The 72,089-nt window shown below is 42.9% G+C and overlaps 2 protein-coding genes, 1 non-coding gene and 2 pseudogenes across 14 annotated transcripts; 2 read left to right on the plus strand and 3 right to left on the minus strand.

Moving 5' to 3' along the window:
- Positions 1-5,146: 5,146 nt before the first annotated feature.
- LOC136480560 (xylanase inhibitor protein 2-like) lies at positions 5,147-22,261 on the minus strand (annotated as a pseudogene).
- Positions 22,262-26,892: 4,631 nt separating this feature from the next.
- On the plus strand, positions 26,893-31,153 carry LOC136480561 (uncharacterized; annotated as a pseudogene).
- A 563-nt stretch (positions 31,154-31,716) lies between these two features.
- Positions 31,717-38,781, plus strand: LOC136482624 (vacuole membrane protein KMS1-like). 3 transcript variants are annotated; one of them, XM_066479838.1, is made up of 8 exons: positions 31,717-31,901; positions 33,349-33,560; positions 33,791-33,869; positions 34,865-35,167; positions 36,543-36,700; positions 36,977-37,093; positions 37,914-38,099; positions 38,198-38,781. In XM_066479838.1, exons 1-8 carry the CDS (start codon positions 31,826-31,828, stop codon positions 38,366-38,368), a joined length of 1,302 nt encoding a protein of 433 aa, XP_066335935.1. In that variant the 5' UTR covers positions 31,717-31,825; the 3' UTR covers positions 38,369-38,781. The 3 variants fall into 3 exon arrangements, with proteins under 3 accessions (XP_066335935.1, XP_066335936.1, XP_066335937.1); XM_066479839.1 differs by having other exon boundaries at positions 33,800-33,869; XM_066479840.1 differs by lacking the exon at positions 36,977-37,093.
- Positions 38,782-41,092: 2,311 nt separating this feature from the next.
- LOC136484104 (transcription factor BHLH062-like) lies at positions 41,093-46,535 on the minus strand. Of its 10 annotated transcripts, none has more exons than XM_066481266.1 (5): positions 46,308-46,535; positions 45,407-45,496; positions 43,856-43,950; positions 42,216-42,343; positions 41,093-41,824 (listed from the first exon to the last, which is right to left on the minus strand). In XM_066481266.1, the coding sequence occupies exons 2-5, from the start codon at positions 45,478-45,480 to the stop codon at positions 41,306-41,308; spliced, it is 816 nt and encodes a 271-aa protein (XP_066337363.1). In that variant the 5' UTR covers positions 45,481-45,496; positions 46,308-46,535; the 3' UTR covers positions 41,093-41,305. The 10 variants fall into 10 exon arrangements, with proteins under 10 accessions (XP_066337363.1, XP_066337360.1, XP_066337362.1 ...); XM_066481263.1 differs by having other exon boundaries at positions 45,395-45,496; XM_066481265.1 differs by having other exon boundaries at positions 46,396-46,527.
- A 4,507-nt stretch (positions 46,536-51,042) lies between these two features.
- On the minus strand, positions 51,043-51,150 carry LOC136484660 (small nucleolar RNA R71). Its single transcript, XR_010766160.1, has one exon. It is a non-coding gene; the product is annotated as a small nucleolar RNA R71 (small nucleolar RNA).
- Between the last annotated feature and the right edge of the window lie 20,939 nt (positions 51,151-72,089).

Consider the following 72,089-nt stretch of genomic DNA (forward strand, 5'->3'; position numbering starts at 1 on the left):
CCGAAGTACGTGTCAAGGAAGTAGAGGGTTTCGCACCCTGAGGTAGAGTCGACTATTTGGTCTATGCGTGACAAAGGAAACGGATCCTTTAGGCACGCCTTGTTGAGACCCATATAGTTAATACACATCCTCCTATTTTCCACTCTTCTTTCATACAAGAACGGGATTGACTAACCACTATGGGTGGTATACTTCCGTGATGAATCCGGCCACCGAAAGTTTTGCTATCTCATCGCCTATGGCCCTAGCGTTTCTCCTCGTCGAAAGCGACTGTAGGCATTGCTTCACTAGCTTGGAGCCTGGGCAGATCTTATAGGTATGCTTGGTGACTTCCCTCGGGATGCCTAGCATGTTCGAGGGTTTCCATGCAAAGATGTCTCTATTAGCATAGAGGAAGTCGACGAGCGCGCCTTCCTATTCGAGGAAAGTGTGGTACCAACGCACACCATTTTACGCTTAGTGCTCCTAGGGTCTACGAGGACTTCTTTAGAGCCCTCTATAGGCTCGAACTGACCTAGTTGACTTCTTGGCATCGGGCGCTTCTTCAGATGACCTCCTCCTTGAGGACGGCGAGCTCCCTAGAGGCGACGATTGCTATGGCATGACCACAGCATTCGACCTCACACTCATAGGCGTGCTAGAAGGAGGTGCCAACTGGTGATGACCTCACTGGGGGCTCGGTATTTTTAGCTTGAGGTATGTATAGTTGGGGACTGACCACTGAACTTCGCGTAGCATGGACATGTCCTAGGATGGCATGGAAGGTTCCGAGGAACCCAACCACCTCGAAGGTGAGGGTTTCGGATCCTATAATTGAACTGATCCCTGGAAGGTGATGGGCAGATCGATCTACCCAAGTGGCATAGCCTACTTTCCTAGGCACGATGCCAGTGGAAAGGCGCTCAGGGTCGGGCGAAGGCATGTTCGGTCGATGCCCATTTCATCGAGCATCTTGGCATACATGATGTTGAGGTCGCTGCCTCCATCCATCAGTACTTTGGTGAGCCACTTTGGGCCAACAATTGGGTCAACCACAAGCGGATATCTACTTCGATGTGGGATGCTCTCTGGGTGGTCGGTCTAATCGAAGGTTATGGCGGATTCTAACCATCGGAGGAAGGGAGGTGGGGCCGGTTTGGCCGTATAGACCTTGCGGCGTGCGACCTTCTAACAATGTTTGGAGTCATAGGCCGCTAATCCTCTAAAGATCATAAGGCAGCCGTCCAGCGTTGGAAAGCCATCGTCCTTCTCCTCGGTGTTGTCCGTGGTGGGGGCAGGGTCCTTTCCGTGCTCCCCTTTGTTGGGGCCTCCAGACAAGAACCGCCGCATGATTCTATAGTTCTTGTATAGATGCTTAACTGGGAAGGCATGGTTTGGGCATGACCCCTTGAGTAATTTTTCAAAGTGGTTTAGAGTGCCCTCCTTGGGCTTCCAACCACCCTTGCAGGGCAGCAGCGGCCATGAGCGAGTCCTCACGCCATTGCTTTTTGTTCTTCCTTTTGGCGGAATGATTGGAAGCGCCTTTGTTGGCACCCTCATCTCACCTTGCCTTGCCATCGAGATGATCAAAGATTGCTCTGACCGCCTCCTCTCCTAAGGCATGGCTGGTGGCAATGTCCAAGAGTTCCTTGGTGGTTTGTGGGCCCTTGCGTCCTAGCTTATGAACCAAAGACTCATAGGTAGTCTCGGACAGGTAAGCCCCTATAACATTAGCGTCGATGATGTTTGGTAGCTCATTGCACTATCGGGAGAAGTGCCGGATGTACCCACGAAGGCTCTCACCAGCCTTCTAACAATAGTTTTTGAGGTCCCATGGGTTCCCAAGGCGCTTGTATGTGCCCTAGAAGTTCCTCACGAAGATCTCCTTTAGGTCCGCCCAATTATGGATTCTATTGGACAGTAGGTGTTCTAACCACGCTCGTGCCGAATTGGCCAAAAATAGTGGAAGGTTGCGGATAATGAAGTCATCATTATCCACACCACCGGCTTGGCAGGCAAGCCGATAGTCTTCGAGCCATAGTTCGGGGTTTGTTTCCCTAGAGTACTTCAGGATGTTGGTTGGTGGCCGGTACCATGGCGGGAAGGCAGCATTGAGGATGTTCTGGGTGAAGGCCTGAGGGCTCGGTAGACTAGGGCTCGGACTCTAGTCCTTGCCATTGTTGTAGCGTTCGCCGTGATGAGGATGATAGCCATGGCTGGCTCCCTCTCTTGGATCGCCATGGGTACGCCTGTGAGCATCGAGAGTGCTACGTGCGTTGCGGTTACGGCTAAGATGCTGAAGCACCTGGGACCGCAGTGCGCTGCCCGCCGCCCGGTGGTGTCTGGTGGACCAACGTGTCCCTGTCGGGATGCCCAGAGAGCTTGTGTTGGCTAGAATCAAGCTCATGTTGCTGAGACAATGAGCTCTCTACCTGCTACGCCACTGCACGCTTGAGCAGTGTGCAAATCTCATGGTGGGCCCGATGATCCTCGAGCATTGCGGCCTTTAGAAGGCCATGGAGCAAGGCCATGGCGACGGCGATGTTCTGGCTCACCCGGGCGAAGCGAGGAAGGGCTTCGTCATTGGTGATGATCCTTCGGTTTACATCACAAGCCATGGTGCGTGCGGGCCCACCGTCTCAACGGCATTTGATCTCCCGATCGAGCTCTGCGCATTCCTACACAAGCTAGAGTCGTGCTTCTTCAATCTTCTGCTATCGGGCTTTAAGCTTCTCCACCCCCATGCATGGTGGGGCCGCTGTCTCCCCTTTGATTTTGTCACCGAGGTTGCTCGCCAGGGTAGCCTCCTCTGTGGGGACGCTTTCGACGTGTCCCTCGGGGGTACCCGTCATAAAGCATTCCTGAGAGGGGTGATGGCTCCTCCTGCTGGAGTCAGAGCCAGAGGATGACCCTGGCTCCTCTGTGAGGAGGTTGTGGAGAGATTCCGTGATGTGTTTGATCACCCCCACAAACTCGTTGTTCGTGGGCGGTAGGACCATGCGTTGTGCCACAAGGTGGCTAACGGTCATCGCAGGCGTTGCTGGAGACTCGAACGGAAGCAGCTATCAGGGCGCTCTGTATGTGGTGTCCCAGAGAGAGGGATCCTCCTCCAGCTGAACCATGCCATGTCATTGGTGTTGGAAAGGGTGAGGTGGCATTGGTCCTTCCTAGACTGCTGGGGTCCTAGGGAGACATCGAGCTGGCGCTCAATCCTCTCGTAGTTGAGGCTGATGGAGGGGAGAGATTGGATGGCAGCATGAGCCAATGCTAACTCTCCTCCCACCGTGACGATGAAGTCCAAGTCACCAAAGCACACATGTGTGCCTAAGACCTAGCTGATTCCATGGCTAGCCATCCAGTGGCCTGATGTTAACATCGGAATGCGCAAAGGTCCCCTACCTGGCGTGCCAACTGTCGATGTTTTGAATAAACACCAACTAGTAAATTTGTATTTGTTGCGCGTTAGGCCCAGATGGTGTGCTAAAAGACATAAGGTTTATACTGGTTCAGGTAGAATGTCCCTACATCCAGTTTGCTTACTGCTGCTCATGTTATTAGCACTGAAAGGTTCATAGTAGGGGGTACAAACGGTCGAGAGAGGGATAGGTCCCAAGTCTCTGATGGAAAAGTCGAGCGAGTACTAAGAGCTCGGTTGCTACTTCGGCTATGTGTTATGTGGTGCGTGGTGTGTACGATTGATCCATCCCCTTAGTGGGATGCCCTGCCCTCCCTTTTATAGATCAAGGGGGAAGCAAGGGATTACAGATAGGAGAAAGAGAAAAAAACCAGAGGTAGAGAAGGTCCTTCGAAGGTGCCGGGTCTTCCCTTTCCTTTGAGCCTACCCTACTGACATGGTAGACGGTGCTAGGGATAGCATGTTCGCTGATCCTGATAGGGTCATGCTCTGGCTTCGGTTCAGCAAGTGGTCACGTCCCATCCTCCTCCGACGGACAGTGTGGCGCGCCTAGGGTACCGAGCCGCAACCCTACGATGAGCGGATGGCGTAGAGGCCCCACATTCATTATTGTAGATGACATGAGTTTCCTCCTAGATCATAGTGTTTGTCGTATGTTTCCGTCAGGATTCATGTCCGAGGGCAAATGCCGGTGCCCATAACACTGTAGGACAAATGTCGGCGGCCACAACACTGTTTGGGCTCTGACATGCCTAGAAGGGCTTAAATCGCCCATCTGGTCATATCCTGGTGGGACCTTCCTGCAGGCGTGTAGGGTATGATCCTCGGTATTGCAGTTGACTTGAGTGCTTTGCCTTATCTGTATGCATAGTTATGAAGAAGCAGCGCACATGTATCGAGCAAGGTGGAGCCTATACCCGGACATTGGCCTAGACGGAACCCACCCTAAGATGTCGGGTGAGGCAGAGCCTACCCTCGAACGTCGGGTGAGGTGGAGTCTACCCCTAAATGTTGGATGAGGCAGAGCCTAACCCTAGATGTTGGGCAAGGCAGAGCCCAACCCCTAGATGTTGGGTGAGGTGGAGCCTACCCTCGGACGTCGGGCGAGGCGGAGTCTTCCCCCAGACGTCGGGCGAGGCAGGATTCTACTCCCAGACAGTCGAGGCGAGACGGAGCCTGCCCTCGGACATTCGAGCGAGGCGGAGTCCAGCCCTCGGGGGTCGGGCTGAGGTAGAGTCTGCCCCCAGACGTCGGGTGAGGCGGAGTCCGGCCCTTAGGGGTCGGGCGAGGAGTGTACTTGCGCTCTTATTTGTTCGGAAGCATCAACGTTTGATGGTTATTACCTCCTCCTCTTTGGGTTCCCCAGTATTTGGTCCCCGACACTAATCTTGTTAGATGATGTACTCTGCAAGACAAGATTGTATGTTTATGTATGTATTGACCTCCATGTGATGTATGTGTTTCTATATTTTATGTGATGAACCTTAAGCTTGAATCTGGGTATGATATGTGCTACATGTTTTCTCATTGTATTTTTTATATATATTTATATTGTCCTGTAGAACAATCTATCACTATAAATACATGGACTATTGGATGATCTGTCGATATATGCCTAGTAATAGAGCATCTGTCGCTAAAAAGTAGCAATGGACTATCTGTCGCTAAATGTACTGTCTGTCGCTAAACATTTTTAGCGACAAGACTTACATTGTCTGCAGAAGTCTGTCGCTATAACTTTTTAGTGTCAGGTTATCTATCGCAGGTAGCCGCTTTTAGCGTCAGACCATCCATCGCAAATCCTGGTGTCGTGGTGTAGTGGATGAAGTGGTTCTTCTTGTCGTAGTACCTGTTCCAGACCATGAGTCCTCCATAGTTCGGCAGCTCCTCGACAAACCGCATAATACCATAGTAGAGGTCCTTGAGGTCCCCGGTGCCCCACTCCCTGGCCACGTTTTTCCTCCACCAACACGCCGACGAACACCTGGCTGGCCGGGTACTCCACCATCCACTTCTCCGCATCCTCCCTGGCGAAAATAGTGCAGTTAAAGCTGTCATACAGCCGGACGTGGATACGGGCGAAGTGCCCTATCGTGAGTGATGCCTGCACGCTCGGCCGGTCCGGGTACGCGCACCGCACCATGGCTGTCAGCGTGATGCCGAGCCGGCCATGGTAGCTCCTGTTGTACACATAGAGCCGTGTGGCTAGCTCGTCGTAGTGCGCTGCCACCATGCCGCCCTGGTCGTTGATGTAGAAGTCGACGCCGTCTAGCATCGCATCGCCGAACGGGATGCACCCGCCCGCGCAGGAGCCACCGACGTAGGCGTCCTATAGGTAGGCGGCGACGTCGGCCGCTGACTTTGGTGAGGGGAGGGAGTAGGCGGCGCTGGGCCCGCCGATGGAGAGGAGCACAAGGATGCCCTTGGACTGGTAGTGCTTGATGTCGTCGCCGACGCCGGCCGGCGAGCGTGTGGCCCGAGAGGTCGAGCAAGTACCTGCCATGGTCGAAGGCACGGAGGAAGGAGATGAGGACCATGGTGTAGGCACCCATGTCGCAGGCCTCGTGTAGCATGCCCTCGTCCTTTATCTGGCCCTAGAAGACGGCCACGTCGCCGAGGCCGTCAGCCTGTGACCCGATCGCCAGTGCCAGTAGGGAGACGAGGACAAGTGTAGCTAGGAGGCACTGGTAGAGAACAGAGCTTTACTCCCGGTGGGGAACTGCCTCTAGTCCCGGTTCCCCACCCGGGAGCAAGCATGCAGGACTAAAGGGGGTCCTTTAGTCCCGGGTCAGGAACCGGGACTAAAGGGGGACCTTTAGTCCCGATGGGTAACACCAAACAGGACTAAAGGTGCCTCCTGACATGCCACGATGGCCGGCACCCTTTAGTCCCGGTTGGTAATACGAACCGGGACTAAAGGTTTTTTTTCTTTTTCCTTTTCTTTTCATTTTTTTGTTTTCTTTTCAAAATAGGTTTTTGAAGTCGTATTGTACGTTGCTAATTATACATTTATACGCGTGTATAGTATGTTTCGGTTCAAGCACAATGAACGTATTAAATCACACAATTCAAGCATAGAAATATATATATATATATATATATATATATATATATATATATATATATATATATATATATATATATGTATGCATGTATCATATATATTTACATGCATGCATGCATATGTATATTTTACATTATATTATTTCATGTGCATATATTACAAAAGATTGCATTATAGTTGTTGTGATATAACAAGTTTCCTCTCATCCTCTAGCTTGGCTTCCATGGCAGTATTGGGTCGAAGTAGAACTCGCTCTTGGAATCGATGACCTGGTCATTAAAAAATCCGGCTATAGACTCTTGAATTGCTTTGATTTGGTCTTGCCGTATGACCTTTTCCTCGAACCATCGAGCCTACAGGTTCGAATTAAAGGAAAATAAATTAATGTATGTACATACATATATATATATAAAGACATAGTAACATAATCAATAATAATAATTAAATGAATATATAGTGTATTTTTAACGTACTTTGAGTCTCTCTATAGGAGTTCTTTAGGAGACCACCTTGATAAACTTGCAAACATAGTAACCACAGTAGTTGTTCCCCTGTTCCTGCCTTAGACACCACTTTACCAGAAAAAGATTTGTCATCTAATTTGGTGATCTGGTGAAAGCTATATGTTTAATTAATAACGATGATGCGATTTAGGGGACTTACTTTCAAAGGGATTACATTCAGTAGCGCTTTGCATTTTCCCATGTGTTGCTTCTCAATAAAGGTTTTCCAAACACTGCCCAATAAAAAATTTGTCCACGTCATCAGATATAGTTAATCATCATGTTTGTGTGTATATATAGTTGCTAGAGATACCGAAATTACCTCTAGATAATATCTATCATATCTTGGTAGTCTTGTTGTGGTTTTCTCATCGAGTCATAGATTATCAAGTGACTTTTCACCAGATCGATGTCCATCAATATTCAGTGATTGCTGCATGTGTTTATAGGATATAACGCATAACACTCATTAATTAACTAGAATCAACATATGAGCCATTAAGGATGATCGACATTATTAACACTCACTTGAAGTTGTAGGGAAAGAGTATATCCTTCTTGTGGCGTTGGTTCACTAAGAAGTTCATGAGGTTACTCTCTGACTCAGACTTCCAATTAGGCTTTGGAGTAACTGGGTCTTTGAATACTATATGGGGATCAACAAAACCAATTTCATTGCAGCCTTCCTTTCTGAGCTCTGTCATTGTAAATCTGCATATATATATTACTTGTTAGGATAATTTATATGCATATACACACATATGATGAGTTTAATAATAGATCGAAAGAATTATTACTTACAGGCAATAGCAGCTAATGATAACTTTGTCCAGAGAGGTCAGGTGGCATAGTTGATGAAATTCTACAAAGTCAACATACATAACATCATCGCCACGGAACCAATGTTCGTCTCTAATTCTGACACCAACGCAGAAGTCTCCACCAGTAGACGTCTACAATGTACCACTTGTTTAGTAGGTACATTTGCGTCCCTAGATCACATAAGGCTTGAGGGTTGTATAGACTCTGGCCTAGTACAAATTTTTTCTTCCAAATATCAACCTCCGCCACACTCTCAATGTTTCCATCACCAAACATCTGGTAAAGGTCGAGACCTGTCTCTTCAATAAATTCACCAAGGTGATCCAAATCGACATCCGGAGGTATGTTTGCCTGATGCATTAATCCTAAATTCGAACCATATTCATTACCAACAACTAGCGGGGGGACTAATTGGTGCGATTGTTGTCCGAGTTGTGCAACTCCTTTCCCTGCCTGCTTCTTTTTCTGTGCCACCTCAATTGACTTGGTGAGAGCGCGGTCATAGTCCGTTAACGTTGATTTAGACGGCTTACGAGATTCCCGCTGTTGTTGCTGGTAAGAAGCCACCTTTTTTCTTAGAATATCTGGAGCTACAAAGAAGTATGGTTTCTCTTGGGTTTCTCCTTGCTTTTTGATTCTTTTTAAGTTTGTCATAGAATCTGGACATATCTTTTTTATATGCATCAGTTACTTCTTCCTTCTCTTCAGATATTATTTTGGGAATAGCCCTTGGTTTCACGGTGGCTTTCTTTGCCGGCGAGGACTGGTTCTTCATTTGCGGGGCTAGCCTCTTGCTAGTACTTGGCTTCTTGGTAGGTGGGGGTGGGGGAGGCGTTGGAGACCTCCTTGGAGGTGGTGGCAGTGGCGTTGGAGACCTCCTTGGAGGTGGCGGCTGCGGCGTTGGAGACCTCCTTGGAGATGGTGTGGATGCAGCCTCGCCTTCCAACATATTGTCATTGTACAGAGCACTATGATGATCTGATGATTGAATAATTAGATTTAGGTTGGGGGAGGATCTGCTACAAAAAAAAGGAATGACATATTATTATGAGCAGATTGTTAATTATTTAAGCCAATATAAATTAATGATGTAGTGTTTTCATCCGCACCTATGGCCGGGAATGATATTGTAGCGCTTGCGCCATAGAATGAATGTCTTCTCTGCTTCTCCTAGAGTCTTCTCACCATCACCTCTAGGAATGTCAAGAGGCAAATCACTAAAACCTTTTTCAGCTTTATCTACCGAGATGGTAGCATATCCTTCTTGGATTATATTCCCATGAATTCTTGGTGTCTTGGTTCGGTCGATAGGATTAACAAGACCAATAGCCACCTTGATTGTGGAATTCCCCTTCGGAATGTGTAGCTCACACGATGTACAAGGTTCAGTGACGTCATCCACAGGGAAGCACAGTCTTGTGTCCCCTTGATTTGGTATCTCTATGGAAGCGCAGCTGCTTTTCAACTGAATAGATTGGCTAATGTTGATTCCTTGGCTCTGATGCCTGTTTGCTTGCACTCACTGCTATTTGCACTTGCCTTCTGATTTCCTCCTGCATTCTCGCTTCAAGGTTTTTTTCCTGCTCCTGTGCTTCACGCACCGCTTCCTCCAACCTCTAGAGCCACTGTGCCTCTTCTTCCTTCTTTCTCTGACGGCTTCTGTAGGAAGGTCTGTCCTGAGGGAATCCATGCTCCCACAAGACACTTCCTTTGCCTCTAGTTCAGCCACCGTGTTCAATAGTCCCGATGGCGTATGTCAGTTCATCCTTCTCTCTGTTGGGCCTGAACGCACCACTAGTAGTAGCTCTCTAAGCATAAAACAATCTTTCTGCTGCTTCTTATAGTCTTGCGCCATAAATGCACTTCCCTGTCTCCTGGTCCAGTGTTCCCCCATGAGTGAAAAAACCAATTCTTTGCACGCTCTCCCCACTCGAGTGATTCTGGTGTGATACCCTTGGCTAGAAGGTCTACTTCCATTTTGTTCCACTTCTTAATGGCAGTCAGGGTAGCCACCTGATCCCAAGTTATGGTGGTATGTCTTCTATTGGGCATTACGTTGGTTCTTTATCACCCTGACTCACACTCCTCTTCCGATGTCTTGTACTGTATAAACTCATCCCAATAGGGCCTCTGCTTTGAGATCGGGACCTAGGACAGTAAAATCTGGTGCTATGTTCTTCTTGACATACGTCAGTGTATAGGTGTTTCTTCCAAGTCTAAAACTAGGGTGGCCATCTTCTTCATTGCCCAATCCCTAACTCGCTCCTTCAATTCATCACCATCTATTATATCATCATAACCATCTGTTTGGAGCGTGAAATATTCCAAGACATCATTCCAAATTAACGTCTTGTCACGATTGGAGATAGAACTGATATGAGGAGCATTGGTCTTCTTCTTCCATTCACGGGTACTGATCGGAGGCCGGTCCCATACAAGGTAACCACAGTGGTGCACGAATTTCGTTTTATTTGGCCCCCCGGTTCGCCTGTATCCACATTGAACTCCAAGATGATGAAGCGGCCCTCCAATGGCTTTTTAGGGACCTCGAACATTTTTACTCTTCGTTGTAGTTGTTGATGTCGATCCAGAGGGCTACAAAATATAAACATTATTTTTAATGTCATGAGCACACATAAGACATATGATAATATATATAGCTAATAATAAAAAATATATACTTGGCCAATATGTTGTTGCTCATTTTGTTCAAGAGCTAAGTACTGACTCCCATCATCTACATCCTCTTGCATGTTATTTTTAGCACCATCATCGCCGGCAACTTGAGTGCCAGTGTTGATCAAATTCATCATCAACTCCTCCTCATCCATGTTTCTCGGGTCGGCCATCTAGCTTCAAAAAACAAAACCAATATATAGTACGTCAAATCTTTGCTTACATGCGTAAAATCTACGAATAATATGCATTATTAAATCTTGCCCCTCGGTCATGGATGCAATTCACCACACTAGGGCGAACTGCGTCGGTACTAGGGCAAATTAGGGCTATACATAAACGGCCGAGGGTGAATTGCGTCGGTGACTAGGGCGAACCATGTCGGTGACATCAACAACGCGGTTCGCCCAAGTCACCGACGCAATTCGCCCTAGTGTGATTGTTTAGCGTTAATGATAACGATAATACGAATGTTGATCGACTAGGCCACGAGAGAGGACGGTGTGACGAGAGTGGTGGTGCTCCACGTACTCCACCATATATATGTTTGTACACATGGATGAACGAGGGCGGCGGTGCTCCACCGTATAAACCCTAAACCCTAGGGCAAACGAGGGCGGCGGTGCTTCGCTGTATAAACCCTATGGCGAACGAGGGCTGGCGGTGCTCCTGCCGTATACATAGAAACAGCATGGCGCTTATATACCAGGGGCCTTATATATATGCCAGCCACCAACCGGGAGTACTCGGTCGAAATGGTTCACTAATTTGTATAATGTTGGTAAGCCGGAATAATTCCCAGCTCCATTCCTGACTAATTGAAGGGGCCCTAACTTATGGTCCAACTATCTAGTATTCCATGCCGTTAGACCCCAACTATACGTTGTTGTACCAGTTATGTACTGTAACAATATATAATAACTCAAGCAGCCCAGCTGGGTCGCATAAGAGAACTCCGATATTCCATTTCGCTAGCTCTTTAAGTAGATGTCGCGCATTTTGAGATGCCATCGAACTACCTTCCATTTTAAATTGCAACAAACTTCCACCTTTGATCTTTCCATTTATAAAATAAAATTTTAACAACACACATACACGTACGAATTAATTAGCCATGAAACTTATACCTAGGATCACCCGACATCAGCGCCGCCACCGCATTGTTCGATCAAGATCGCCAAATCACGAACAAAATTATGAACCACCAAGCACGCACATACGACAGTCGCGGAGAATCATTACCATCGTAGAACGTACGTACGTACCTCGGGAATGGAGGAGAGGAAGCCACGCGTGTTGGTAGCCTCGTCGTCGCGCTGTGTCAACACGCGCTGGAGGGTACGGTGTGGCCCGCGCGTCTAGCCAGGGGCGGGCAGCAGCTGGCGCCGCGAGGTCATCGGCGCGCGGGGTGGCATGGGGACCACGGACGCGTGCAAGGCAATGGCGACGACCGGCGTCGGGCGGGGTGGCGGCGACGTCCTCAGTGTGGTGGGCCGAGTGGTGTGGGTGCAGGGGGAGAGGAATCGGCGAAGAACGCAAGGAAGAAGATGGCACTGGTATATATATGCCATACCCCTTTACTCCCGGTGCCATCCCCCCACCGGGAGTAAAGGTCCTTCACTCCCGGTGCATGTTACCAACCAGGAGTAAAGGTCCCTTTACTTTCGGTGCGTGTTACCAACCGGGAGTAACCTTTACTCCCGGTTGGTAACACGCACCAGGAGTAAAGGGTTTTTTTTGGCGGGCCACGAAACTGCAACCCACCTTTACTCCCGGGTGGGCTTCCCACCCGGGAGTAAAGGTGGGCTACAGTTTCGTTTCCCACCTGTTTTGAGCAAATTTTTTACCTTGGACTGGTAGTGCTTGATGTCGTCGCCGACGCCGGCCGGCGAGCGTGTGGCCCGAGAGGTCGAGCAAGTACCTGCCATGGTCGAAGGCACGGAGGAAGGAGATGAGGACCATGGTGTAGGCACCCATGTCGCAGGCCTCGTGTAGCATGCCCTCGTCCTTTATCTGGCCCTAGAAGACGGCCACGTCGCCGAGGCCGTCAGCCTGCGACCCGACTACCAGTGCTAGCAGGGAGACGAGGACAAGCGCAGCTAGGAGGCACTGGTAGAGAACAGAGCTTTACTCCCGGTGGGGAACCGCCTCTAGTCCCGGTTCCCCACCCGGGAGCAAGCATCCGGGACTAAAGGGGGTCCTTTAGTCCCGGGTCAGGAACCAGGACTAAAGGAAGACCTTTAGTCCCGATGGGTAACACCAACTGGGACTAAAGGTGCCTCCTAACATGCCACGATGGCCGGCACCCTTTAGTCCTAGTTGGTAATACGAACCGGGACTAAAGGTTTTTTTTCTTTTTCCTTTTCTTTTCATTTTTTTGTTTTCTTTTCAAAATAGGTTTTTGAAGTCGTATTATACGTTGCTAATTATACATTTATACGCGCGTATAGTATGTTTTGGTTCAAGCACAATGAACATATTAAATCACACAATTCAAGCATAGAAATATATATATATATGCATGCATGCATCATATATATATTTACATGCATGCATGCATATGTATATTTTACATTATATTATTTCATGTGCATATATTACAAAAGATTGCATTATAGTTGTTGTGATATAACAAGTTTCCTCTCATCCTCTAGCTTGGCTTCCATGGCAGTATTGGGTCGAAGTAGAACTCGCTCTTGGAATCGATGACCTGGTCATTAAAAAATCCGGCTATAGACTCTTGAATTGCTTTGATTTGGTCTTGCCGTATGACCTTTTCCTCGAACCATCGAGCCTACAGGTTCGAATTAAAGGAAAATAAATTAATGTATGTACATACATATATATATAAAGACATAGTAACATAATCAATAATAATAATTAAATGAATATATAGTGTATTTTTAACGTACTTTGAGTCTCTCTATAGGAGTTCTTTAGGAGACCACCTTGATAAACTTGCAAACATAGTAACCACAGTAGTTGTTCCCCTGTTCCTGCCTTAGACACCACTTTACCAGAAAAAGATTTGTCATCTAATTTGGTGATCTGGTGAAAGCTATATGTTTAATTAATAACGATGATGCGATTTAGGGGACTTACTTTCAAAGGGATTACATTCAGTAGCGCTTTGCATTTTCCCATGTGTTGCTTCTCAATAAAGGTTTTCCAAACACTGCCCAATAAAAAATTTGCCACGTCATCAGATATAGTTAATCATCATGTTTGTGTGTATATATAGTTGCTAGAGATACCGAAATTACCTCTAGATAATATCTATCATATCTTGGTAGTCTTGTTGTGGTTTTCTCATCGAGTCATAGATTATCAAGTGACTTTTCACCAGATCGATGTCCATCAATATTCAGTGATTGCTGCATGTGTTTATAGGATATAACGCATAACACTCATTAATTAACTAGAATCAACATATGAGCCATTAAGGATGATCGACATTATTAACACTCACTTGAAGTTGTAGGGAAAGAGTATATCCTTCTTGTGGCGTTGGTTCACTAAGAAGTTCATGAGGTTACTCTCTGACTCAGACTTCCAATTAGGCTTTGGAGTAACTGGGTCTTTGAATACTATATGGGGATCAACAAAACCAATTTCATTGCAGCCTTCCTTTCTGAGCTCTGTCATTGTAAATCTGCATATATATATTACTTGTTAGGATAATTTATATGCATATACACACATATGATGAGTTTAATAATAGATCGAAAGAATTATTACTTACAGGCAATAGCAGCTAATGATAACTTTGTCCAGAGAGGTCAGGTGGCATAGTTGATGAAATTCTACAAAGTCAACATACATAACATCATCGCCACGGAACCAATGTTCGTCTCTAATTCTGACACCAACGCAGAAGTCTCCACCAGTAGACGTCTACAAGTACCACTTGTTTAGTAGGTACATTTGCGTCCCTAGATCACATAAGGCTTGAGGGTTGTATAGACGCTGGCCTAGTACAAATTTTTTCTTCCAAATATCAACCTCCGCCACACTCTCAATGTTTCCATCACCAAACATCTGGTAAAGGTCGAGACCTGTCTCTTCAATAAATTCACCAAGGTGATCCAAATCGACATCCGGAGGTATGTTTGCCTGATGCATTAATCCTAAATTCGAACCATATTCATTACCAACAACTAGCGGGGGGACTAATTGGTGCGATTGTTGTCCGAGTTGTGCAACTCCTTTCCCTGCCTGCTTCTTTTTCTGTGCCACCTCAATTGACTTGGTGAGAGCGCGGTCATAGTCCGTTAACGTTGATTTAGACGGCTTACGAGATTCCCGCTGTTGTTGCTGGTAAGAAGCCACCTTTTTTCTTAGAATATCTGGAGCTACAAAGAAGTATGGTTTCTTTGGGTTTCTCCTTGCTTTTTGATTCTTTTTAAGTTTGTCATAGAATCTGGACATATCTTTTTTATATGCATCAGTTACTTCTTCCTTCTCTTCAGATATTATTTTGGGAATAGCCCTTGGTTTCACGGTGGCTTTCTTTGCCGGCGAGGACTGGTTCTTCATTTGCGGGGCTAGCCTCTTGCTAGTACTTGGCTTCTTGGTAGGTGGGGGTGGGGGAGGCGTTGGAGACCTCCTTGGAGGTGGTGGCAGTGGCGTTGGAGACCTCCTTGGAGGTGGCGGCTGCGGCGTTGGAGACCTCCTTGGAGATGGTGTGGATGCAGCCTCGCCTTCCAACATATTGTCATTGTACAGAGCACTATGATGATCTGATGATTGAATAATTAGATTTAGGTTGGGGGAGGATCTGCTACAAAAAAAAGGAATGACATATTATTATGAGCAGATTGTTAATTATTTAAGCCAATATAAATTAATGATGTAGTGTTTTCATCCGCACCTATGGCCGGGAATGATATTGTAGCGCTTGCGCCATAGAATGAATGTCTTCTCTGCTTCTCCTAGAGTCTTCTCACCATCACCTCTAGGAATGTCAAGAGGCAAATCACTAAAACCTTTTTCAGCTTTATCTACCGAGATGGTAGCATATCCTTCTTGGATTATATTCCCATGAATTCTTGGTGTCTTGGTTCGGTCGATAGGATTAACAAGACCAATAGCCACCTTGATTGTGGAATTCCCCTTCGGAATGTGTAGCTCACACGATGTACAAGGTTCAGTGACGTCATCCACAGGGAAGCACAGTCTTGTGTCCCCTTGATTTGGTATCTCTATGGAAGCGCAGCTGCTTTTCAACTGAATAGATTGGCTAATGTTGATTCTTGGCTCTGATGCCTGTTTGCTTGCACTCACTGCTATTTGCACTTGCCTTCTGATTTCCTCCTGCATTCTCGCTTCAAGGTTTTTTCCTGCTCCTGTGCTTCACGCACCGCTTCCTCCAACCTCTAGAGCCACTGTGCCTCTTCTTCCTTCTTTCTCTGACGGCTTCTGTAGGAAGGTCTGTCCTGAGGGAATCCATGCTCCCACAAGACACTTCCTTTGCCTCTAGTTCAGCCACCGTGTTCAATAGTCCCGATGGCGTATGTCAGTTCATCCTTCTCTCTGTTGGGCCTGAACGCACCACTAGTAGTAGCTCTCTAAGCATAAAACAATCTTTCTGCTGCTTCTTATAGTCTTGCGCCATAAATGCACTTCCCTGTCTCCTGGTCCAGTGTTCCCCCATGAGTGAAAAACCAATTCTTTGCACGCTCTCCCCACTCGAGTGATTCTGGTGTGATACCCTTGGCTAGAAGGTCTACTTCCATTTTGTTCCACTTCTTAATGGCAGTCAGGTAGCCACCTGATCCCAAGTTATGGTGGTATGTCTTCTATTGGGCATTACGTTGGTTCTTTATCACCTGACTCACACTCTCTTCCGATGTCTTGTACTGTATAAACTCATCCCAATAGGGCCTCTGCTTTGAGATCGGACCTAGGACAGTAAAATCTGGTGCTATGTTCTTCTTGACATACGTCGTGTATAGGTGTTTCTTCCAAGTCTAAAACTAGGTGGCCATCTTCTTCATTGCCCAATCCCTAACTCGCTCCTTCAATTCATCACCATCTATTATATCATCATAACCATCTGTTTGGAGCGTGAAATATTCCAAGACATCATTCCAAATTAACGTCTTGTCACGATTGGAGATAGAACTGATATGAGGAGCATTGGTCTTCTTCTTCCATTCACGGGTACTGATCGGGAGCCGGTCCCATACAAGGTAACCACAGTGGTGCACGAATTTCGTTTTATTTGGCCCCCCGGTTCGCCTGTATCCACATTGAACTCCAAGATGATGAAGCGGCCCTCCAATGGCTTTTTGGGACCTCGAACATTTTTACTCTTCGTTGTAGTTGTTGATGTCGATCCAGAGGGCTACAAAATATAAACATTATTTTTAATGTCATGAGCACACATAAGACATATGATAATATATATAGCTAATAATAAAAAAATATATACTTGGCCAATATGTTGTTGCTCATTTTGTTCAAGAGCTAAGTACTGACTCCCATCATCTACATCCTCTTGCATGTTATTTTTAGCACCATCATCGCCGGCAACTTGAGTGCCAGTGTTGATCAAATTCATCATCAACTCCTCCTCATCCATGTTTCTCGGGTCGGCCATCTAGCTTCAAAAAACAAAACCAATATATAGTACGTCAAATCTTTGCTTACATGCGTAAAATCTACGAATAATATGCATTATTAAATCTTGCCCCTCGGTCATGGATGCAATTCACCACACTAGGGCGAACTGCGTCGGTACTAGGGCAAATTAGGGCTATACATAAACGGCCGAGGGTGAATTGCGTCGGTGACTAGGGCGAACCATGTCGGTGACATCAACAACGCGGTTCGCCCAAGTCACCGACGCAATTCGCCCTAGTGTGATTGTTTAGCGTTAATGATAACGATAATACGAATGTTGATCGACTAGGCCACGAGAGAGGACGGTGTGACGAGAGTGGTGGTGCTCCACGTACTCCACCATATATATGTTTGTACACATGGATGAACGAGGGCGGCGGTGCTCCACCGTATAAACCCTAAACCCTAGGGCAAACGAGGGCGGCGGTGCTTCGCTGTATAAACCCTATGGCGAACGAGGGTGGCGGTGCTCTGCCGTATACATAGAAACACATGGCGCTTATATACCAGGGGCCATATACATATGCCAGCCACCAACCGGGAGTACTCGGTCGAAATGGTTCACTAATTTGTATAATGTTGGTAAGCCGGAATAATTCCCAGCTCCATTCCTGACTAATTGAAGGGGCCCTAACTTGTGGTCCAACTATCTAGTATTCCATGCCGTTAGACCCCAACTATACGTTGTTGTACCAGTTATGTACTGTAACAATATATAATAACTCAAGCAGCCCAGCTGGGTCGCATAAGAGAACTCCGATATTCCATTTCGCTAGCTCTTTAAGTAGATGTCGCGCATTTTGAGATGCCATCGAACTACCTTCCATTTTAAATTGCAACAAACTTCCACCTTTGATCTTTCCATTTATAAAATAAAATTTTAACAACACACATACACGTATGAATTAATTAGCCATGAAACTTATACCTAGGATCACCCGACATCAGCGCCGCCACCGCATTGTTCGATCAAGATCGCCAAATCACGAACAAAATTATGAACCACCAAGCACGCACATACGACAGTCGCGGAGAATCATTACCATCGTAGAACGTACGTACGTACCTCGGGAATGGAGGAGAGGAAGCCACGCGTGTTGGTAGCCTCGTCGTCGCGCTGTGTCAACACGCGCTGGAGGGTACGGTGTGGCCCGCGCGTCTAGCCAGGGCGGGCAGCAGCTGGCGCCGCGAGGTCATCGGCGCGCGGGGTGGCATGGGGACCACGGACGCGTGCAAGGCAATGGCGACGACCGGCGTCGGGCGGGGTGGCGGCGACGTCCTCAGTGTGGTGGGCCGAGTGGTGTGGGTGCAGGGGGAGAGGAATCGGCGAAGAACGCAAGGAAGAAGATGGCACTGGTATATATATGCCATACCCCTTTACTCCCGGTGCCATCCCCCCACCGGGAGTAAAGGTCCTTCACTCCCGGTGCATGTTACCAACCAGGAGTAAAGGTCCCTTTACTTTCGGTGCGTGTTACCAACCGGGAGTAACCTTTACTCCCGGTTGGTAACACGCACCAGGAGTAAAGGGTTTTTTTTGGCGGGCCACGAAACTGCAACCCACCTTTACTCCCGGGTGGGCTTCCCACCCGGGAGTAAAGGTGGGCTACAGTTTCGTTTCCCACCTGTTTTGAGCAAATTTTTTAATAGAAATATGGATTTTCTTGTTAAATACATAGTAAATTAAATAAAAGGCATAAAATTATTTTGTTAAAAATATGGATTTTCTTTTTCTTTATTGCACATAGGAAAAATCTATAACCTAACTTTTTTATTTTTTGTTATAATTATAAAACATAATGTAACTAATATTTATTATTTCGTTAATGCAAAAATGTAGTGTTTAATTAAAATTATTAAAACTATTGGTTTTGGACAGGAAATTTATTTTCACATCATTTTAACGTTAATATTTTAATTTTTCATCACTCAATATCCTAATTTAACTTTTCGAGAGAGAAATCCCACCAAATCAAACATTGATTTAATTTGAAATACGACATAATAAACATCTGAATTCACAATTATTACATAATATCTCAAACACACACTACATTAAATCACTATATCATCAAGTGGGCACAGCAGTGAACTTCTTCTTTATGTATGTCCCATGGTTATGATCGCGTCGTAACCATGGAGTGTCCTCATCATTTACCAAGATGCTAGGGTCTTTGTTCACTTTGAAGGGCGGAATTCGGTCATACTTTTCATAATCTTCTGACATGTCCGACTTGTCCTCAATTCCCACGATGACTCTTTTCCCTGAAAGAACTATGTGGCGCTTTGGCTCTTTGGTTGAGTCATTATCGTTTTTCCCTCTTTTTGGTTTGGTAGACATATCATTGACATAGAACATCTGATTCACATCCTTGGCAAGGACGAATGGTTCGTCTTTGTACCCAATATTACTAAGGTCTACTGTTGTCATTTCATACTCGTTGTCTACTGTTACCCCGCCTCCGGTCACCTTGACCCATTGGCACTTGAACAATGGGATCTTCAAAGTAGGTGCATATTCTAGTTCCCATATTTCATCTATGCGACCATAATATGTCTGTTTATTCCCATTCGGGTCTATGGCATCTATGCAGACACCACTATTTTGGTTGGTACTCCTTTTATCTTGGGCTACTGTGTAGACTATGTTCCCATTTATCTCATACCCTTTGTATGTGACGATATGCCATGATGGTTGCATAGCCAATAAATACAGTTGCTCATGGATGCTCTCATCACCTTGACATTTTTTTTGCAACCAATCGCTGAAAGTTTCCATGTGCTTACGTGTAATCCAAGCTTCAGTCTTCCCTAGAAACTCGGATCATAAGAGATCCTTGTGTGTCTCAATATATGGATCTACCAAAGAGGAGTTCTGTAGAACTATGTAGTGCGCTTTATTGAAATAATCATCCTCCGTACCAATATATGTTTTCCTCCCTAGTGTCCCCTTTCTGCTTAGTCTCCCCTCATGTCTCGATTTAGGAACACCAATCGAGTCAAGGTCGGGAATAAAGTCAACATAGAACTCAATGACCTCTTCTGTTCCATAGCCCTTGGCGATGCTTCCTTCTGGGTGAGCACGGTTGTGAACATATTTCTTTAGGACTCCCATGAATCTCTCTAAGGGGAACATGTTGTGTAGGAACACAGGACCGAGAATGAAAATCTCCTTGACTAGGTGAACTAGGAGGTGTGTCATGATATCAAAGAAGGAAGGAGGGAATACCAACTCAAAGCTGACGAGACATTGAACCACATCATTCTGTAGTTTAGCTAGATCAGTTGGATCAATTGCCTTATGAGAAATTGCATTGAGGAATGCACATAGCTTCACGGTGGCTAGACATACATTTGGAGGTAGAATTTCTCTTAATGCAACTAGAAGTAATTGCGTCATGAGAACGTGACAGTCATGGGACTTTAAGTTACATAATTTCTTCTCTAGCACATTTATAATACCCTTTATATTCGAGGAGAATCTAGATGGTACCTTGATGTTGTTTAAGCATTCAAACATGATTTCCTTCTCTTTGCTTAGAGTGTAGCTGGCAGGACGTAAGTAATGGCATCCATCATCTGTCTTCTCTAGATGCAGGTTGTCTCTTTCTCTCAAACAACGCAGGTCCTGTCGTGCTTCAAATGTGTCCTTAGGCTTTCCATACACACCCATGAAGCCTAGCAGGTTCACACAAAGATTCTTCGTTAGGTGCATCATGTCGATCGAGCTGCGGACCTCTAGGACTTGCCAATAGGGTAGGTCCCAAAATATGGACTTCTTCTTCTACATGGGTGTGTGACTGTTAGCGTCGTTCAGAACATGTTGGCTGCCATGTCCTTTCCCAAAGACGACTTTCACATCATTGACCATATCGAGTACATCCTCACCGGTTTGGTTGCAAGGCTTAGTCAGGTGGTCTGCCTTCCCTTTAAAATGCTTGCCTTTCTTTCTTATAGGGTGATTTGCAGGAAAAAATCGACGATGGCCAAGGTACACGACCTTTCAACATTTTTTCAAGAATACACCTCTAATATCACCGAAGCAGTGTGTGCATGCATTATATCCCTTGTTTGACTGTCCTGAAAGATTACTTAGAGCAGGCCAATCATTGATTGTTACGAACAACAATGCTCGCAGATCAAAGTGTTCCTATTTGTACTCATCCCACACATGTACACCTTCTTTATTCCACAAAATGAGAAGTTCATCAATAAGTGGTCTCAGGTACACATCGATGTCATTGCCAGGTTGCTTCGGGCCTTGGATGAGCACAGGCATCATAATGAACTTTCGCTTTATGCATAACCAAGGAGGAAGGTTGTAGATACTTAGAGTAACAGGCCAAGTGCTATGACTACTGTTCTGCTCTCCAAAAGGATTGATACCATCTGTACTTAAAGCAAACCTTAAGTTTCTTGCGTCATTTGCAAACTCCGGGAATTCTCTGTCGATTGCTCTCCACTAGGACCCATCAGCAGGGTGTCTCAACATATTGTCTACCTTACGGTCTTCTTTGTGCCATCGCAACAATTTTGCATGTTCTTTGTTTCTGAATAGACGTTTCAAGTGTGGTATTATAGGAGCATATCACATAACCTTGGCAGGAATTTTCTTTCGCGGACGTTTGCCCTCAACATCACCAGGATCATCTCGCCTGATCTTATACCGCGATGCATGGCATACTAGGCATGCATCCAATTTCTCATACTCTTTGCCACAGCACAGGATGCAGTCATTAGGACATGCATGATCTTCTCGATTTCTAGCCCCATAGGACAGACAACCTGTTTTGCTTCGTAGGTAGTGGCGGGCAATTCATTGTCCTTCGGAAGCATCTTCTTTTCGATTTTTAGTAACTCTCCAAATTCCTTAACAGATACACCATTCTTTGCATTCCATTGCAGCAATTCTAGTGTGGTTCCCAACTTTTTCTGCCCTGCATCACAAGTTGGGTACAACAATTTCTTGTGATCTTCTAGCATCCCCTTAAACTTGATCTTCTCCTTTTCACTTTCACATTCTCTTTGTGCATCACGAATGACCTGACAAAGATCATCAGCATGCTCATCTTCTGCAGCTACCTCTTCTTCAGCTTCTCCCATTGTAATATCATTGAAGCACACACCATCGGGAATAATATCATTGTCGTCCCATTGTTCTTCTTCACCTTCTTCCATTACAACGCCGGTTTCTCCATGCTTCGTCCAACAAATATAGTTTGGCATGAAACCTGACTTGAACAAGTGTGAATGAAGAGTCCTTAGCAAGGATATTCCACCGTATTCTTACATATGGCATATGGGCAGCATATGAAACCGTCGCGTTTGTTTGCCTCGGCTGCACGTAACAAAGAATGCATGCCGTCAATGAACTCTTGGGAGTGGCGATCAGCATTGTACATCCAATGCTGGCTCATCTGCATTACATGACATAAATACCATATTAAAACCTAGATCATAATTAATTATCTATACAACATGTGTGCCACCACAAAAGGTACAAATTTATGAAAGCATCGCTACAATGTAGACAATCCCAACTACCACTAAAAGAACTAAAGCTAAAATACATTTCAGGAGCACAAGGATTTCACGACCAATCTCAACTAAAACAGATAGATCCTCCGATTGTGCAACATCTTTGGGCTTCTTCGGCTGGATCACTGCCTCATTAGCCGCCGTATCTGCCTGTTGTGTAAAATATTTTTGCACGAGTTCAACATACTCTTTCTCCTAGTAGAAGCCTAAACATCGTCCACTGCCATCCCACTGAAATTAAAACAAAAAATTAGAACTTTAATCACAACCATCATGAAAATAGGTATAAACTAACCATAATCATTAAATATGATAAAATAACTCACATTGCGATCCGAACACTTGTAGAAGATACGATCCTTATTGGGACCCTCCTTCTTCACTCGGTACTCCATCACAATCTTCGTCTCAACATGACACTTGCCACATGGAATGAGAGGGAGGCCCGACCTAAGTCGCTTTGGAAACCCATGAGAGGCCAAGGACCCGGAAGCAGTTGCCATCTACTCTCTATACTCATTTTTTAATACACTATAAATTTCTCATTTTATAAACAAATAAAACTAAGAAACTATAAAATTATCTATATCTCTAAACAATGATATTTTTAATGATCATTGTGTTCTCGTCTTTTACTGCGGCAGGTAAGTAATTCACATGATATTTCCGCAAATTAACAGAAGAATGGGAGTGTACACACATAACAATCGATTATCGTTTATATTTATATATATACTACGTTTGGGTACGGTGATTGATAGACTACTGCGACGATATCGGGACGTGTGAATAAATAACCATCCGTACTAGTTGACCTTGCTTACGTGATCATCTCGGCGAGCATTTCTCCACCGGACGGCACCGTACTTGCCCATGGAAGAGCTCCGATTCTACGAGGAAGGGAACACGGTCTTCCACGACCGTTGCCGCTCTCCCTCGTAGAATCAAAGCTCCTCCTTGATGTCCGTTACCGCTCGGTAGAGAACATGCTCGCCGAGCTGAACACGGTCCGCAAGTTCAACTAGTACGGATTTTCTATAATTTTCTAACTATTTTCTAAGTTTTTCATTTCATAAAAAGTTAAAATAAAATATTTAGTCGCGGAGTCCATAGAAATGACCATATTTTGACCTAGCAACGCATTGTCAATTGTTATTGCGTTGCATTGCACCCCGGACCGGACTCCGGACAATAAAATACTATGGTCGATCGATGCCGTTCTTTGTCGTACAGTCGCACGACGACGGCCGACGGACCCGTTCAACCACCAAATTTGTCAGGCCCGGCTGTTCGGGCGTATCGTCAAAAGAGAACGGTTTGCTTCCTATTGCACGGCCTTGCATTGCATCTGTCATACCAGTCGGAGGCACTAGTCCCTATACTCATTTTTTAATACACTATAAATTTCTCATTTTACAAACAAATAAAATTAAAAAACTCTAAAATTCTCTATATCTCTAAACAATGAAGTGTGCTATGCATGCTACAAATGAACGGTGAATACTAGTTTTTAATAGCTACTTTAACCTTCCTTCATGTAAATATGCAAGCTTGAAGTGATTTTGAGCTCAAATCGCTTATAAATGAAAAAACCCACAATAAAGAATCATATATATATAGTGAACAAAATGAGAGTATGAGATTGGTAACCTTTACAAATGAAGAATTGACGGAGGAATCAAAGAATGGATGTAGGAACAATGGAGGGAGGAAGCAAGAACACTAGTGCAGTGAGCTTCAAAATGTGCTGAGCTCGGGCTCGGGAAGGAAGAAGGAGACGGCCGGGATATAAAGGGGGGACCTTTAATCCCGGTTGGTGGCTCCAACCGGGACTAAAGGTCCCTCCCAACAGCTACTGCGCCAGACAGAGCTGGCAGGGACCTTTAGTCCCGGTTGGAGCCACCAACCGGGAGTAAAAGTCTACCTTTAGTCCCGGTTGGTGGCTCCAACTGGGACTAAAGGTCCCTGCTAGCTCTGTCTGGCGTAGTAGCCGTTGGGAGGGACCTTTAGTCCCGGTTGGAGTCACCAACCGGGACTAAAGGTATCTCTAATTCCGGACGCAAGAAATGTCGAGACTAGAGCCAATTTTGACCGAGGATCAAAGGTCTGTTCTCTACTAGTGAGGGGGACGCTGCCAGAACTCCATTGTGGTGTGGTGTGGTGTGGTGTGGTTTGGGACTGGTGATGAAGAAGTGATGATGGATGTGTGAAGCTAGCTAACTAGCTTTGCAGGTGCGGAGCTCGTGTATTTATATAGAGGATTAGGGAAGAAGAGGGACGTGATTGGTAGCTGCTAATGCACACGTTAGTGTTGTATATATATATATACACATGTTCTTCGTTGATAACAAGGATTATGTTAGTACTTTAACATAGAACGAAGCAAATGTACAGAAGTTCCTTTCCTGACTGAATGAGTGCAGTGTAAGACAGAACTGCAGAAAGCAGTTGAGCTTGCACATGCTAGCTGACCATTGTGTAATATAAATGCATAATCTAATTAAGTTGCTCTCAGAAAAGTATAATAATGTATACACTAAAACAAGGTAATGCACGGAAGAATCTTCGCGTACTGGAAGAGGAGTGCAAGGGAGGACGGTCTAACACGCCGACAGTACACACACGACTCTGTGGCGTAGTCGAGCTTGCACATGCAGACCCGGGCATGTGTCAATGTGTCGGTGATGCGTGATCGAATTCCGAGATTGAGACCCAAGTAAACTTTTAGTGAAAACAACGGACATGCCCAAATTTTATCCATGTCCTCCTAACTAACCGGTCGGTGTACAATTTCTTTCGTCCCACTTTTCTTTACTTGTTCTAGACTTATGGCACATAGTTATATGAGTTAGAACAACTTACACCCAGTGACGATGGATGGATACATGGTCCGATTCCAATACGTGCCGTAATATTTCACACTTGTATATACTCCCTCCGGTCCAAATTTGATTTTTCTAGATACACATAGCAGTAGACAACGGTAGAAAGGGCCTTAGATCTTGTTTATATGTAAAGTATTTTTGAATTATTGGAGAAATACTATGGTTTTATAAAATACTCCCTTCATTCTAAATTATAAGCTGTTTTAGCATTTCTGTATATATTACTTTTGCTATGCACTGCACATAATGTATATCTAGATACATAACAAAAGTAATGTATCTAGAAAAAACAAAAAATGACTTATAATTTAGAATGGAGGGAGTACTTTGGTTTTCAAAAGCTACCGAGTCTTTGGATGCAACAAATCTTAGCCTATAAAGCCTTGGTTTTGTCAAAACTTTAGTCTTGGAGTTTTAGAAACTCTACTCGTGATCTATTTTTTTAAAACCACAATTTTGTATCTCCTTGGCTTATAAAACCACAGTTTGGTGAAACTGTAGTTTTCGAAAACAACATCATCCAAGTAGACACTTAGTGTTTTTCTTTATATATAGTTCCTTTGTTAAAAGAAAATAGAAATCTCACTTCCTCAGATACAAATAATCCCAAATCTAAGGAAGTTTATAAAAAGTACGGAGAGACTAGTGTCCGGACGTCCGAACGCGGCGTCCGTCCAGACGCCCGCGCGCTGTTGCCCGCCTGTTTTCAATAATAATAATGATATCCTTAGGGCGTCTATGTATGCAGCTTTGTGCTCCGCTTCGCCTTGTGCTTCGCGCCTGTTGGATGCAGCTTCGTGCTCCGCTTCGTCTCGTGCTCCGCGTCTACTGCCCGTCCATGGATGCAGCTTCGTGCTCCGCGCCTGCTACCACATCCATGGATACAGCTTCGTGCTCCGCGCCTGCTACCACATCCATGGATACAGCTTCGTGCTCCGCACATGGGACCGCTGCGCCCGAGGGGACCACTTTCGCCTACGCCCTCTCGCCGCCCCTACTCGTGAAACACGTGCAACATAAAACATTTGTTGCAACATACGTTCGAAACAAATTGAACATTTACAACATACGTGTATGGACACTGCAACATATGCAACATCCAGATAAAACATTTGCAATATACGTTTGAAACAGCTGGAACATTTGATAGATATATGGACAACATACGTGTATAGCCAGTGCAACATATACAACATCTAGATAAAGTACTTGCAACATATGTTTGAAACAGCTGAAACATACACTTGCAGCATAATGTATAGTCATTGCAAAATATGCAACATCAGATCTACTGCTGCAACATCCAGATGAAAACACATGCAACATACATCTTAAACGCGTGAAAACATATTGTTACAACATGTGCTCATCTATTTGCTGCCCCCGATGGACGCTCATGACACGGAGCTTAATGCTAGCACGGTGCTCAAGGCCACGGCGCGGAGGTCGGACCTCGGTTGTGCGCAGCGCGAGTCCGGGGTGGGAGACGTGAGGTGTGGCGGAGTGCAGCGCGAGGCGCAAGCAACACGAGGCGAGAGCAGCGCGCGACGCGGTGGGGCGCGCGAGGTGCGAGGCGCGGGGGCAGGCGGGTCCGTCCTGTCCAATCAGCCGGACGCTCGGTAGAGAGCATTACCGTAAAAAAAATATCAACATTGATATATGTTTAAATATACTTATTACAATAATATCTTACAGAAATCAAATGACATGTATTGTGGGATTGTAAATACTAATTAATAGTTTTATATATTTGGTCAAACTGAGGATGATTTGACTCATTGAAAAGCGATACTTCCGTTATTTTTTGGGATGGAGAAAATAATATTTTTCCTCTTTTGGACTGTGATTATCTAATGTTTTAAGCTATTTATCTACTCTCTTAATTTTAAGTTAAATCATAATATATATCTAAGTTCATAATTAAAAAGACTCTGTATCGCGACTGTTATCGAAAAAATATCAGGTATTTTTAAATGCATATTCGACTATGCCAGTATGCCCTCCTGGTTGGGAGGCTTTTACCTATGTACCCTTAAAAAAGATGACACACTCCTGCGTACCCCTCAAAAATTGGTCGTCACCTACATGCCCTCGCTCGAACTTTTCTTTTCCCTCATGCCATTCCGTCGGCATTCTGTTAGGTTTTAGCCGTTTGGCGGCTCTGACATGTGGGACCGGGCTAGAAAAATATCATTCTTGCCCTTCGGTTACTCTTACTCTTCTCTTCTTACAAAAAGGCAGCTGCTTGCTGTTGCTGCTGCCTCCGGGGCTCGCCTCCCACTCTGCCGCCGCGCGCCGTTGGTTGGTTGCTCGCTTGCTCCGTGCTGCTGCCCACCGGCTGGTGGCCGGCGTCGGTGGTTACGCAGTCTGATCGAGGCCGGCCGGGGAGCGCGCGAGCGGCGATCGAGCAATGCACATTGGGACCTGCGTGTGGCAAGAGAAGGCGGCCGGCGGCATGGGGCGAGGAAGCCACACCTCGGGGCCGACCCCACCCCCAACAAGAAGGCCTCCTGCTTCGGCGGCGGGGGCGACCACCACCCCAAGAAGCCCGGCCCCTCCGCAACCAAGCTCGCGCTCGCGTCCTTCCTCGCCGTCATCCTCCTCCTCGCCGCCGATGCCTCCCTTACCGGCGCCGGCGCGCACCGCCGCCTGCGGCAGCAGTACCTGCATTACGTCGGCGTCGGCGTCGGCGTTGGCGGCACCGACTCGCTCTCGTGGCTCTCCGTGCCGGACCGCCCCAACTTCACCGAAGACCTACTCGCGCGGTGGCTCGCGCCCGGGGGCTCCCCGTGCCGGGACGCGCGCACGGCGAACATCTCCGTCGGGGTTCTCGACGACGCCGCGGCGAGGGGGGAGGCCACCACTCTCGGCGCGGGCCAGATCCACGAGGTCACGTTCTGGGCGCTGGACGAGGCCGGGCAGCGCCGCTGCCTCGGCGGGGACTACTTCGAGGTCGACCTCTCCGGGGACGCCTGGAAGTCGCGGCCCCCCATCGTGGACCACGGCGACGGCTCCTACTCCTTCCGCCTCCAGGTTGCGCTGCGCTTCGCCGTGGGGGAGTTCCGCCTCACCGTCGTCCTCCTCTTCCGCAGCTTCGAGGGGCTCAAGTTCTCCTCCTCGAGGTTCAAGTACCGCGCCGAGCTGCGCCGCATCCCCCTCCTGTTCCGACCGGACAAGAACGCTTCCCTGCCGGCGCTGGAGACGTGCCGCGCCGCGGACTTCTCTCACGATGTCTAGTCGGGACGGTGGACGCGGCTTGCCAAGAACGACAACTGCGAGGACGTCGACGCCGTGGGGCGGTACCGGTGCTTGGAGCCGGACCACCCGTGCGAGGCACCGTGGTGCGATGGGCCGCTCGGCGCGCTGGAGAGCAACGGCTGGGTGTACTCGGCGCACTGCTCCTTCAAGCTCTTTGCGGCCGATGTGGCGTGGCGGTGCCTTGACGGCAAGTGGATCTTCTTCTGGGGCGACTCCAACCACGTCGACACCATCCGGAACCTCCTCACCTTCGTCCTCGGCATCACGGATACGTCTGCCGTGAAGCGCCGGTTCGATGCAGTGTTCACCAATCCCAGTGGCGGGGCAGAGACTGTGAGGATCACGAGCATCTTCAACGGCCACTGGAACATGAGCATGAACTATCTCGGCTTGCATTCCCTCCGGAACAGAGGGTTCCGGCAGCTCATCCGGTCCTACTTCATGTCGGGTGATCGTGTCCCAGACGTCGTGGTTCTGAACTCTGGCCTGCACGATGGCTGCTACTGGACCAGCGTCCGCGCCTACGCCCAGGGTGCGGATTTTGCAGCACAGTTCTGGTCCGGAGTCATGGACAAAGGGGCTGTTTGGATTGAACCCTGGGAGTAAAGTGCCTCGCCTGTAGCCTGCCGGAGAGCTGCCTGCACCTTATTTGGTTGCAGCCCTGGTGACCTGCCTGTCCCAGGCATCGCCGCCAGGCTCAGGCGCATGAAAATGGTCGCCTGGCTGCCGCTGCTTCCTTGCCTGGATTAGTTACCTTGCATTAGCTATTTAATTAAGGTATACATGCACCTGTTGAACTCTGGATTCCTTTTTAGCTAGCTATATCAAGTATCCGTGACCAGTTAACATGCAATGAAAAAAATCATCATATATTAATGGTACTTATTTTTCATCGAATTATGTAAATACTTTTATGTTAAATATATGTACAAGAGTCATTTAGTTAGATTTTTTTTCAATCTTACTAACTAAAAAAGATAAGGTAATCTATACCATACGTAGTGAGTCACAGTGTATACTAATCGTATGTACTAATAAAAATTAAAAATGTTGTATCGATACTGTGCACATTTTGTCACACAAAGATTAGTATGCAAAATACAATTATTTAATTTAATGTAAATAAATAAATATTTTACTGTTCATAACCATTATTTTTTCCAAATCCAGATTAAGATTTCTTATATTGATTACTTATTTTTTATTTATCCTCACATTATTTAATCAAAAGTATTAAAATCATATATTATACTAAAAGACATAATTTATCAATATATTTCCTATTTAATCTTATTAAACGTGATTATCTAATATTAAACACGGACAACAATAATTTACTAAATTATATATTTTGGTTAATCAGATTATAAAAATACATGTTAACTATACAAAGATAAATAAAAAACACATTAATTTAAGCATATTATAAATTAAAAAAACTCACTTATCTGTTTTTATTTTGTCACCGTATGTTTATTTGTGTATATTTGAGGTATTATTAATTAAGAAAATAAATTAATTACCTCTCCAGCAGATAAGAAAACACATGATCTCTATTCATTAGCTTTCTCAGGCCAGGCATCTAACCAAACGAATAACTCTCAACTTGCCTGGCCAGGCAGATTCTCTCAGAATTTCAGGCAACTCTCAGGCAACACTTTTCTCCAGGCAAGTCATCCAGGCTTCCAACCAAACATGCCCAAAGTCCGGGCTCGTGGGCATGCAGTGCCTAGGGTGTTCTACCGGACGACGATTGCCACTGGGGGCTATGCTAGGGACCTGGCATTCAATCCAAACAAGATGGAGGCGTTCAATGGTGTGCTCGTTGAGAAGATGAGGCAGTACGGGGTGCTCACTGGTGGAGTGATCGACAATTTTGACATGACATTCCCATGGCACTACGACAACCGTTGCAATGACGGTGTGCACTACGGGCGTGCACCAGCGAGGCTAGTGTGGCGGGATGGCAAGATCGGGCACCAGTACTTCCTGGACCTGATGCTGGGGCATGTGCTCCTCAATGCCATCTGCAATGGATGAGAATTGCTGGTTACATGTTCTGTAAGTTTCTGGTGCTCCAATTGTGTAAACTGAAATAGGATGGTTAGGGGACTCAATTTGTGGTGATGAGATATCGACACTTGGGTAGTGCAGTACGCGTGTAAATCTGATGGAGGCAGAGGGCGTGGTTTAGCTGGAGCAATTTGTATGGTAAAACATTTGATCTCTCAGCTAAGTGTATTGGCCTGATCTTGCTCAAGCAAGGAAGATCGAGTCCGGTCAGAGCTAGTGATGAGTGAAAATCAGGCGCATGTAAATATATATAGCATGACTATTTGAGAACATTTAGTGCTGCACAAAATTATGTAGGTCCAGTTATATTGTTCAGTGCTAGTTTGCTTCCTTATTAATGTTCAGTTCTGTTCATGACTATTTGAGAAGGTTTGGTCTGGCAATGGCACATGGGAAACGAAAAAGTTCAGACGCCCATACAAGCACAAGGGCAATTGAGTCATTCTCCAGAGCCGTTAGCCACCGTTATGAGCAAATGCCGACGGAATGGCGTGAGGGAAAAGAAAAGTTCAAGCGAGGGCATGTAGGTGACGACCAACTTTTGAGGGGTACGCAGGAGTGTGATATCTTTTTTAAGGGTACACAGATAAAAGCCTCCCTGGTTGGAGTTACCGATTCCTGACCGATATTTGATATCCCCATTTTTCCGATCACGAGCAGCATTCCGTATTTTCGTTTTCGGTTTCCGTGTAAACTGTAGAATACTACTGTGAAACTGCGAGCGACTGGAGTATTTTCCGGACTGTTTCCATCCGTTGCTAGCAACAAGTGGCGGAACCGCGCGGGCCCCACCAAACAGCGAAGCATCCAAACGAGAGGAGTCAAACAAAAATAGAAACTGGTTTCTCATTAATTAATAATCATTGAATTAAAAAGAGCGGCTTTGTCATATCCGTTGCTCGCAAAACGCCCCCACTAGCCGACGCCGGTGACTACCGTTGAGATCTAGGGTTGTCGAGCCGAGCGCCGCGGGGGTGGGAGCGGAAGGATGGGGCGCCGGAAGATGTCCGCGGCGGCACCACCGTCACGGAGCTGGTCCAACGTCGGCGGGAGCGTCATCCCCGGTGAGATCCGTGGCCTTGGTTTAATGCGCGTGGTGGCTGGCGTTAAGGCGTTGTGGATCGAAGCTTGGTAGCTTGTGTTTTTTTATTGATTGAAATCGGTGTGTAATTGGTGGGGGCAGGGGAATGAATAGGTATGTTGAAATCGGGGATAACCTTGGAAGGGGTTTCATTGGTGTGTGCACTGTGATGCTTGTGTTGATTTGCTTGATTGTATTCAAGCGCGGATCAATGCATTGTGCGTGCTTTATATACCGCGTCGTATCTTTTGTGCTATTGCTTTCCAACGAGCATGCTGTTTCAATTTGAAGTTTACGTTAGTTGAGGAGCTGTGCTACTAATCAGTTATATAGTATAGAGAATTGAGTTACAAGAGAGGAATATACGAGGTGTTTATTATGCTATCAAAGGCCATTATTTTGCTTGGCAATCGTGGACATTGCATATCAGCATATATGTTTGTGAAAAGTTTGTAGTTTCTGCGTGGCTATTCTGCAAGTTAAAAACATTTCCTACTATACCATCACTTGAGGTGAACTTATCATTACCATCGGCTTGTCTAAAATGACATGCAGGATCAGACCCCAAATGTCATTTACTAGCTTAGTGGTATAGATGAAAAGTGTGCCTCAAATTGTGGTACAGATGGAAATCCCATTCTGGAAATGTCTTTCATTTGATACATGTGAGTTTGTATTAGAGGGAATACATTAATTTAGTATGATCAGAACACATATTTGATGTCATTGTAGCAAATATTCTTGTACATACTTTTTTTTGAAATGCTAGGTCTGGGTTGGTGAATAGCTTAGTTAGTTATTTATGACAGATGAACTGATTGCTGAAAATAACTGAATAGCATACCAGTCTATATGAATTAGCAGCAAGCTTGACTGTTAAAAGGACTTTATATCTGCTATATAGCATGATGCGCACAACTCAAACTCTGAAGTGAGATAATAGCTCATCAATTTGTCTAGGTTGCTGTGGTGTACTGTGAATTCATGACCAAAGTGTAAATGTTGCATCATGTTAATGAGCCTGACCACCCTGGTTCATAGCTGCAGCTGTGTAAAATATTCCTTTCATGCTGCCACTTTCCCAGGCGTCAGTGACTCAAAAAAGTGTGGAAAGATTCCTCCTTTTATCACCTAACTTTAGCAAGTTTGCAAAATATTGTCTAACCGTTGGCAATGTTACTACCTGAATGGACAAACCATACAGGTCCTAGCTGCTTGCCTACACTAAACCTCTGTTTCTCTCCAGATCAAGACAATTTGCAGCAACAAACATTCTATGTTCTGATTTGTCAGTGATGATGAATTTTGTTCTTGATAACCAGACATATTACTAGAGTTGAAGTAATTTAGTTTTTTGTTTTGGCATTTAGCTGATGACTGGTGCTGTTGCTCTGTTTTTCTTTTGTCTCATGTATTTATTTATTCTGCAGAACTCCGGGCAAAACACAAAATGGACTTGGAGAATTTGACGCTCACAAAACAACCACTCAGAACATTACGTCTTTTCCTGTTAGCCGTGTTACAATACTTGAAAAGATTAGCAAAATATATCCTGAGCAAGGGTAGTTTGTTCTTTCTCTTAATTGTTTTGGTGGTAGCTCCTGGAATCTTACTCACTATTTCAGATGGCGTGCATAAGAAGGTGTGCTCTCATTCTAATGCTTTTTTTATTAATCTGTGGGATAGGCTAGTCATTTTCATAAGAACACCTGTTACTGTTTTTTTTTTTGTCATAGAGTTTGCCCTATAATGCCTAAATATTCAAGGAAGATACATGCTCTGAAGATCTGTATCTTTGTGAGATAATAATTTATTGTTAGTATCTTGGTATTGTATTTGAACACTAATTTAGTTTTTCTGACATGTATGCAGCATGTGCAGGAGTTCCTTAATTATGCTAAATTTGTGTTGTGGTGGGTTTCATTAGGTGTGGCTTCGTCAATTGGACTAGGCAAGTTTTATTATTGAACCTCTCAACATCTTGGAGTTTAGTTACAAATAAAAGAAAATAAAACGAATTAATTAAATTTTGCTGGAGTTTACTTACCGATCTCTTCGGTTATCATGTCTTAACCGTACAGTCTGTGGTATGCTTGAAGGCTCGAAACATATGTATTTCAATAAATTTGTAACAAGGCAGAAAAAAAGATACTTTATTTTGGTTTTCATTGCTAAACCTAGTGTTTTCAAGGAATGCTATGAACCATCCTGTTCCGCTTAGTTCGTGTTTGCAACCTTATTAGGACTTGAGAAAAAAAACAGTTGAAGGTGACAAGTGAGCATCAACTGCCAGATTATATATATCTAATACAGATAACATAAAAAATAACTGGCACACACTTCCAACAAATAGTGATTTTACTGTTTGCCTTTTTGATGCCCTGTTTATTTGCTTCTCAATATATTGTCACGTGATCCTTGCCAGTTTGCAGATTTGTTTTCTTTTCTACGTTTTGAGTGGTCCTTTTAGCCAATTATTAAAATTAGTGACCATGGAGTTTGTTCCTTTGTACCAGATCCTTCATTTATTTCGATGCACAAGATTTGGTTGCCCTCCAACAATTTTACTGTGTTGGAATTTTTTTTGTTGCATGTCTCTAGCTGCCTGTGAAGAAAGGCCACATTGCCACAATGCCGCATCAAAAAAGTACTCAGAAAACAGATGCCTTTTTTTCTTTTCTTTCTTTGGAAGGTTATTTATGGCATCTGTGAATTAGTTAGCCTCTTATTATCTTGTGATTTTGTCAAGCTTCTATAATGTTCTTAGGTTAATGCAAGTAGTCATGGCTTTTCTGCTAGGCATGTAATCTGTATGTTATTGGGATTTTACTACCTACAATTAATCCTTGTTAAAGTTGGAAACTAACACATCTAAATTTGGAATGTTTATTGCTGCAACAGAGAGAACTTATTTTAGAAGCTGATGGTTTAAATTTTAACATGCAGGTTCTGGTTTGCATACATTTGTGCTGTACCTAGGTCCTCATATTGCTCTGTTCACTATTAAAGCTGTTCAGTGTGGTCGAATTGATTTGAAAATGGCTCCATATGATACCATACAGCTTAAGGTTGGACCGTCATGGCTTGACAAGAAATGTTCAGAATTTGGACCGCCTGTGTATCCAGCATCAGCTCATTCTGTTAGGATCCCAGTCTTTGACTTACTACCGCAGATACAGTTGGAAGCAGTTCTTTGGGGCATTGGGACTGCACTTGGCGAGCTTCCCCCTTATTTTATATCACGAGCAGGTAAAATTGCAATGCTTTAGTTTCCTTCTGAAATTAAGTAATGATGTCCTATTATAGTTTAGAGTGGGCCAGGCACAGTGGTAGAGCTTCTGCCCTTGTGGCCTGGAGGTTCCAGGTTCAAACCAGCCTCCTTGCAAAATTGGCAAGGGGTAAGGCTATCTAGAAACCTTCCCCATACCCCCACCTAGTGTGGGAGCTTTCAGCATTTGGTGCTTTTGCTTCATCAGAACACCAAAGGGTAAACTTATTTGTTATTGCCTGCAGCACCATTGAAATATTCGTGAACATGCAATCTTTTCGATGCTTCCAAATCTCCTAGGACACTAGAATAATGAGATAATTGAGCCCCTTCTTGATCACCCTGGGAACTTCTTTGATTGCCTGACACCACCAGCTTGAGAATCTGGTTGCACACAGTTGAGCCTAGTCTCTGAAGGATTATGCACCAGACTTGATGTGCAAAGACACAAGTGATCAACATAAGTTGGATTGATTCATCCACCTGGTTACAAAGGGGACAAGCAGCCGGATGAGGGAGTCGTCCCTTGGCTAGGTGATCAGCCATCCAACAACGATTGTTTATTGAAAGCCAAATGAACCACTGTCTGTCTCTGGACCTTGCCAATGTCTGGCCACGGTGAAACTCAGAGCAGGTGGCATGACTGGCAACAGGGTATTGTGCTGCCAGTTCTAAAGAGACACCTTCCATGGACTTCCTGCCTGCCAAAGCCAAAGCCAAGGTAGCCATGACACCTTCCATGGACTTCCTGCCCGCATCTTGGGGCCTGGTGCACCACGACTAGTAGGGCTGGCGGCGCACCAGCGCTGTGACTTGGAATGCCCGGTTAGCTGGGGCTTGTCAGAAAAGGAGGTGAGAGAGGTGGATGACGCTTGAGGGTTGGGTTGGGTTGCCGGTTTAGCAGAGGACACGACGGAGGAGGTGGCCGGGCCTAGGATGGGTGTCCGTGGGCTGCTGTGGGGAGATGAGACGCCACAGAAGAGGACATCCATACAGTTCAGCGTTCTATCTACACCATACATTTAACTTTTGACTTCATGTTCTTCTAGAGGCGCCTAATAGTACATGCTATATTGCGTTTTTGTTTTGTTTTGTTGTTTTTTTCTTAAATTCCTAAAACTGGGAACAGGGCAATGCCCATTTTTCTTGACATTTTAGCTGTTTACGTATTTAGGTAACATTTTGGTGCTGTGGAGCTTCAATTGTTTGATGGATTTTAGGAAAAAACATTTCTAGAAGTGTTATGCCTGTGATGTGAGTTCTTGGGAAGGGTAGGAAAGATAGTTCTGGCATTTTTGTTTCTATTCCTTTGATTGGTTTAAGCTACCTATCCTAAATGGATATCTTGTCATGCAGCTCGCTTATCAGGAAACAAGTCAAAAGCTGTTAAGGAGCTTGATGTCGCTACTTCCAAAGAAGATGGGACAGTAGCATCCAGTCTTAATCGTACCAAGCGTTGGCTTCTTTCTCACTCTCAACATCTCAACTTCTTCTCTATCTTGATACTTGCTTCGGTTAGTCCCCTGTCTGCCATCCTTTGTTACCAATTTCTTCATTGTCGATATCTTACAACTGTATTTGTTTTATTAAGCATTTGACTCTGTTCCTTCAAAATCACCTTTGGACCATTTGCAAGGTTTTAGGTCCACATTTTAAAGCTGTCTAGATAAAATGGCACCAAGAATTAAGCTTATGGAACATTTCCTGTACAGCAGTTACCATAAGTTTCCTCTTAAGAGGATTTTCATTGAATAAAAAACAAATTGCCTAATTTTGATGGCCCTTGTTAGGTTCCGAACCCACTCTTTGACCTTGCTGGTATTATGTGTGGCCAATTTGGTGTACCTTTCTGGGAGTTTTTTTTTGCAACTTTGATTGGGAAGGCCATCATCAAGACTCATATTCAGGTGAGGCATCTAACTTAATACTTTTATCTTAGTTAATAATCGGTAATCGTGTTTATTGTGATTCGTGTGTGCCTTTGTTCTACTTGTTGCCACACTCTTCATTGTTTGGCTGCACATGTGTGTTCAATCTTTTGGAGAATTTTCCATTGATGTTTGGGAAGACAGTCTTTTATTAACTTAATTAGATGAAACTATTCTTCGATGTGGTATTGTTTTATGCTTGTATGTGATCATTATTCTCCACTTGGATTCAAATTTTGAAATCCTACCAACCATCTCAGCAAAAGCCCATCAGGATAAGTAGATTTAGACTGCATGCCAATCTTTGATTTTTTTTAGGACGTGGACATGTTAGAATGCCTGGGTATGATTTCAGCACAAACTATGTCAGTATTTGCATAAGTTGATTTGATATATTAGTAGGATGAGTGCCCTAGTAAGTCTTGTCCTATTCCTCCCCCTAATTAAATTCCTATTCTTTTTACAAGAATTCAACAAAAACTGAACCAGAAAATGAAATAAACCTAATGATAGTTAATGAAATATAATGTGATGAACTGGATTCGGTTTGATTCTCTAGGTTTATTTGGTATCCATAATTATAGAAGAATAAAACTACTGAAGACTATACCTGAAAAAAACAGTGAAATTAATTGTGAAACCTCTCTTGCTAAGGTTATTATGGTGCCTGACTTTCTCAATTTTTGAGTCATTTTAGTTTCTCCATACCTGGTTGGCTGGTTTAGTGCCTTGTCAGGTGGTTTGACACCAGTAGTTTCAGCATCCCTTTTCCTGATATTCATTTTTTTTTCTCTCGCAGACACTGTTTATTGTGTCCTTATGCAACAACCAGCTCCTGTATCTTATGGAAAAGGAGTTAATCTGGATATTTGGTCACATTCCTGGGCTTTCTGCTACCCTGCCATCTGTGATTGCCAAACTCAATACTGCCAAGGACAAGTATCTATCACCACCAACACCAGTCTCGCCGTCCTCACAAATGGAGGTTAGTATAATCATTTAAAATCTCTGACCGTCTCTTAGCCTCTCTTGATTATTCATCTCATTTTTCTTATTGGTTTAATAAATTTACCATGTGCACAGGAGAAACAGTGGAATTTCTCTTTTACATTGGTTTGGAACTCTATAGTGTGGCTTGTGCTTCTCAACTTCTTCATTAAGATAATCACGTCTACAGCACAGGATTATCTCAAAAAGCAGCAGGATATGGAGATGGAATGTATTTCTGATTTCCCGACCCTGGAACAAAACTAACTAGTGGTGCAACTAGTGGTGTTTATTTCAGCTGCTAGCTGCAAAGATTCTTCTCTGTATCCTTAACAACTGGCTAAGCCCCTGCAGATGATTCCAAGTTCCAACAACTATCAATTAGTATTACTAGTTATTCATCTGTACAGTCAATGAAAACATGGGCTTGGTAACTGGCCGGGTGATGGCTGTGAGCCTGTGACCTTCTGTCATTGAGCCTGTACTGGCAGTTCCTCGACTGTAGGAGAATCATTCTATTCTTTTTTGGGACATCTACACGGATAGACAGTAGGGATTGTTTATGAAGCACGGTTGGCTTTTGCCGAGATTTAGCACTCAGCTGTTTCTATTTTTTTTTTTTTGAGTTGCTATAGAAACATGTGAGGATTCAACAATGATACGCTATGTTGTCAAGTTTACTATGTATTTGGTTTGCAATTGGTGTCAGAAAGAGCAAACATTAGTTCATCTATTTCCTTTGGCAAATAAAACCTCCTAAAGAAGACATTGCTTGTCAAGCATGCCACTGATCGTGGTGATGAATGTCACTAGCCCGAATTTGGCTTGACATTGTCCACCTGAAACACATCATTTTGTATCACATCCACCATCAACAGATTCTCCACCTGAAACACAATGTTTTTTTATTCACATCCACTTCCTGTAGGGAATATCCAGCTTCCGCATTATGCACTGTCAAGGCATCAAGAATTAGACACTTTATCTTAGTTTAGTCTTTGTGACAGACATCAAGAAATAGACACTTAGTCTAGTCTCAGTGAGTTTCATCTGTATTTAATAGGTTGCCACATGATTGTTTTTTATGACATGGCAATGTTTTTAAGAGAGAAGTGATCTAGATGAGCTGTGAAATTAAATATCTATGAAACTATAGAATGAAACTTGCATTGAGACGGATGTTTTATCCATATTTCATTTATATGATGTCGTGGTCTTGAAAATAACACCATGAAATTCCTCATTGAGAATGGACTTACTACCCATCCAGCCATTGACATATTGTGATGGATGGTTAGGGAAAGTCTTCAACTTTTGCATTGATGTTCATAATTTTTTTAGATTTAATGGTACTATTCTTTCTATTGTATGTGACGTGCCTAACTGTCCATCGACAAGAAGATAATTATGGTGACTGTCAATCTTAGATCTGTCTGCTGGAGCTTATATGGATAAGCTGTACATATATGTATACGAGTGTTTGTATTTGTGCTGAGATTCATAAAAAAAACTATACCCCTTTCATATTTCATGATGAATTTATATACTAAGCGTATAGTAATTATAAATGATAACGATGTTACATGGGCGTCCGTCGAGGTGTGTTCCGTCCGAACAACTCGTTTCCGGGTCTGCCCACCGATCGGGCCCAACAGGTCTCCTCCACTTCACCTTCTGGAAGACGCGGTTTCTCTAAAAAATAAAAAACACGACATCTCCTTTCCCTGCTGCCACACGCATGTGACCACCACGAGCCCATCCACCGCGCCGCCCGCCCGCCACTAGCCTTCTCTAATGCGGCGGCCTTCTCTAGCTGCGGCCTCTTTCCGTCCGGATGCCGCGCGTCCACTCCGCCTCGCTGCTGTCGTGCGCCCATTGTGCGCCGCTCGCTCCTACCCGCCACACTCGCCCATCCCGTGCCGTTCGCTCCCGCCCGTCGCGCGCGCCGCCCAGGCGGTCGAACCAAGCCCAGTGCTACTAGCGATGGTGGTGGTAGTGGTGCACGCGCGACGCCGGCACCGACCCCAACGGCTGGAATCGCCCGGCCCTGGGCGCCCCAAGGTTGTAAGCGTATGTTTCAAGTGTTTCAGATGTTTCGTATGTACGTTTCAAGTGTTTCATGCGGAGGTTGCAAAAGTAGATCGAGATGTTGCATATGTTGCAATGATTGTACGCGTATATTGCAAGTGTCTGTTCCCAATGTTTCATCTGTTTTGTCAGACATATGTTGCAAGTGTGTTTATCTGAATGTTGCATATGTTTCACACATATGTTGCAAGTATTTTATCTGGATGTTGCATATGTTTGTAATTTGTTTTTTCAAGTGTTTTTCATGTGTTTCAGACGCATGTTTCGAATGTTTCAGCTGTTTCGTACGTATGTTGTAATTGTTTCATTTAGATGTTTTAAAAGTAGATCGAGTGTTATACATCTTGCAGTGTTAGCCACCAGCCGCAGCTGCGGGGGCGCCATGCATGGAGGGGAGCGGCGCAGCAAGTGTGGAGGGGCGCGGGAAGCAGGGAGACATGGGGAGTGGCACGGGCGGGCCCCGCCTGCCCGTGCAGCAGGCACGAGCGTTCAGACGCAGGGGTTCGTTCGGACGTTTGGGCACTAGTGCTGCCGATATAACAATGTCTCTAGGCATAATTAATTCCACTAGGACAGGCAAAAACCAAGCTGAGTAAACTGTGCTCTGTGCTGCAACCTTGGATTGTTGGATTGGGGACAGGGCCTCATCGCGGCGTTCAGAACTGTGGATGACCTCTTCACCTGCATTTGTAACGAAGCGAGGCTTTTTATTCGGCACACGGCTGTGTAGCATGACTTGCACCTGTATGCAACTGCGACGTTGTGCTTGCTGGGTGCATAGTTCAGCACTCCGTAGCAGATGATGCTAGCAGGCAACATCTGCTCTTCTCATTGTTTGAAAGATGGCATGATTTTTATTCGAAGATTACATGTGCAGGGTTGTTTTCACTGGGAGCAGGAAGATGACAGATCAAGGCATCATAGCCATCAAATTGCTTTTCTATTCCAACTAAGGAGCACACTCTCTGTAATACTAAGGTGTTCTTACAACCTCATGGAAAACATATAGCAAAAGACCGGTGAGTTCCACCTCACAAGATTAGTTCTGACTTCTGAATCAGTTGAGGGAGGGGATTCTTGGTATTTACAGGACAATCGCTGCCACCAAATACTGATTCAAGTGTTGTCAGTTGGCAAACCGTTCCGCCGTTCCTTTCTGCTGTGTGGTACACCGCTGCTGCTTCCTTCCTGAGATGACTGTGGAAGGCTTAGGCACAGCTGCCCTGGCAAGGAATCTGTCAGCCTCGACGATGTGGCCTGGTCGCTTCCTAGCCAGGAACATCCACGCTCTGGTGAAGATGATGCACCTGGAAACAGCTGCAGCTCCCGAGGTTGGGGCGCATAGCCTTGACCAGCATCAGCAGAGTGGTCCTGGCTGTGTAACAGAGTTGCTGTATTTGTTGGGTGTGCCATGGCCACAGAGCTTAAATTAGAAATGTTGCTCCACATCTGCTGTGGCATAGGGTGAGTTGCCAGATCATCACCTACAGTGTTCGCAACAGGAAGTGACATCCCAAGGCTGTTTTGATTGAGGCTGCTGTTCCGCATCCTTGCACAGAGCTCATTTTGTAGTTCTGATATTTGTGATTTGAGCGAGTTGTTCTCCTCTTGCAGCTCATTCTTCTCTGAACTGACCTGTCAATAAGCGTACTTTAGGCTTAACAGGTGAAATGCAGATAATAAGCTGAAACATCTACCAAAGAACTAAATCAAGCAAGCAAGTGCTATCAGTAGTAGTCTCCACTGGTAAATATGAAACATTAACGGGAGTCAATTGAATATCAGTGAGTTTCGCATCTACAGTCAGTTTCAGTGAATCAATTACAGGATTCACAGCAGATATGTGTAAGAGCAACTCAAGCTAGATGTTTATAATTCTGAATAAGTAATAACTGTAGAGGACTTGGTGGTTTTCAAAGATGTGCAATAAGATCCCTTTGGTCATCTCCATCAGTTGAGAAACATAAGAATTCATGCATGTTGATTTTTTTATAAATCATATAAGTGCTTGAATTTGGAAACTCACATATTGGCGTTCCGATACAAGAGCACATTGTTCCTTCCTAAGAGATTCTACTTGGGTAATTAGATCTCGCAGTACTCGTGCAGCATCACCTAACACTGTAGCTTTTCCAGTATTTTGTCGATCAAGATCTGTAATAGCAGAACTATATGGATCAATGGCTTAGATATCTGTAGCAAAAATCAGTAACCCTAACATACAGACCTGTAAAACTAAGGCAATATTCTGCAAACAACAGGAACATATGAGGATGATTATGCAATCATATTTACTAGCACAGGAATACAAAGGAAAAAACATCAATGTTCATCATAAGTATGCAGTTCAGCAGATGGCATTCCCTACCTGTCATCAGAATAACATGATTGCATGGTACATCAGCAAGAATTATCCACAGTGGTGTTCCATTCAAACTTTCAAAGTACAGCATAGTATTAATAGCTTAACCATACATTGATTTTGAAGAATTTGGCGGACAGATTAGCAGTTCCTTTCATGTCAACAACCACAAACGTACTCAGTAGAAATGGTACTAACATGCTGATGCCAGAGTAAGACAAAGCTAGGATATCCATAATGGCATAGTTCCTTCATCAAGGTCAATACTATGATGACCCGTAAAGAAAATGGAAACAACAGAAGAAAAGGATTGCAAATAGTTTCAAACAACAACAACAACAACAAAGCCTTTAAGTCCCAAACAAGTTGGGGTAGGCTAGAGTTGAAACCCAACAGAAGCAATCAAGGTTCAGGCACGTGAATAGCTGTCTTCCAAGCACTCCTATCTAAGGCTAAGTCTTTGGGTATATTCCATCCTTTCAAGTCTCCTTTTATTGCCTCTACCCAAGTCAACTTCGGTCTTCCTCTGCCTCTCTTCACGTTACTATCCTGACTTAGGATTCCACTACGCACCGGTGCATCTGGAGGTCTCCGTTGCACATGTCCAAACCATCTTAACCGGTGTTGGACAAGCTTTTCTTCAATTGGCGCTACCCCTAATCTCTCACGTATATCATCGTTCTGAACTCGATCCCTTCTTGTATGACCGCAAATGCAAATATTTTCAAAATCAATAAAAAAACTTTTTAGGGGCTAAATAACAACAGAAAAAGCTTTTGGCTTAGTAACATTAATGTATGATGGACCGCTCAAAGGGAAGCATGAAATAGAGAAGGAAAGCGAGCAGTTCGCATGGGGATTTTTTTAGCAATTTAAAGAAAGGGATCAGTAGACCTTTTACAGAACAATGAAGGTATATATGAGATGAGTTCTCTAAGGTGATACATTAAGGGCCAGTTTGGTTCACGATCTGGCAGGCAGCTCCTGGCCGCCAGGTGACCAAAATCGACGGCCTGAGATTGTTGCCTAGCAGGCAAAGCTGCCTGGGTGTGGAACCAAACACGCCCTAGTATACCGAATGATGCAGATATACTATGTACTGGATCCTGTAAACATAATATAAGCTAATGTATGTTATAATTTCAGTCCTCACTGAGAGGGCACATCATGCTGGCCACCATTAACAGATGAGCTCGAATGGAGAACAGAATGATGGAATCTAAGTGCAGATACTGATGTCTTTCTCAAGAGCGTAAATTGTTTCTATTACAAATAGTCAATGGTTAATGACCTACTGTACTAACCTAGCATACTGCCCAGCTCAACAAAAAGGTCATTCAACTGATCACGTTTAAGCTTCTCTCGTTCAGCTTTATGTGTTTTCTTTGGGTGAATAGACCTGCAGCAGAAAATTTTTCAGAAAACAGGAAAATAGTGCAGCGGGAAAAAACATGAGTAGGCTGAGTGAGGGAGTACACTGCAAGAGCAAATAAGTATTAGAAAGAATAGACAGCATCATTATTCAGAACAATCTGAAGGTGCAATCAACTAAGACTAGGGAAATCTTAACTCCCCTAGGTATCTGAATATAAACTTCGAACAAAACATATATTCAAACAAAACATATACTGTGTCAATAGCATGCAAATTACTACCACAGCACTCGTTAATTTGACAACAACAACAACAACAACAAAGCCTAATGTGGGCAAATAAGTATTAGAAAGAATAGACAACATCATTATTCAGAACAATCTGAAGGTGCAATCAACTAAGACTAGGGAAATCTTAACTCCCCTAGGTATCTGAATATAAACTTCGAACAAAACATATACTGAGTGTTAATAGCATGCAAATTACTACCACAGCACTCGTTAATTTGACAACAACAACAACAACAAAGCCTTAACAACTATGAGCTTGAGTTAATTGAAATTTAATACACTAGGATTCTGTTAAAACTTAACAACTATGAGCTATGGGCATTGTTCTAATGTGGCAAGTGGGGAGTGCCTAACTGCAAACCTTTTTTATGACTCTGTCCCAGTCTCAGAGGTCCTTTGCGGGAACCCATCTGCACAGCTCTTGTCCTAAACAATCTTTACTCTTTCGTTCTTGAGGGTTTCTTCTTGCTGCTTTTATATATGCGCAGGTTCTGCTTTATATATAGCAAACTTTCTATTTCAATTTTTTTTGTGAGTTCAGAATCAAGACCCGAGAAAAAAATGAAAGAAAAGAGCCACAACTTCCTGTGGTCTCATACCATATGAATTGATGGCTAGTCTAGCTTCTATATTTATGCAGGTGAAACTGATATGCCTATGGGAGCAGATGACACTGCTTTACTTATGAGGTAGTGATAATTAATAGCATACGTCATCTGTCTTTCTCACAAATCATAAACTTCAAGTTATGGTCCTTTACTGGCCTATTAAACAACTCCATATGACATGAAACTGAGCAAGCAGCACAATGATTAGCCAAAGAACTGGTGAAGACACGAATTAAACTGAACAAGAGAAATGAATGCAAATAAAGAAGATTCAGCCATAAACTACTGGTTAAATCATATTTCTGTACCTTCTGCAACATCTATTCCTAGATCACAGTCTGCTTTATATTTTTCTCATTTTGATCGGATCTTATTGCTTGCAGTGGGTCAAATGAAGAGGGTGGGGACATAGTAATCATCTGGTGGACTATGTACACCCAATATACGTAGCTAACTAAGAGCAGATACTTCAGGCTCTAGAAACAAATATGGCCATGCACACTGTGGGCCATGGGGTCATACTGATTACTGCTATGAAATTAGTTGTACAAAACTGGATAAAAAAAAATACTTTGAGGCTAACCCATTAGCAGGCATCTCAGAAGCAGCATTTGAACTGCCAGGCAGTGAATCTGAGCTTTCTGTTTCAGCCACCATGCCAAGAATATTGTTCCTGCGTCACAAAATTGAGTATTTAAGCATTAAAAGAGTTAAAACCAAGTGTAGCAACAAAGGGCAACTAATCTGGGCTACAAGGTATCACAATTCAGAACACAAATTCAATCCACATAAAAATGTGGAGTTTCTAAGGAAGCTGTACCACGGAAGCATCAATTGCTCACAATACCACAAGAAGCTAAACTTTTAACCTCGCTAGGAAAGAAATATAAACAAGAAGCACCATATGTCTGATTGACGATGATGGAGTGCAGATAATTACATAAAAAATGATCAACTTTATGTATGGACTATGCACAAGGATCAGATCAACAATGAAAAGTCTGTCTGAATCTGCATAAAGAACTCAATACATCATTTTTATAAAAACGATGTTATAAAAACCAGTTGCTAAATTAACCTACCAAATTGGCCAGCTTTATCAATCCAAGAACACAAGAACACTATAGACAGTCCAAGAAACGATATCAAGCTACCAACCTACTCTTTCTCTTGACTGAACAGCAACAGCAAAAATCTTAAACTGCTCATGCGTCATACAGCCCATCACGAAGTTAAAGCCAATTTGATCCATCTAATTATTCTCATTGGAAAACTGGAAAATACACAAAGAATCCAATACAGATTTTTAACATCATATATAAAAATAACGGTTGTAATACATCATTACTCAGAGCATAGATAAGACGAACAGCATCTACTCCATAAAGCCCAACCTATCGAACAACTATAAAGACACCAGCTTTCACACTGAACCCATTCGACTCTGACACCCAAACACCTCAAGAGATCAAGCCAACTTTTACCCCTCCCAAGTGACCGCAGAGAACCGAGCTTTGATCCCCCACGCCCACCCAAATTTAGATCAAGAAACGATCTTTGGCACGCGGGTACCTCAGCCTCGACGGATCTTGATCCGCAGACAGCTGGTCCGCGGTGGGGAACGGGGGACTGGCGGCCGCAGATGGAAGGTGGCCGGATGAGCACGGGCAGCGACAGGGGACCGCTGGCTGGGGAAGTGGAGAGCTAGTGCGGGGAGGGAGGGAGGGAGGGAGGGAGGGAGGCGAGCACACGCACGCGGGCGCAGCGAGCGCGTGGCGGCCACCCACCCGCACACTTGTGTGACCCAGGCGGCAGCGCGGCGACACATGGCGTCGCACGTCGGCCCCACCGGCACGGGAATTCCCTGGTCGACGTAGATATGGATGAGGAAAAAGCTTTGGTAAGATTGGATTGGGACCGATGATGAACTAGCTCCCAATGGATTGGCATGGGATGGGGATGGGGATGGGGATGGGGATGGGGAGGCAAATTGTCTCCCCTTGTGACTAAGCCAGATCCTTCATGATTTTGTCATTATTGTTGTGCCACGTTAACGTCATGACGTGTAAACAACCAGCTGGAAAAACGTTTACATAAATCATTATATCTATGTATAGGGCCTGATTGATACAAGTGCTATTTGCTAATAGCTAGCAAAAATTAGCCTAAATTAGCTCTAATGCATCTAAACAAAAGCGGAAATGCTCCAGCGTGAGCATCCATCCCGCGCCCGGACAAACAGGCACTGCGTGACCTCACGTTGTCGGTGGTCCACGTATTTTCCAACCACACAAATATTTACTCCCTTCAGGTGGCCAGACTTATTCTCTTTGATTCCATCCCCTCTCTCTCTCCTCTGTCTCTCCATTGTGGAGACTGTGACTCTCCTCCCTATCTTGAACTCGCGTGCTTGCCAGCCAAGGGGTGCTCGCCAGCTGCTGGCGCAGCAGGTGGTGTCGTGCTCACCAGGCAGGGGGTGCTCGTCGACTACTGGCCACTCACCAGGGGTGCTGCAGGGGGTGCTCGTCGAGTAGGCCGCCGTGCTTGCCAGTTGCTCCTCGCGTAGGTGCTCGCCCAGCACAGTGCCTCCGCTGGGGCACCGACGAGCTCCATGCGCCGCCATCGACCTCTGCATCGGCGTTGAGCTCCGTAACAATGAGCCTCCATTCGTCCAAGCAGTAAGGTGGTATTGCACTGGAAAACGCATGTTGCAAGCATATGTTTCAAGTGTTTCAGATGTTTCAGATGTGTGTTGCAAGTGTTTCACATCGACGTTGCAAAAGTAGTCGAGATGTTGCACATGTTGCAATGGCTATACACGTATGTTTCAATTGTAGGTTCCAAATGTTTCATCTGTTTCAGACGTATGTTGCAAGTGTTTCATCTAGATGTTGCAAAAGTAGATCTAAATGTTGCATATATATATGCAAGTGTTTCAAATGTTTTCATGCGTATGTTGCAAGTGGTTTCATCTAAATGTTTGCAATGGCTACACACGTGGTTTTCAAGTTTTTCTGGTGTTTCGCAAGTGTTTTAGACGTATGTTGCAAATGTTTCAACTATGTCGGACGTATGTTACAAATGTTTCCTCTAGATGTTGCAAAAGTAGATTGAGGTGATGTTGCACATGTTGTAATGGGACCCATCTACAGCAGCTGCCTGCTGCAGCTGTTGGGCCTGTCTACATGTGTGTGGGTATGGAGGGGCGTGAGTAGGAAACCTTGTGGGTGCATATCGAGATGGAGCGGCGTGGGACATGGAGCAGACGCAGGACACCGAGCAATGCGAGACACGATGCGGGCGTGGGACACGGAGCGGTGTGGGCCCCATGTGAAGCAGCGTAGGCATGTGGCGTGAGCATCCAAGCGCTAGTCTTTCCCAAACAGGAGGGCTAATAGGTGGTATAGTTTTTTAGACAAGTCTTCGACTAGTTGTTAGCTAATTATCTAGACAACCATAGCTAATTTGAACTAATTTTTAGCCCCAACTAGTAACTAGTAATATGTATCCAAACAGACTAATTTTATATTATACTGACAAAGCATGCCTATCTGTTGCAATGGCATGTATAGCTTGTTATGGGGATATTTAACTAATCTTCGACTGCTAGGTTTAGACGGGCAAAAACATATTTGTCATGAAAATAGTAATTGCATTACATTCTTGTCATTTTTGCTGATGTGGAATGCCAAATCACTGTGCTAGCATGGATGGTGGTGAGGTCCAGACGTAAAGGCACATGAAAAGTCCATTTTGTCCTTGCCCCTTTTAACTTAACAGTGTCCGTTTGCCTCATCCATCATCTTTTCTTCCACTCCCACTCTCACTCTTTCATTCCCGACGGCGGCGGGAGTAGATGGTCACTACTATAGAAAAACTTTTGTGAGGCGTTTAGAAAATGGCCTCAGAGGTGGGCGCACATTTGAACCGCCTCGGTTAATGCCTGGGATTAACCAAGGCGGTCACTTTTATTAACCGAGGCGGTCACAAATAACCTCCTTGCAAAATCGATTTACCGAGGCAAACATTTTATTTACCAAGGCGGTCAAAAATGTCCGCCTCAATAAATCATTTACAGAGGCGGGCATTTGTAAGGTGAAAGCGCATTTGCCCCCTATGTAGGTTTTGGTGTATTGATGACATCCAAATTAGAGACTAATGATATCTTAATGAGATATATTGCAACTTTAGTCCCTTGGAAGTTTTAAAGAGTTGATCTAAGATGAAATGGTGTCCCTCAATCTTTGAAGTTAAAAGACGGACGAACTCAAAGCGCTCTCCAAAGTTTCATATTTTGTTTTGAGTTTAGGTTTCCGTTGATGGTAGTTAACAACCACTATAAACCATCAATATAACTTGAATAAATGTATAAAAAGGATCACCAACAAAGCCTTAGGGGTTTAAACTAACAAATTCCACGAGTTTTGTTGAATCTGTATTTTCTGTAGGGTTTATTTAGAAACCGTCAAGGTGGACCTAGATGTTGAAATTAATTGCGCTTATCCACAGTGAAATAGACACCAGAAGATTCCAGAAGACTCGAGAGGACTCCACGCTGAGGCGGAGCTCGAGTGGCTACCAGTTGGGGCCGGCCAACCACACCTGTAGGCCGCCTGGCCCCCTAGGGCCCACATATCAGCCCCTATCGCTACGTCGGTTCTCCACCGCCTCCTAGATTGCATCTACGTCGTTTATTCAAGTCGATTTGATCTAAGAGTTTAGGATTGATGCTCTAGAGACACTGCCATAAGTCAAGATCAGACTAGAAATTAGGGTTTCCAGAGAGAAGAGAATAGAGCTCCAATTCTTCAAAGTTCTAGTAAGGCTAGCTAGCAAGGTTCAAGTAGAGTGTGGGCTATTGCTCAGGATTTCGGATCCACCGTCTGGAGACTGGTATAGCTATTGTATCTCTTTTTTATGACTTTGTGCTACTTCAATATTTTGTTGCTATTTATTATGTTCCAAGTTTGCTCTAGTTATATACTTGATATAGTTGTGATTAATGATGAGTTTATGCATATGTTCGCAAAGCGCTTAGCCCAAGACGCGCGTGGGTTAAGTGGTCGACATTATGTAAGGATGGTGCTTAGATATTATTTACCTACGGATGCATTCTGCACTCTAGGTCATGTGGTAGATCACGAATGTGACACTCCCGTTGAGTCCTTTGTAGTCCACTCCCCGTTTGTAGAGCAAGTAGAACACGGTTGTGAAGGGAGACAAGCTCTGTTCTTGATCTTCCTTAGTAATGTTCCTTATGCATAGATTTAGAGTTAATTATGCTATAGATGAGAGTGTATATACTTGAGTGTATAAAAGACTTAGTAAACAAGGAATGGCTTAGAAATCTTTTACTCTTACCGAATCTCCTGCCTAGCCATACTATATTTTATGAGTCTTTATTTCTATCTCTGAAATTATTATCAATGCTTTATACTTATCATTTATTTATCATTTGACTTACCCCTGCCATAGCATGAGAGTGGTTTTTATCATAAATATACATATTTGTCAATATCTCTATGCCAACAATCCCATAGCTCCTCCCTATGGATAAAATATAAATAACAATACTTGGTATACTTCCAGGTGAAATACTACAATGGTATATTATCTGCGCGCTTGCGGATACTTTACTTTAACATATATAATTTTCTCTGAGTTTACAAGTGTCATTAATAATTACCAACCATGCATTTCTGGTATCAAGCTAGGTATGACAACTTAGTAAAGAGTGATGCTAAGAAATGTCAACAAGCATTTCTAGCGCCGTTGCCGGGGAAGGGGCACATGGCTATAGAGAATTGATCAAATAAATACTTATTGATAAAACCATAACAACTCTGCTTTAGTTGGCTTACCCTTGTTTGTCGTTGTTTGTATTTTATACAGGGTATTGCAGAATTGGTTGTGATTCACCAATAACTTCCAATCAGAATCAACCTAATCAAAAGGAAGCTCAACACCAGTTTCTGAGCTATGGCTGACAAAACTCTGCGTGAGTTCTTTGCTCCGAGCACCAAGAACATTCGCACTAGACCAAAACTCAAAACCAACAACCTTGAGTTTGATCTCAAGCCAAGCCTCATCAACATGGTGCAACCTACCCTATTTAGTGGGAAAGGTGAAGCAATGGTCCTACACCAACAAAGATAACATCAATACATGGGCAAAGTGTTCAAAGGCCTTAGAAAAGTTCTTCCTAGTAGGCAAGACCAATGTCTTATGAGGAAAGATTTCCAACTTCCAATAGTAGAAGGGAGAGACCATTCCAGAAGCATGGGAAGGTTTCCAAGAATATATTTCAGATTGTCCTCACCATGGAATAGAAGATTGGTTGCTCATGCAAAGTTTCTACCATGGATTAACTTAGAAAGCTCATGAACAACTTGATGCCACTGCTAGAGGATCATTTATGTCACTCACCCTTGGAAAAGCTAAAACTCTTATGGAGAAGATAGCCTCTAATCAAGGTTGGTCATCATGCAATATCCAATCATGCAATAAGAGTAGAGAAGTGCCAAAAGAGGTGTGTGCATTGTCAACCTAGATGGACATACTGTTGAATTGGCTCGAACAACGAGCCAATTACAAGAGAGATCGTTAGGCCATTCAAGATTCTTTCATTGCTCAAAACATATGTGAAGAATATTTGGGGTTTGAATTCCCTAAATATCAAGAGGATGTAAACATCATTGGCAACAATTCAGGTCCACAACAACAGAGACAAGGATGGAATCAACAACAACGGTCAACTTACCAAGGTAAGTACCTAGGTAACAATTATAATTCTTTTAATCCCAAGCAACCATCCCTAAGAGACTTAATCTTAGAACAAGCTAGGATTAATAAGAATATTTCTAAAAAGCTTGCTTTTAATGATAAGGTCCTAGAAAACATAAATACTAAGGTAGATAGTTTTTCTTCTACCATAAAAGACCAACTTAGCTATAATAAAAAGATAGAATCTCAATTAGCTCAGTTGGCCACTACTCTACCTTTTGCTACTAACCTTGAAAAGGTCAACGCTATAACCACAAGAGGTGGCAAGTCTACTCATGATCCATCGTATCCGACAAGGACAGGTAAGACACAAGTGGTAATGTAGGAAGATGAGAAGAGAAACGATGAAGTTGAAGAAGTTGAGCCACAAGAGTGAGAATTACAACAAGATTTTCATGACACTATGTTCCTATCATTTCCATGCAGAAATCAAAAACCAAAATGGATGAATAGTTTGGTAAGTTTATAGAGGTAATTCAAAAGTTATATATCAATATTCCTCTACTAGATGCCATACAGGTTCCCACCTATGCAAAGTATCTCTGAGACATTCTCAACAACAAAAGACCATTGCCCACCACTAAAGTAATCAAGTTGATGGAGGAGTGTAGTGCGGCCATCCTAAACACATCACCTGTCAAGAAGAAGGATCCGGGGTGTCCCACTATCGATTGTTCAATCGAAAGCTAGAACTTTGAGAACGCATTATGCGATCTTGGAGCAAGCGTTAGTGTCATACCCAAGAAGGTCTTCGACAAGCTCAACTACTCAATACTTACACCAACATCGATGTGTTTGTAACTGCCGGCCAATCGGTCTGCTACCCTGTAGGAATCACCGAGAATATTTTGGTAAAAATATGAAACTTCTTTGTTCTATGGATTTTGTAGTACTTGACATGTAGGAGGACATGAAGACACCCCTCATACTTGGAAGACCCTTCCTGAGTACTACAAACATGCACATTGATGTCGGAGACAGAGAAATCAAATTCCATATCAGTGGCAAGGAAGAGCGATTTGTTTTCAAACTGAGACCGGAACAATGCTCCAATTTGGAATGGTGTGAGAAGCAAGTATCAGGGTCTCCATCTCCAGGACCTACTAATGCAACTGAGGAATAAACCTAAACGGAGAAATCTAGTTCAGCGGACTCAAAATTCCTAACCCTCGCCGAGAGGTAACTCGGTAGTTATCTATAATTATTTTTTGCATTATATTTTACTTTGGCACACCTGCATTATAAAAATATAAAAAATTCTCATCATGGCATTATGAAAATTCAAGCCCCATGTAAATAAACTTTACAGAGCATAAAAACCCTATAAGAAATATTTATCATGGAGGCGTAAACATTTAAAAATACCATCATTCATCTTCTTATATTTTATAGTTTCATAAAATATTTTTTATTGCATTTATATACATGTGTATACGGTAGAAATATGGGAGACACATGGGACCCACTCAACCACCACCCATCACTTCTACCTCCATTTCTACCTCCATCTCCACTCAACCACCACTATCACTTCCATCATCTCTCCACCAGCCATTCTGGTCGTATCTCCACCGAATGAAGCACCAAAGGAGCAGATATTTTCCTTAACCATGAAGCAAGAGATCATCAGGAAAATGGAGAGGCCATTTGGCCATGATGTGGGGCTGGCCGGCCCCACCACTTGGCCTACCGGTCTACTGCTCTCCCCCTATAAATACCTCCCCTCCTAGCTGCTCAACTCACTCACTCACACTGCAATCCAGCTTCCTGAGTTTGAATTTCCAATTCCAAATCTTGTAGTTGAAAATTCTCTTGGTAGATGTAGTGTTGGAGTAAGAGAAAAGGGTGAGAAAGTTGAGAGTGAAAGTGTTACTAAAATCTTGAGTAAGAGAGAGAGAGGTGCTGCTAAAATTTGAGCAAGAAAGAGAGGGTTTAAGAGTGGTAATGCTGTCCAAATCAAGAGAGAAAATTAAAAAAAAGAATTAGGGTGGAAGTCATCCCAAAATATTGATTAGAAAAATTCTTTAGGCAATCTAGGACGACTAATCCTCTAGACAAGTGACTTTTGGATGGCTAACCGCTAACATTTTTATTCTCCTAATCCCATTCCGTGAGTTGTGTTGTCTTTTGTCTATTTTGCAGGAAAATGAGCAAGATCATTGGAAAGCTCAAGCATGCGGTGTCATTCCGCTCAACGAGAAGTTCGTTGTCCTGGGCAAGCATCGACATGGAGGTTGATCCTCCATCTCCCGCTGCCGAAGCATCATCCCGTTCAGCCCCCGTGAAGAGAAACATTCTCTTACAAGAGAAGTAGCTCAAGCTCCGGGATGATACATAGGACATCTACAAGAAGCTGAAGACTAAATTTGAACTCATTTTTAAGATTGTAGGATGGGAGGATGTTTAGGAAATTAATGAGCCAGGATCTAAGCTTTGGACTACTGAATTTTTATGCACCTTGAAACCCACTGATTCGGAAGTATTATTTAGACTTTTCGAAAAAGATTTTTCTATCCCATGGAAATAGTTTAGTGAACTTCTAGGATTTCATGCACAATGTGTGATTGATGTGGACACTGCTATACAAAACTTTGATAGAATGAAATTTTGGAGGGAAATATCTAAAGAACTTACTTGCTACCATCCCCATACTAATGAAATTCATCACCCTACTTTGCAATTCATGCATAAATGGCTAGGTTTTCTCTTTTTCCTATGAATGATTTTCACACTATTAGGAATGATGAACTTAAACTGCTCTATGCCATGGACAAAAGAAGAAAGGTTTCACCAGTCCAGTTTATGATGAAATAATGGAAAAAAATTCCTGATCTTAAGCGAGATGTTGGGTGTACTTCTTTAGTCACCCGCATAGCTAAAAATTTGGGTCTTTTAGAAAATGCTTCTGTTGCTTACATCGATGACATTCCCAGTTGGCTTATCGATTATGAATATTTTAACCAAGCACACATGTTAAAAAAGGGTAAAAACGGGAAGCTTGTCATGATGTATATGGATTATACAAATGAAATCCCATTACTAGACCAAAACCTTGGTCTGTATGTGGTGTAGTCTTTTGTCTTTGATTTGTAGAAAAAGGAAGTAGCGCCTTGCCGGAGCGCTTCTGCGAGACTCACGCGCAACCCGTAGCCCCGGTACTGTGGCAACGTTCCCATTCCCGAAGGACCTGCCTTTAGGCGGGGACCAGCTGGGTTCTTCCCGCATGCACTAGCCTAGGCATGCTGGTTGGGAACAGCCTGCTCCTCAACACACTGAGAGCTCCTGGCATCAGGGCTCAAGTGCGCAATGGCAGGATGGCAACTTCGACTACTATCAGCAGCAGCCATATAAAGAAGTCTTGAGTGGCCATCAGAGAAGACGTATGTCCTTCTCTGCCTATGGCTACCATCACCAGCCCATGGGCTATCATGAGCAGCAGATGGAGCGCCCCTGCCTTGATAACAGGCTCACCACCATCGAGGAGTCACATCATAACATCCAAAACCAACTTCACCAACACACCCAATGGAAAGCGGAAGCAGGAGAATGCCTCATCGTCGTTCAACAGCACCAGGAGCAGGAAAACAAGAATTGGCGATACTTGTTCTAGGGTCTCCACATCGACCCACCTTTCTGAGAGACCGTAGCAATACCTAGCTTGGGGAAGGAGCCCCCATTTACCAAAGGTAAGTTGTCTCTTCCTAGCATTTTATTGTCTTCTTTAGTTTATTTTTCAAGTTAAAAAATAAAAAGAGTGTGTATATAGTTTAAGTTTAATTAAGTTTGTTTAAGATGAGTTTTAGTTTTTAAGAGCTAGATAAAAAAACTTGAAGATGATTTCACATGATGGAAATGATGAATAGTTGCTCTATTATAATTCCTTTTAAGTACCTAGTTTTCAGTCTTGAATTCTCTCGAGTTTTAGATAAAATTGATTTGACATGGGAATTTGCTCTGAACTTGAAACTCGTGGGTAGCATATGCTTGATCTAAGTCTAGGTAATTGACGCATATGATATAAGAAGGTCTGAGCTGCTATTTATCTTATTCCAAGTGACACTTGAATTTGGGAGATTTATCTTTTGAAAAATATAAAAATGTAACATGATGAGATACTGTATGAAAAAATTTGAATTTCTACTATAGTCAAATATGATATTTAGACTAGGAAAACTTCCACTCATATATGCTGCTTGAATTGCATTGAGTTTGGTCAAGCTTTGTTGATGCATTATGAGAGTTTTTTCATGCTCTTAAAATCAAGATCATGTACACATCACCCATATATGCACTACTCCTACACTGGGAGAAAATGCCAAAAACATGCTTGATAGGTTTTCCACCAAATAAATGTTTCAAGTTCTTGTTGCTATGTCTCAAAAGTTTTGGTGCAGAAAAAGGCATGGACTATGCAAAAGTTATTCATAAAAAAAGAAAAGAGAAGAAAAAAATAAAAAGAATTGAGAAAAATGGACAAATGTCCAAGATATTAAAACAATGGTACTCAGATGCCTGCCTAAAAAAGAAAGAAAGAAATGAATAAGATAGCCCCTGCTCTCTAGCAAATGTTTCCAAGTTCCAAATGAGAGATATGTTTTCAAGGAGTATAGTAGAATTGGGCTAGCCACCATATTTATATCCACCATATTCCACACACATGCACATCTTGATTTGATTATATGACTCAACTTTCTTTGGATCCATTGTTTGACTTTACAATATATGTATTGCAAGTATGCTCTCTTATACATTTACTACTCCTATGAGCTCCATATAAGCCTTAGTTGTAAGAGAAGAAAAGACATTACATCACTATTGCCTCGGTAAGGATCCACAAATACTACATATATATGAGAGACTTGAGAGTGTCATACAATGTAATCTCTGAGTTTTATTTTAAAAACTTACAAAAACTCTGGAATAAAGGTTAAACAAAGAACTTGAGACATAGTGCTTGACTTGATTGTTCTGTCTTTCAATTGCTCAAGACCCAAGTGAAAGCTCAAAAGCCGCATGATTGAAGGTAATATGGGTAAGTTTGAAAGTCAAATCAGTGGACTTTAATCCAGAGAAGAATTCTTTGTTGAGCGCATGTGTACTTTTGAGGAGTGAAAATATTTGATGCAACTCCTGATCCATTTGCTAAGTTTAGTTTTGCTAAGGGTCTAGCAAAGGTTAAGCTTGAGGGAGCTTGTTGATGGTAGTTAACAACCACTATAAACCGTCAACATAACTTGAATAAATGCATAAAAAAGGATCACTAACAAGGACTTAGGGGTTTAAACTAAAAAATTCCATGAGTTTTTGGTGAATCTGTATTTTCTATAGGGTTTATTTAGAAACCATCAAGGTGGACCTACATGTTAGAATTAATTATGCTTATCCGTAGCAAAATAGACACCAGAAGGTTCTAGAAGACTCGAGAGGACTCCACGCCAAGGCAGAGCCTGAGTGGCTGGCCAGCCCCACCTTTAGGCCACCCAGCCCCTAGGGCCCACATGTCAGCCCTCGTCGCTACGTCGGTTCTCCACCGCCTCCTAGATTGCATCTACGCTGTTTATTCAAGTCGGTTTGATCTGAGGGCTTAGGATTGACGCTTCGACCTATATAATTGTTGATGGTCATTAACATCAATTATAAACCATCAACATAACCTGTATTTATACTTAATTCCATCACCAAACATAAGTATAGGGGATTAAACTAATAAATTTCATGAGTTTTGGTGAATCTGTGTTTTCAGCAGGGTTTATCTAGAAAACTGTCAAGGGGGACCTATTCATCAAAGCAAATTATAGAATTTCACCACGTAATCGATGTGGGAAGACTCTAGAAGACTCCAGAAGGCGAATCATCGAAGCAGAGCACATGTCTCTGACATGTAGGGCTAGATGGCCCTACCTAGAGGCCACCCGACCTATGGGCCCCTATGTTAGCCTCCTGTTGCTTTGTCTATTCACCACTACCTCCTAGGTTGCATCTACGTCATCCATTAACTCAGTTTGATCCAAGGGCTCATGTTGGATGCTCTGGCCTATATGTACCAGACCCTGCCACCCTCTCTAGAGCCATCCTAAAAATCTAATTAATATTCTCCTCGTTAGGATCAGAGCTAGCTATCAAGAGAAGATTAGTCCTCTATAGGATCTAGTCTTATGAATAGAAATAGTGAGATAGAGAGTGAGGAAAGAGTTTGGAGGAGGTGCTGGTCTATCGGTGCTCTCTTTACGGCTTGTACCTTGGTGGATCCAAGTTCTACTTGAGCTTGCCTTCGAGATATCTCTAGTAATCAACTTCTAATTTGAGTAAGCATCTTGTTTATATTGTTCATCAGGATCATGACTCTTTTGAGTGCTTTATTCCTATTCTAGAGGGAGTAGAGTATTAATCGTAAGTGTAAGCATGGTGCTTAGACTTGGGTTAATCGTGGATGCACCCTGCATTCTAGAAGGTGGTAGATCGCATGAGTGACATAAGTTTTATATAGCCTATACTATATAGCTTTGTTGATCCTTTGTAGTCCACCTCCCATCTGTAGGCGCATGTAGGACGTGGTTGCAAAGAAAAGCATCCTCTGCTAGTGTCTTTCCCTAGTAATGTCCCCAGTTGAATAGTAGAAGACATAAGCTTACCTAAATCAGAACTAGAGAACTTTAGTTATCCTCTCTACGCTCATATTTATCCTAACCTTGTTTCTACCCTTAGTTAAGTTAGACTATAGTTAGTCTCACATGTTTCTCTATAGATACGATACTTGGAATACCACAGGGTGAAAGCTACAGTAGTATCCGTGCGCTTGCGGATTTATCTATGTGTGTTAAATATACCAACAAGTTTTCTGGTGTCGCTATCAGAAAAATGGTTACTGAATTAACTTTGAGCCTAGCTTAACATTTTATTTTACTTTGTCTTGTAGCATGGATTCTACTCCTATCTATCAATATGCTAAACCCATGAGCACAAGCCTAGAGCCACCAAAATCTTTAGAGCTCATCCTAACACCTGGCTATGAGCTACACCCGTGTTTTATAAAATTGATATAGGATAAATCCTTCTCGGGAAAAAGGCAATGAAAGCCCATACTCACACCTACAAGAGTTTGAACAAACCTATGCATGCTTGCATATCGCTGGCATGTGGAACAAAACCTTAAAATGGAAGTTGTTTCTGTTCTCTTTGACAGGAAGAGCTAAACATTGGTATAGTCAAACCGTAGGAAGTATGCAAGGAGATTGGGAAACATTATGCTCTAAATTTTGTTTACATTTCTTTCCCATCTCTAAAGTGGTTAGCCTTTGGAAAGAGGTTCTAAATTTTAGACAACTAGAAGAAGAATCTCTTGGTACATCATGGGATCATTTTAATGAACTCATCATCACTGACCTAGACCTTGCCATTCAATACCCTATACTTCTTCAACATTTTTACATGGGTCTTAGCAAGGATTCTACGGAATCCCTTTATGCAGCCTCTAGAGGAGTTTTCCTTCATTTGTTTGCTAGTGAAGCAAGGGCTATGCTTAATAGAATTGGTGGAATCACTCCTTGCACTAGCATTCATAACGAACTCCCCGAGAAAGAGAAGAAATCATCTCCCAATCAAGAAGAAAAAGTTTTGATAGTCAAATCACAACCACTTCAATCCTAAGATTTAGCTATCAATCCTGAACCACCAATACCCCAAAATCCCCCAAGAGAAGAAGGAATTCCATCTTTGGAAATCCCTGTTGAAATGATGGATGACCTCTTTGGTGCTAATTTTGGGAGAACATTAAATTCTCATCTTCATAAGAGACCTTCGAGCAAATATAATTCAAATCCTCTCAAGAAGGGATCTCTTAGAAAGTGTCCTTATTCCCATATAGGACATTGGGAAGAAATTCAAGGATGGCATGTCTAGTGATGCCATAGAAGGAGAGCTGAGCCATCTAGAAGCCATTCCTATCCTCTCGCCCTCTATGTTCACATTAGATGTCTCATCTGAACCCATCTTTCAACCCATTCTTCACCCCAATGATCCCTCTTATGCTCTCTCTCCTAAGTATCATGATGATCCTAGAAATCCACTAAGACAACCAAAGTATAGGAATCATGAAGGCCACAAGAATGACAAAAAAGAGCAACGACAATGGCTAGAACATATTAAGAACTTGTATGTCGTTGCTAAAGAATGGATGGGCAAGGATGAAGCCTTAAGGGTAGAATCCAAACTTGGCTTAGATCCAAATGGTGCGCTTAAATCAATCTCTTTAATAAACATGACTCATCCAAGTTTGGAGGATGCCTTAGACAAGATCAACCTGAGAGCCACCAATCCATCAGAAATCTTGGATAATAAAACGTCCAATGAATATCATAGGCATGGAATGATGGAAACAATGTTTCCGCCTATAGACATTCATGAAGAAACACCCTTAGAGCTTGAAAAGGAAGATAACATCAATGAGCATGGAAGTTATTTCATGAACACCTCATTGAATCCATGCTCGCATGAGAAATCTCCTGAATCAATTGGTCTCTCTAACATTGCTGCACACGAGGTCTTCAACCCCCTTATACTTTCTGTTCCTAAATTTTTTGAAAGGGCGGCTGTAGATGCATATGTTTATCATAAATATTACAGATCTCGTTGTGTGTATCTTGAGATAGGTACACAAAGGTTGATGTTGGAGGGGAAACCACTTCACCAACTTGAGTGCAATTAGAAGGTTTCCCAAGGACGAGCTTTTGTTCTAAAGCAAGCACTTTTGGGAGATAACATGAGCTTTCACTTTTTGTTGTAATGCCCTTGTGAAATAAGCATAGAAATATAATTGTGAAAATATTTCTTCAGGTATTTTTGTCACCAACCATTCTAGGTTTGAAGCAAAATGAATGAAGGATGACAACACCAGGTATGTCCAGCCAATCATCATGCAACATTGAATCACATCCATCCAAACTTGATTTTGCCTTGCAAAATTCAAGTGTGGGGGATGAACTTCTTTAAAAAATCTTTATGCCATGTTGCTAATTCATCTTGGTTGTCTCTTCCTTTAAGCCATGCTCAATTTGCTAAATAACAATCATGCTCTTTTATCTCTATTTAAATAAATCTCTATAATGCTTTCATACTACCTTTATTTGCTATAGTATGCTTAAGGTTTGGAGTATGTTCATACATCTTTTAAATTAAGCACGGAGCTTAGTTTAGGGGTGCTGATCGTACTTCCAAAGGCTTTTAAATTAAGCATGGTGCTTAGGTTAAAATGCCTTCCTGAATCAAATTAGACATAGTGTCTAGGTTGATTTTTGAACTAAGAATATGCTATAGTAGATACTGGTCATTTTATTGGACTAACCCTATGCAGGAAACTTTTAATTCAATATTGGTAAGTCATGAGATAAATTCAAATCGGAGATGAAGCAAGACACAACTCATTCATTATAGATGTAAGAACTACATACCTCATTCAACATGGACGAAAGATCTATAAGTACCAAAGTTCATTCACTTTGTCTTTTGCTGCAAGTTACCTTTGCCTTGAGCCATGCTTGTATAAAACATGATCTCTATACTAAAGTAATCCTAAAACCATCTTTTCATTAGCATAGAGGGAAATTATAAAATTCTAGACAAACAACCCGTGTTTCAAAATTGTATATTCCTTCTGGTATGTGTTGTCCACTAATCCTTTATAGGTATAAAACAATGAGTGAGGCAAAAGGTCCAATAAGGTGTCAAAAGATCAAAGAGTAGAAAGATGGCATGACAAAAGGATGAGAAAGAAAAGGTGTGAACTAGGAAACAAGAAGCTCATGAACAGCTCAAGCTGTGAGATTAGCCGAACAAGAAAAACTTCAAGCAAAAGGGAAAGACCATCACGAGTCATCTACCCTTCGTCATATGGTGACATTACGCTCCAATGACAAAGGTGACATCCTAAGGTAAATGGTCATTATTAGAGTTTTTCTTGATTCTGATAGGCACATAAATAAGAAACAAACATGTTTGAGTTATAAATTTACTTGATCCAACCTAATTAACTCAACATGTTTTCAAGCTTGTTCCTAGCACCACTTTCTTGATCTCATAGTCTGAACTAAATAAGTTGAATAGTGCACATCCTAATTCTAGAAGATGATAGTCATAATCATGTAAAGATTAATACCTTATAGACAATCCTTCCATAGGTTAAGCAGCTGAATCTTTTGATCTTATCACCATGACATAAGTGAACAAAACACACAACATCAACTTCATCTTGTTCAATGTGCCTAAGGTTAGAGAAGAATAAGTAAAGTTTTGGTTCTATTGGTGTTTTCCCACCAACAGAGCACATGCACTTGATCTCTACCTTGTCTTATGAGTCGGACACAATTCAAGCAAAGTGTGGGAGAAGGCAGTCGACTCCCCAATTTCTACAAGTAAGGGCTCTTAACCTGCTAAACCAAAATCAAAACTCAAAACAAAGATGGGCTTGGCAGAAAAAGGTGACATCACTATTAGAGGCACCACCACAAAAATCCTCATCTTTAGAGCAAACCGAGGTACTTAGTCAATGAACTTCACAAGGAGAAGTTTGGTTCGAAGAACATACAACACCGAACCCTCATCGAAAGAGCTAGCTTGGGGGAGAAGCACTCCCGTGTATCCAGGTAAGTATTCTTTCCCCTTTTGTTTTAGTTTTGGTTTATTTTAAATAGTTAAGAAAATGGTGAATGAAAAACAAAATAAAAAGTTATCTATTTAATAAATATATATAGTTATAATAATAATGTGTGGTCTTAAAATTGAAAACAAAATAAAAAGGTGCGTCTAGCTTGCTTTAATTTATTTTTAAGAGTTGAAAAAATAAAGAGGACTCAGAATAATCTTTTAAAATGGAAATGATGAATAGTTGCTCTGTTGTAATTCCTTTTAAGTACCTAGTTTTCAACCTTGAATTCTCCTAAGTTTTGAATAAGATTGTTTTGATATAAGGATTTATTCTGAACTTGAAACTCGTGGGTAGCATATGCTTGATCGAAGTCTAGGTAATTGATAGATATGATATGAGATGGTCTGAGCTACTGTTTATCTTATTCCAAGTGACACTAAACTTCTAGAGATTTAGCTTTTGAAAAAATACAAAAATTCTACATGATGAGTTCCTTGTATGACAAAGCTTGAATTCCTACCAGAGCCATATATGATATGTAGGTTAAGGAAAACTTTCACTCATATATGTTGTTTGCTTTTGCATTAAGTTTTGTCAAGCTTTGTTGATCCTTATGAGAGATTTGTCATGCTCTTAAAATCAAGATCACGTACACACCACCCACATATGCACTACTCCTACACTAGTGTAGGCACAAAAACATGTCTTCCATCTAGATCCATCCAAAAATGTTCTACTCCTACATTGGGAGCGAACCTAAAAACATGCTTAGGTTTTTTATCCACCAAATAAATGCTCTAAGTTCTTGTTGCTATCTCTCAAAGTTTTGTTGCAGAAAAGAGACATGGGGCTATGCAAAAGTTATTCATAAACAATAAAAGAAAAAAAGAGATTGAGAAAAAAATGGACAAGTGTCCGAGATATCTAAAACAATGGGTACTTAGATGCCTGCCTAAAAAGATGAATAAGATAGCCCCTGCTCTCTAGCAAATGTTTCCAAGTTTCAAAAGAGAGATATGTTTTTTTGAAGCATAGTAGAATTAGGTTAGCCACCATGTATATATCCACCATACATCCACACACGACCCAACTCTTTTTGGATCCATTGTTTGACTTTACAATATATGCATTGCATGTATGCTCTAGCTTTCTCTCTACCTATGAACTCCACATAAGCTTTAGTTGTAGGAAGAACCAAAGGGCATAACATCTTTACTGCCTTTGGTAAGGATCCACAAATACCATATATATTGAGAGACTTGAGAGTGTCATATAATGGAATCTCTGAGTTTTATTTTGAAAACTTATAAAAACTCTAGAATAATGGTGGAACAAAGAACTTGAGAAATAGTGCTTGACTTGATCATTCTGTCTTTTAATTGCTCAAGACCCAAGTGAAGGTTAAGAAGCCCCATGGTTGAAGGTAATATGGGTAAGTTTGAAAGTCAGATCAGTTTATTCTAATCCAAAGGAGAATTTTTTATTGAATGCATGTGTACTTTTGAGGCGTGAAAATATTGTAGCAACTACTGATCCATTGCTGAGTTTAGCTTTGCTCAGGGATAGGCAAATGTTAAGCTTGGGGGAGCTTGTTGATGGTCATTAATGTCAACTATAAACCATCAACATAACCTGTATTTATATTTAATTCCATCACCAAACATAGGTATAGGGGTTTAAACTAATAAATTCCATGAGTTTTGTTGAATCTATGTTTTTAGTAGGGTTTATCTAGAAAACCATCAAGAGGGACCAATTTGTCAAAGGAAATTACAGAATTCTGCCACATAAACAGTGTGGGAAGATTCTAGAAGACTTCAGGAAGCTCTCCACCAAAGCAGACACTGAGGGGTTGCCATGTGGGGCCGCCTAGCCCCACCTACAGGCCGCCCAGCCCCTAGGCCCACCTGTCAGCCTCCGCGTCGTAATGTTTGTTCTCCACTGCTTTCTAGGTTGTATCTACGCCATCCTTTAAGTCGGTATGATCCAAGGGCTCACATTGGACGCTCTGACCTATATATACCAGCCCTGCCACCCTCCCTGGAGCCATCCTGAAACCCTAATTCATATTCTCCATGTCAGGATCAGAGCCAGCTATCAAGAGAAGATTAGTCCTCTATAGGATCTATTCTTATGAATAGAAATAGTAAGATAGAGAGTGAGGGAAGAGTTTAGAGGAGGTGCTGGCATGTTGGTGCTCTGTTTACGGCTTGTACCTTGGCGGATCCAAGTTCTACTTGAGCTTGCCTTTGAGATATCTCTAGTAATCAACCTATAATTTGAGTAAGCATCTTGTTTATATTGTTCATCAGGATCATGACCCTTTTGAGTGTTTCATTCCTGTTCTGGAGGGAGTAGAGTATTAATTGTAAGTGTAAGCATGGTGCTTAGACTTGGGTTAATCGTGGATGCACCCTGCATTTCAGAAGGTGGTAGATTGCATGAGTGACATAAGTTCTATATAGCCTGTACTATATAGCTTCGTTGATCCTTTGTAGTCCACCTCCTGTCTGTAGGCGCATGTAGGATGTGGTTGCGAAGGAAAGCATCCTCTACTGGTGTCTTTCCCTAGTAATGTCCCTAGTTGAATAGTAGAAGACATAAGCTTACCCAAGTCAGAACTAGGGAACTTTAGTTATCCTGTCTATGCTCCTATTTTTCCAAACCTTGTTGCTACCCTTAGTTAAGTTAGACCGTAGTTAGTCTCACACATTTCCTTATGGATATGATACTTGGAATACCACCGGTTGAAAGCTACAGCGGTATTTGTGCGCTTGCGGATTTATCTGTGTGCGTTAAATATACCAACAATAACTAGCCCATGCCCTCCTCCAGAGACGCTGCCATAAGTCAAGATCAGACCAGAAATTAGGGTTTCTAGAGAGAAGAGAATAGAGCTCCAATTCTTCAAAGTTCTAGTATAGGCTAGCTAGCATGGTTCAAGTAGAGTGTCGGCTATTGCGCAGGATTCCGGATCCACCGTCTGGAGACTGGTATAGCCATTATATCTCTTTATTTATGACTTTGTGCTACTTTAATATTATATTGCTATTTATTATGTTCCAAGTTTGCTCTAGTTATATACTTGATATAGTTATGATTGATGATGAGTTTATGCATATGTTCGCAAAGCGCTTAGCCCAAGACGCGTGTGGGTTAAGGGGTCAACATTATGTAAGCATGGTGCTTAGATATTGTTTACCTATGGATGCATTCTGCACTCTAGGTCATGTGGTAGATCACGGATGCGACACTCTCGTTAAGTCCTTTGTAGTCCACTCCCCATTTGTAAAGAAAGTAGAACACAGTTGCGAAGGGAGACAAGCTCTATTCTTGATCTTCCTTAGTAATGTTCCTTATGCATAGATCCAGAGTTAATTATGCTATAGATGAGAGTGTATATACTTTGATGTACAAAAGATTTAGTAAATAAAGAATGACTTAGGAATCTTTTGCTCCTACCGAATCTCCTGCCTAGCCATACTACATTTTATGAGTCTTTATTTCTATCTCAGGAATTATTATCAATGCTTTATACTTATCATTTATTTATCATTTGACTCTGGCTTTGGCCGGCAGTCCTGACGCTTGACCTCTTGGCCTACCCATAGTGCCAGCTGTCGGAACCCCCAACCATTGGAACTCTTGATGTTGATGTGTTCATAGTGACCTAGACCTTGCTTTCTACAGTGTTTTCTATAGAGGTCGGTAGTCCCAAGATCTGTGTCGAAACTTCCGACATAGATCTAAACGGTTGGATTTCTTCTATGAGTATAAATAGCTCTCTCCTCTCTTATAACCATGACCAACTTAGTCATTGCAACCTACTCATGGCCAAAACTGCTCTCAAGCATTCAAGGTTCTCCTCTCTTCTCCCTTTGCTCCCAACTTTGATTCCTCCAAGGATTTGAGTAAAGAGAGAGTGGATTGAGTAAGAAAATCATCTAATAAGCTTGAGCACTTTATTTCTTTGTTAAGCCGGTTGGATTTGGGTTCTTTAATCTTGGGGCTTTGCCCCTAGCTGGCTAGGCGTCGCCCAAGAGCTTCCATCTTGTGGAAAAGCCTTGGGAAGTTTGTATTACCCTTGATTTCTTAGTGGAAAACTCAAGTGACCTTTGTGGTTTCCTTGAGAGAGGCAAGGAGGTGGAAGAGACTTCGACCTTTGTGGTCACCTCTACAACGAGGACATAAGAGCTCCTTTGTGGGGTTGCCAAGCCTAGGGATAAATCCTTGTGACCCGCATGCTTGTTGCTGTTGTTGCGATTTGCTCAAAATTACTTATATTTGTTTCTCTCACTCTCCCAAGCTTCTTCTTAGGGTTTGGACTCAATCTACGAATTGGAGGCATTTCAACGTAAGGGAGTGACCCAACATCTTCATCTAACCATTAGAAAGTGGGGTTGTAAGATTATTTATCCATAAAGTTGAATTTGGCACTGCTTTCATAGTTCATGTTGGTGTCGGGACTTCTGATAGTTTGTGATGGAACTCTGATGACGTCGGAAGTTTTGACCCAAACTGTCGGGACTTCTGACAGTGGTTGACAAATTTGAACTTAGCATTTGCAGTAAATTTTTAGATACTCCTATTCACCCCCTCTCTAGGCATTGTTAGATCCTTTCAATTGGTATCAGAGTGAGGTCTTCTTTTAGCACTTCACCGCATGAGAAGAAACAATGTTAGACACCAAAAATATGCAAGCCAGTGCCATCGAGATGGCCAAGCAAATTGCAAAAGAGTTGATAGCTAAGCAAGCAAAGTTTTTTCAAGATGAAATGAAGAAGATGCAAGATAAGATGAACAAGATGAAGGAAGAGTTGAGCAAAAAGGTTGAAGATGCTACAAGTGGCAAGAATGTTGCAACCAAAGACAATGCAAGTGATGTTGGAGTAGGAAATGAGAATGCACATGGAAAGGGAGTTTACTCTAGTATTGGTTTTGACTATGGACAACTCATGAAAGGTACCTCCATGCATTTTCCTAAGGTCAATCATGGCAAGCCACCTCATTTTGATGGAACAAGATACACCAATTAGGCCTACAAGATGAAGATGCGCCTTATTACCGCAAGACTTTGGGAAGTTGTGGAAGTTGGTGTGATGATTCCTACCGATGAAGATAGAGAGATAACTCAGGAAGAAGCTTTCAACCTTCACCAAAATGCACAAGCTGTATCCTTACTTGTTACAAGTTTGGGTCCGGATGAGTTTGCCAAAGTAAATGGAATGGAAAGTGCAAAGCAAGTTTGGGATACCTTGAAAGTATATTTTGAAGGAGACAAGAGTGTGAGGAAAGGCAATGTTGAGCTACTTCATGGTGAATTGGAAAGGTTCATGTTCTTGTAAGGTGAAACAACTCAAGCAATGTTTGATAGGCTTATGACATTGGTCAACTGCATAAGAGCTGTTGGTAGTAATGAATGGGATGACAACAAGGTGGCTAGAAAAGATGTTGAGAACTTGTAGAGCCAAGAACAACATGCTTGCATCCGTAATCATGGAAAAGCCCGGTTATGATGAGATGACACCCTAAGAACTCCTTTCAAAGCTCAAGCATCATGAGTGTCTATATGAAGATGCAATCAATGCTCATAATCAAAATCCTAGTGCAATGGGATACAACAAGAGTGTAGCCCTAAAGGCAACTCAAGCTCATGAAGACAAAAGTTCAAGTCAAGAGAAGAAGAAGAAAGTGAAGGATGATTCCTCAAGTGGAGAAGAAGATTCTGATGAAGAGGTTGCATTTGTAATTAGAAATCTTAGAAAGTTTATGAAGAAGAAGACCAACAGCAAGACCTATGGTGATGGAAAGAAGAGGTACAAGATGAGGTTTTGCTATGGGTGTGGTCAAACCGATCACTTCATAGCTGATTGTCCTAATGACAAGAAGAAGAACAAGTACAACAAGGATGAAGACAAGAAGGACAAAGGCAAGAAGAGAGGTGAAGCTCATCTTGATGAAGAGTGGGAGTCAAATGATAGTGACTCAAGTGATGATGAGAAGAAGGAGAAAGCAACTGCAAACATCACCATCCACCACTCTTTGTCATTGACCATGGTCTTCCCCAACTCGACTTCACCACCAATACTCTTTCCCAACCTATCTTCATCACCGAGGCTCTTTTCCAGCCTCATCGACAATAAATACTACACTCCAACTTGCCTCATGGCTAAGGGGAGAAGGTACATGACTCACTCGATCCTTCTAGTGATGAGTATGGTAGTTATGATGAGAATATAGAAGAAATTGAAGCATAAAGAAATTTGGTAAAAAGGCCTTCACTAAAATAAAAACGCTAATGAAGAAATTAGAGAAGAGGGATAGATGCTTGGAGATGCAAGGAGAAATAATAACTCAAGAGAGAGAAAACCTTGCACTTGAAGCATCTATCATTGAGGAAAAGATAAAGGTTGAGAAGTGTAGCACCCGGTTTTAAAAATAAAACCAGATACACATCATATGTGAGCCCAGAAAGTCAAATCTCACATATAGCTACAAATAAGGGTAATATCAATAGACAATGCTCAATATATAATGTACTTAGTATAGAGAATATAACCTTAGATAGAAAATGGCGGAAAGATGACTCTAATCTTTGGGGGAAGACTCCAATTCATAGGGACAACTGACTAGTTGATCATAAGCCTAACTCCTCCAGACTAGCAATCTGGTACCCATCCGGGATTTTTCCAAAGATTTAAAAAGTAAAGCAAGCATAAGTACATGTCGTACTCAACAAATATAACATGGGGTTCATGATGCTCAAAAGGCTAACACTGGTTTAACTGCAATTAGCTTTTAATGAGTTATCTTTTAGCAATTGGGTGGCAACAAGTTTATCACAAGCCCATGTAAACACATGATCAGGTAAACATGAATAATGAATAGCATAAACAGTAATCATTAGTGAGCATCTTCATCATCAGTATCATCAGTGTTCATCATCTATTCCATAAGGGTCCAAGGCCGCTCATGACCATGAGCATGGCTGATATACCAGTTTTACACTCTGCAGAGGTTGTACACTTTCACTTTGAGTCATGATTTACCCTTTCGTTCGAGGTAGCTAATCTCTTGACCCACTTCCAAGGAAGGTCGATAGGGTTCACTATGAAGCCTTTCAAAGGTTCGTCTAATAAGTTAGGGCCATTAGATTCACTCGGCAAACAGATATAGGAACCCCTCCTGTCGAATGGCACAATTCCATCACAGCTATACACATAAGAGTAGAGGATGTCCTATACCCAATTTGTCAAGCCATTCTTACACCAATAAAGGTAACCTCTAACAATCTAGAAAAGGTCCTCATACTGAGCTAAAGCTAGAGCCATGTAGCCCTCATAGCTGTACTGTAAGCCCCGGATGATCACTTATAGAAAAGTCCTTAGGGAGAGGAATCTAGAGCACCATAAAAACAACCCAATGCTCTAGCCCCCTGGTTCCATGTTCCTAAAAAACATCTTTTAATATTTATTGCATATACCATTAGTCAAGTTACAAGATCATGGTTTTAGTTGAGCACTAGCATCATACTACCCAATGCAATATCCCATAGGTAACAAGGCACAAGGTACAAAGTACTAGGAAATCCTTAGTGGTAGTCAAGGTAGACACATGCAGAATGAATTATATGATTAAAGGTGTATAGGACAACAAGGAAGATCCTATGATATACTTGCCTTAGACTCAGATCCTTCTTCTAGTCCAAACTTTCAATGGAACTCCTTCTTGATCAACACGCAAAGCTCACTGACTGGACATGATCATAAAGCACCACACAAGCATCCGAACAAACATGCATAGCATTCAACATAACTATATTAGAATAATACACCAATCAGTGAAAAAGAATTTGAAATCAAATCTACGCATTGCTACGTTCACACAGACACAAAAATCACTCTAATCGGAGCTATGGTGAAAAAGATACATCTACCGATAAATTTGCTTTATACGTGGAAAAGAAAACTATAGGCTTCATTTATTTTAATCATAAAACATATATAAGATTTTTTAGAAAAAAAATATCTAAATTATTTTAAGCCAAATTATATTTGTATTAGAAAACCAACATAAGATTAATCTTATTTTATTTACAAAAGACAGAGGTGAAAATCCCTAAGTTACTTTTAATTATCAAAATCCAATTACATAATCATTATTCAAGTTAGGATTTAAACCATGAAATTCTAGAGCTATTGACATGGAAAACATTGATACTAATGCATATATTATGTCGTTACGAATCTAACGCAACTTGAACGGGTCAAATTGGAGTTAAAACGAAGAAGATATGGCCTAATGACCATAGTGGCAATTTTGTAAATAGATGGAACTTGATTTTTGAATTAAAAATAAATAAAATCTGATTTTAAATCTGCACAAGGATTGCGGGTATTATTTCATAAAAGGCAGGGGTCCTTTTGAAAGAAACCAGAGACGATGGGTTAGAACTTAAAATCTTACGGGGGCTCTTTTGCAAACTTGCCAAGCGAAGGGGTATTAGCCGATCTGAGCCATTAGATCAAAGATGGACAGCTCCAATTAGATGGGAAGGGGAGAGAGTCACCGGCAGCATGCTAGGATGGTGGCGCACGGCTAGAAAAATAGAGGACCTCGCCAGTGTTCGGCTATTTGCCGATTCTGGGCATCACTGGCCAAAGCAAGAACACATGGAGAGATAGGGCGCATGACGAACTCGGGGTGGGATCGGGAGAGACTGCGAGGGCACGGTGATGGTGCAGGGCTTGCCCAAGCGGCTTAGGAGTGACAGCAATGCTATGGCGAGCTCATGCAGGCACAAAGCAGTGAGAGGAAGCATACAAGATATCGGCGGCTTTCTTACCTTCACGCGTAGCTCAGGAACACAATCACGGCGGCAGAAGAGCAGTGGCGATGGAGATCAATGTGGTGGTGGTGTTTCTAGGGTTTTGATGACATGGTGAGCTCAAGCGAGGGCGGCTAGGTGTGCTATGCTTGTGGGTAGGGGTGCGGCGCGGCTTAGGGCTGCCTTTTATGAGGCCAAGCTGCGTAGGACGCACGCCAAAGACACAGGCGAGGGTGTACTCATCGGACGGAGTTCGAACAGAGCAAGGCAGGAGGTAGCGGATGGTGGCTGACACATAGGGCCAAGCTGTCAGCCAGAGAAAGGGAGAGAAGGGATGCTGGGTCTCAGTGGGGGTGTGGGCCTCGCGAGTTGAGGGCGGAGCTAGGCCGCTGCGTTGGCCTAGTCCTACGGAGAGGGGAACTGGAGTGAGCCATGGAAGAGGGGAGCGAAAAGGCTAAGCGGGCCTGAAAGCCAGGAAGGGAGATGGAGGAAAAAGAAATTCCTTTTTATTTTCTTAAACACATTTTCAAATCCAAATTCAATTCAAATTTAAATCCTTTTGAAATTTTAATCAAACCCAATCATCACAAATACTATGTAGCAACACATATGCACAACCATGTAACTAGACCTTATAGTTGGGGTTTAATTTAATAAAGTTATTATTTTTCTAAGTTTCATGAGCACAAAAATCCAAAATTAAATCATTTTAGCTCTATTTTCAAAAGTACAAATTTTAGGGTGTTGCAAGAAGTTAACCGTAGAATTGTCTTTAGCCAATGACACAATTGGAAAATTGACAAAGGAACATTCTTCGGTTAATGACACAATAGCTAGCCTCAAGAATGAGAAAAGTATAGCTCAAGAAAGCCTCACAAGCTTTGAAGAAAAATATCGAAATCTTGAGTTAAACTATAGCACTCTTTGGGCTAGCACTTCAACTTCTCTTAAGGCAACCAAAGACTCTAATGTCTCCACTAGTAATAGTTTTAAAAGATGCTATAAAATTGATGTAAA

Source organism: Miscanthus floridulus, chromosome 9 (assembly GCF_019320115.1).
Source record: "Miscanthus floridulus cultivar M001 chromosome 9, ASM1932011v1, whole genome shotgun sequence".
In the NCBI taxonomy this organism is placed as follows: domain Eukaryota; kingdom Viridiplantae; phylum Streptophyta; class Magnoliopsida; order Poales; family Poaceae; genus Miscanthus; species Miscanthus floridulus.

Bases quoted from the DNA above. Each gene is read 5' to 3' on its own strand.
- LOC136482624 (XM_066479838.1), top strand. From the start codon at position 31,826: ATGGGGCGCCGGAAGATGTCCGCGGCGGCACCACCGTCACGGAGCTGG. The intron at 36,701-36,976 runs GTTAGTCCCCTG...GGCCCTTGTTAG, and splicing joins CTATCTTGATACTTGCTTCG to GTTCCGAACCCACTCTTTGA. The intron at 38,100-38,197 runs GTTAGTATAATC...CCATGTGCACAG, and splicing joins CGCCGTCCTCACAAATGGAG to GAGAAACAGTGGAATTTCTC.
- LOC136484104 (XM_066481263.1), bottom strand. From the start codon at position 45,480: ATGGTGGCTGAAACAGAAAGCTCAGATTCACTGCCTGGCAGTTCAAAT. The intron at 43,951-45,394 runs GTATTTTTTTTT...TTTCTGCTGCAG, and splicing joins GCTAATGGGTTAGCCTCAAA to GTCTATTCACCCAAAGAAAA. The intron at 42,344-43,855 runs GTTAGTACAGTA...CTGCTATTACAG, and splicing joins TGAGCTGGGCAGTATGCTAG to ATCTTGATCGACAAAATACT.